Consider the following 72,089-nt stretch of genomic DNA (forward strand, 5'->3'; position numbering starts at 1 on the left):
CAACATTTAAAAGGCACCTGGATGGGTATATGAATAGGAAGGGTTTGGAGGGATATGGGCTGGGTGCTGGCAGGTGGGACTAGATTGGGTTGGGATATCTGGTTGGCATGGACGTGTTGGACTGAACGGCCTGTTTCCGTGCTGTACATCTCTCGGACTCTATGAGTCCCTGAGCAGCGCGAGTGGAAGTTAATCCCTGAGCAGCGTGAGCCGAAGTGAGTTCCTGAGCATTGTAAGGGAGGTTAATCCTGAGCCACACAAGGGAAAGTTAATCCCAGAGCAGTACGATGTGAAGTGAATCCTGGAGCAGTGCAAGGGGAAGTGAGTCCCAGAGCTCTGCAAGGGAAACGAGTGCCTGTGCAGTGTGAGGTGAAGTAAATCCCTGAACAGCATGAGAGCAAGTGAGTCCGGAGCAGTGCGAGGGAATGTGAATCCCTGAGCAGCACAAGGGGAAGTGAGTCCCTGAGTAGAGTGAGTTGAGGTGAGCACCAGAACAGCACAAGGGAAAGTAAGTCCCTGAGCAGTGTGAAGGGAAGTGAGTCCTTGTTCAGTGTAAGGGAAAGTGATTCCCTGAGCAGTCTGAAGGCAAGTGAGTCCTTAAGCAGCGAGAGGGAAAGTTCATCCCTACCCAGAGCGAGGAGAAGCAAGTCCCACAGCGGCATGAAGTGAAGTGAGTCCCTGAGCAGTGTGTGTGGAAACAAGTCCTGGAGCAGCGCAAGGGGAAACGAGTACTGGAACAGCGCAACGTATCTTGAGCTGGGTGCTGGTGGAGGCTTGGAGTGGAAAGGGACAGTAAGTTGGACTGGGGTCTGGCAAGGGCGGTCAGACCACGTACTCACTGAGCTGCTGCAATGTAATGTCTATTTGAAATTCTTTACTGGATTGTAATGTCAATCCTTTAATAATGGTATAACTATCTTATTTCTATAAATAATGTTACTACTTTTTCTTTTATTCTCTTTGTATCTAAGAGTTGTACTTATGTACTTATACCTAAAATGGGGCCATTAGAAGCTGCCCTTGTAAAAGCTTTTCACTCCTGTACTTTTGTACAGGATATTCTCTTCTATTTGAACATCTTTTCTGCAGCCTGTCAAGTTTTATAACATCTTTCCGATAGCAGGAAGACCAGAATTGAATGCAGTATTCCAAATGTGGCCTAACCAACGTTCTGAACAGACAAACTAGAACTTTTTCATTGTGGTTGAGAAAATGTAGTCCTGACCTGATAGAGGTCTTCAAGATTGTGAGGAGTTATGATAAACACAAATAGTGACAGATAATTTTCTCCAGTCAGAGAAATGTTAATGAATGGGCACCAATTCATGATAATCACAAAAAATGAGAGATCGTGGCAGAATTGCTATGACATCTAGGAAGACTCATGCACTAATTATTTGAGAATCCATCCTCAGCATTGACCTAAAATCAAATGTTCTTCTCAAAGGTTTGGTAAGAGGTGACAAACACAAGGGCATGCGGCATGGTGGCACAGTGGTTAGCACTGCTGCCTCACAGTGCCAGAGACCTGGGTTCAATTCCTGCCTCAGGCAACTGTCTGTGTGGTGTTTGCACATTCTCCCTGTGTTTGGGTGCTCTGGTTTCCTCCCACAGTCCAAAGATGTGCAGGTTAGGTGAACTGGCCATGCTAAATTCCCTATAGTGTTAAGTGTTGGGGGGTGGGTTGCTGTTTGGAGGGTTGGTGTGGACTTGTTGGGCTGAAGGGCCTGTTTCCACACTATAGGTAATCTAATCATGATGTTCCAGTAAATTAGAAAACTAAAGACTCTTTTAGTTCCTTCACATTACATTCAATGTTTAATAATAATCAGGATAGTCAGACAACAATAACATTTTTAAATTGTTAACTAACTTCTCATGACCTACCTGAGTAACACTAATTGAAATTATTTGAGAAATCAATGTTAAATATCTATATTAATAAAACAGCATTTTAACATGGTCTTGAGCTCTAACAGAGCCTGTTCAAACTGAAGATATAGCTCAAAATTTAACTCAATAAGTTAATGTATTGCTCTACAGCTATTATTGTAGAATATTAACATACAATACTGGATGTTAAAATGGATATTACGGTAATATTACAGAATCACTATAGTGTGGATATAAACCATTCAGTCCATCAAGTCCACACCCACCCTCTGAAGAGCATTGTACCCAGACCAAGCCCCATTCCTGTATTTCCCATGTTCAATCCACCTAACCTGCACATCTTTGTACTGTGGGAGGAAATCAGAACACCCAGAGAAAACCTATGCAGACACAAGGACAATGTGCAAACTCCACACAGACAGTTGCCTGAGGGTGGAATTGAACTCAGATCCCTGGTGCTGTGAGGCAGTAATGCTCACCAGTGTACCACTGTTGTGTGTCAACATTAATTCAAAAATACATTTTTCTTCCATTTCAAAGAACAGCTCACTGTTAATTGGACATGCACATAGTGCAAGATGTACACAGGAAGGAATGACTGTAAATGTATTGACCATCCCTTGTTCCCCTTAAGGTGGTAGTAAGCTGCCTTCTTCAATCACTTATTTATTGTAGTTAGACCCATGTTGAATTAGTGTGAATGTTCTGAGATTTTAAACCAGTGATACTGAAGGAACAGCAATATATTTGCAAGTCAGGATGGTGAATGGCTTGGAAGAGAACTTGCAGGTGATGGTTTTCCCATGTATCAGCTGCTCTTGTCCTTCTAGAGGATAGTGGTTGTTGGTTTGGAAGATGCTGTCTAACAAGCCTTGGTGAATTTCTGCAGTTTGTCTTGTAGATGGTACACATTGTTGTTACTGAATATTGTCAGGGCCCATAGCCTTTGCAATATCCAATGCCTTGAGCTATTTCTTAATGTGGTAGAGGGAATCGAATGGCTGAGTAATGGCATTTGTGACACTAGAGATTTTTGGAGGAGCCAAGACAGATCACCTACTCTGCACTTTTGACGGAAGATTGTTGCAAATGCCTCAGCCCTAATCTTACCTTTAGCTGGACTGTCAAAATGGCACTACAACACTTCTCTAAGGGGGAGGACATACATAGAATCACTCCAAAAAAGAAAACCATCTTTTTCAGGTTTTTAGCTCCATGTGGAACTACAGGTCTCTGAAGAAGAGTCACACCGAACTTGAAAACTTAAGTAATTTCCTCTCTCCCTAGATGATGCCAGACCTGCAGCGATTTTTCAGCACTTTTCAGTTTTATCACTTTGAACATGTAATTGTTTCATTCTGGTATTGATAGCCTTAACCATACGAAGGCTAGGGCCTTAGATGGCACAGGTTCCACTGAGGCTTATAGAAAGCATAAAAGGTGGATGATTAGGAATCCTCCCAAGCTTAACAAGGATTAAGCAGGGATAAGATCCATCAATTCCATTTTAAGAGACTTTAAAGAACCAATAAAATTGGACAGAATCCTGCTTCATCCCTAAAATCCAAATAGTTTCTCCTATGTAAAAGTCTGACCTTTTGAGACCCACCTGTTGTATCATGAAATCAGACTGAAAGGAGGTTGGATGGGTTGTTCATTAAACTGAGATAGCTTGAGGAATTCACTCTCCAACTTTGTGTAACATTAGGCTTAAAGACAACCAACTGATGTGAGCTCATATTCTGACCTCTGACTGGGACAATGAAAAGTTATGATTTGAAGTTACAATCTACAGGTAGTTTGACTGTGGGGTTTCCCAGTTTGCACTTTTGAGAGAAGAGGATGAGCTCCACTTGTATGTTGATGATGTAACAGATGAAAACAGTACCCAGTTGATCCATATATTGTCACCTTTGTTTCTAAGCAAGCTTTATCCTGCTACTTTCCAAAACACCACTAAGCAGTGACAGCCTCCCTATTTAAATATGTGTTGCTGGACTATTGCCATAGGGAACGTGGTCTTTAGTTTTGTGGGACAAAAGAGTTTCATAAAAGCTCTTTTAAAACTTTTGTGACATAAAGGAAACAGAATTGGATTAATAGCAGCGTTAATCCACAGAAACCAGAATGAAGATTCATACCAATCAAGTGCAATGCAGTTCCCATGACATCCTGCCCTGACAGCCATGAGCAAGGTATATGGTGCCCAACAAATGCCAGAAATACAAACAATAACAGCAAGTGATTTAGCAATTCGGTTGTCCCTGGACAATCTAAAATGTTGCACAACACTCTGAGAAATTAGTTTAATTTTTCTCTTTGAAAATGGCTGCGATTGTGAAATTCCTTCTTTCATTAAACATTTTTCTTCACTGGATGGAATTATTTTTCCTAGATTGGTTCTGCGTTTCAAGTGATCAGGTGTTTCTGACCTATTCCTCTTGACTTTTAGATCAGTGAACCTTGTTGTTGAATCACAAACTGTTGGCTTGATCAGTATGCTTTACAAACTTTTAAGGAGCATGCTGAATCAGAATTCGCTTCTAAGTTCTCGAGTGATGGTTTACTTTGCGTGGTGTTCCTTGTTCATTTCTGAACTTTGAGGTATATGCTTAGGTTGAAATACACGACACTGATGAAAGGTACAAAGAACTCCACTGTTGATATTGTTATCAGAAAGTACCAGTTATAGTAAAACTCAGCATAACACTCTCCCTCAGGCACAAAGCTCCTGCCAATTATATATTCCCAGGCTGTTATTGCTGGGCCATACTAAAGGAATGCAGTGAGCCAAACCAGCATCATTTTGATGCTGCATTTCTTCTCTTCCCTTGCTGAGCTCGATATGAAACCTAGGTAGAATTTAGACAATAAGTTTTATTAAACCTAACATTTGAGGTGTCTGAGATAGTTGTATGTACACGTGAATTATAAACATTTCAAAATACATTTTCTAAACTGTGTCAAAACCAGACTTTCTGTATAAAACTGCTCAATTAATTTTAAAGATAACACTCTGCAGAGTATGTATACATTTTTACCCAGACACCTAGATTGTTATTTCTCAAGAAGGGTAATTGTGTATTTGCAGAGTTTAAACCTTTTGTTGTTAATATTTATATCTTTGCTTGAGTAAGCTTTGTTTGCAATAAAACTAGTTCTATATTACTTAAGGAACTGCCTGATGTGTTGCTGATACTGAGCTATATTTGATTTGATTTGATTTAACTTATACTGTCATAAGTACCTAGGTCCAATGAAGTGTTTTGTTTTGCACACAGTACAGGCAGATCATACTAAACAAAGTGTATTAGTAGTACAACAGAGTGAAGAATATAATCTTACGGCTGTAGAGAAGGTCACAAAGAGCGAGATCAACATTGAGGTTTAACATTTGAGAAGTTCATTCAGAAGTCTCATAACAGTGGAGAAGAAGCTGTTCTTGAATTTGTTGGTATATGTGTTTAAGCTTTTGTATCTTCTGACCGGTGGAAGAAGTTAGAAGAAATTATAACCAGGGCAGAAAGGGTCTTTGATTATGTTGGCTGCCTTCCTGAGGTGTTACGATACTGTCTGATATTTATTTGACATGTCCCTTTTTAAATTCAAACTTTGTTATGACCAGTAGAGGAGTAGGAATGGAATAGAATCAGTTCACTCCTCCAAACTCAATCTTAACAATAGGACACAGCATTAGGATAGGGAAATGGAAACTTCCCAATTCTCCAGTTTGTATATCATTTGGTCAAAGGGAAAGACTTCCAATACTGAGAATGAGATGTGGAATATAGTAAATTATTTAACTCTGATATCCTGATACAAATTGATTAGCAGAAAGTTTATCAGAAACAGACATGTACCTGAAAGCCTCTACATTTTAAAGGAAAAAATATTTGGGAGGAAAATACAACTTGCTTAAGTTAATTGTTAAACAGTATTATTAGGCTTGTACTTTAGAATAGCAATAATAACTGAGAAGTCAGTTGAGATTTCATTGCCTATTTAAACAATGAATGATCAAATCAGTCAGAAAAATGTCAACCTAAATAAAATAAAAGTTGAAGACTTTGTTGTGAAGAGTGTAAGTGACACAAATCTATACATTAACTTGAGTCATAGAGATGTACAGCATGAAAACAGACCCTTCGGTCCAACCCGTCCAACCCAATCTAGTCCCACCTGCCAACACCCAGCCCATATCCCTCCAAACCCTTCCTATTCATATATCCATCCAAATGCCTCTTAAATGTTGCAATTGTACTAGCCTCCCCGCTTTCAAGGAGCTATGAACCTGCACTCCAAGGTCTCTTTGTTCAGCAACACTCTCTAGGACCTTACTGTTAAATGTATAAGTCCTGCTAAGATTTGCTTTCCCAAAATGCAGCACCTCGCATTTATCTGAATTAAACTCCATCTGCCACTTCTCAGCCCATTGGCCCATCTGGTCAAGATCCTGTTGTAATCTAAAGTAACCCTTTTCGCTGTCCATTGCACCTCCAATTTTGGTGTCATCTGCAAACTTACTAACTGTACCTCTTATGCTCGCATCCAAATCATTTATGTAAATGACAAAAAGTAGAGATTGCTAGCATATTCTTGGTATTGTGAGAAATAGAAGACAATGTTATTTGCTTTGCAATATTATCTGTTCAGTTATGTGCACAATTTTCTCTGCTTTGTGTTTTGTGTTGTTCTGAAGTAAGCTGAGCAGTAAAATGGAGATATATTGAGGATTTTTTATGCTGTGTGAGTGGATTTCACTAGCATTCCATGTTGTGCCAATTAGTGGACAATAATAAAATCAAGACAATATGATGCTTAGAATTTCAAATGTGCACTATTGGTGAAAATAGAGTTTGGGGCGCTTATCCCCACATTCTAGTCTATATTGTTCCCTTCACACTCACTGCTTCTCTTCCCAGGTCAATCACACAGGTTTAACTGCACGGGATAATATTTATCCTCCAGGTGACTTTCAAACTCTTCTGTAAGTATATATAGATAGAATTTGTCTTAGATTATTCTAGCATATCTTGTATGAAGTTTCATCAAAGTAAAATGGATATCCCAAAAGCCACTTACATACTGATATTTAATAAAAACTGAACTACAAGAGAAAGGCAACTCAAATATAACTCAGCTTTTGAGTTCAACCCATGGATATTGGAGGTGGGAAGATAGTGAATTCAAAAGGCAAGGAAAGAATATAACAGTTGATTGGGTTATTTAAAATGAGAGGTAAAGATATTGGTTGCAGTGAGGAAATTGCAGGAAGACAAATGATTGATTTGAATTCAAACCGGTAAAAGATTTAATGATAGGTGTTGTGGGTGTGATGTGAGAGCTACCAAGCTTTGACTCACATTCCCCCATTCCCCAAACCCGATCTCTTGTACAATCATTGCTTCCTTTTCCCCACTACATTATGTCATGCCACCCACCATCTCCTGGAGGATAACATATAGTGAGATCAAAAGATTGCACAGCCAGCATTGGGAAATCATCCCAATAAAAGGTTTCCCTCTATTTTCCCAGCTCCAGCACCACCCAATCCATCTCAATCCACTGCCTACAAGCTGACACAGCACTGTGAAGATTAAACCCCAAAGGATCAACAGAACAAATATTACGTGCAAATTAATGTGTAAGTGAGTATAACTATTTAATTTTGGGATATATGATGTCCACCTGGTTTGGGGCAGATTGTGGACCTGTAATGTTCAAATTATACAGGACAAAGGATTAACTTTGTGATTGCATTTGATTTGGATTCACCGGTCTAATCACACAGTTGAATCTGTCATAACTTATCAGGACCATGTTAAAGACTGAAGATGTACAAAGGAGGTAATCTATCACCAGCCAGAATTTACGGCCAGTCTTGTCCAACACCCATCGGCCAGTCAGGACATAGGGAATGTACAAAGGGATGCAAAATTCCTCTGGAATGGAATATAAACCATGATTAAGAAGTGAGCAGTTACAATAGTATCAGGACATGATTAATTCAACAAAGTTAAAGGTAGGGAAAGTTAGTTTGAACCAGGAAAAAGGATGGATGGAAAGGTTTCAGGTGTCTTTCAGGTTCAAAATTCATACTGTAAGGTTACTTGCCACGGTTATAATATATATCATAACATTGAGCAACACATTTACAGTTGAATGTGACAAGTCCACATGTGAAAAACACAATATTGAAGACGATTCTGAAGAAGGGTCACAAGACTTGAAAGGTTATCTCTGCAGACGCTGTCAGACCTGTTGAATATCTCTAGCACTTTCTGTTTTTGATTGAAGACAATTCAGTTGACAGCGCAAATAAGTAACTTGCATGACTTTGTGGTATAGTGCTGAGCAGACAGTTTCTTCACAATGTTTAACACAGGCTTACTGACGACTTTAGACAAAGTATAGAAGGCAGACTTAGATGCAAGTCCCCTCAAGAACAGTTAGGAAAATGGAAAATGAAGGTGAGAGGAAACACAACAAGGAAACTATGACACCTGGAGAATTGATGGTGTAAAAGCTGGATGCATTTTCTGGCTGAGCCACTGTTGACCTTCCCACTGAGAAGTCGGAGATGGCTAGGTTTAAGGGGAAGAAATTATTTTGACTCCGCAGACTCTTATCCACCACTAAAGCCAGGATCACCAAAGCGTTCCCGAATGTGGTGACGACCACCAGGAGAACCATCAAAGTGCTCAGGAGAGCGGAGGAGGTGGCCGAGAATCGGTAGAAAGGGGGGCGTCCGGTTAAGCCGGTGATGAGGGAGAGGTTGGAGGGCGAGCACTGGGCGCTGTTCACTTCAGCACCAAGAGAGGCATTCAGCAGCGGCATTGCCCAGGTGATCGCCTGCAGGGTCCCCAGCTTGGCCATGGTGCAGTGAGGACAGAGCTCCAGCAGTCACGACTGATCCTTGTTCAGTTCTGGCTCAGGACTGCCAGAGGACACAGACTCCCCATCAGTCACTCACTCAAAGGCCAACATCATCATGACAGGATTTACAAACCAGCCAACATGATCATGACAGGATTTACAAAGGTAGAAAATAATCTTAAAATCCATTAAGAAACCTGAAGATACTGGGATGGGCTTATGGAGCTGAATCTGAATGGGATCTGTACGTGAGATTGGCTGTCGTTATATTATTGCTGATGTTTTCTTCAGTTGTATTATGTGACAATGAATCCGGATTCAGAAAACGAGCGGTATTTTACAAAGGGAAGTGAATATTTTTCAGGAAGAGATTTTGATAATTGAATGCAGCAAACTCTGGAAGTACATCCTGCAGCAGCCCAATGTGAGCCCCCAGTTCATGTTGCCAACAGTCGCGATCCTTCAGAAGATGAGGAGGGAGGAGGAGAAAGGCCTATTACAGCAAGGGAAAGTGGGTATCAGCTATGACTGACTCAGAGTTCGTAACTCTGAAAATTTCAACTCATGATCTCACTTGGTATCCCGAATGACACTTTGGGAAGCCCTGCCTACTGCAAACACACAATCCACCCAAGATAGCAGGAATGGTGCTCGCAGCCATAGGAACAAAAGACATAGGAGCAAGAGTAGACCATTTGGCCTCTGAAGAATGCACCATCATTCAATGTAATCATAGCTGAGCTATGACCTCAACTCCAATTTCCAACCATGGAGTACAGACAGCACAGAAACCAACCCTTTGGCCCAATGAGTGTTTTTATTTTATTCATTCACGGGATGAGGGTGTCTCTGGCTGGGCAGCATTTATTGCCCATCCTTAATTGCCCAGAGGGCAGTTACGAGTCAACCACATTGCTGTGGGTCTGGAGTCACATGTAGGCCAGGCCAGATAAGGAAGGCAGCTTCCCTTCCTAAAGGGCTATTGTGAACCAGATGGGTTTTTCTGACAATCGACAATGGATTCATAGTCATCATTAGACTCTTAATTCCAGATTTTCTTTTCATTGAATTCAAAGCCCACCATCTGCTGCAGCGGGTTTTAAATCCGGGTCCCCAGAACATTATCTGCGTCTCTAGATTAACAGTCCAGCGATAACACCATTAGGCCATTGCCTCCTCTTGTAAGGGTCTTATAAGTAAGGCTGATGAACTCAGGGCATGTATGAGAACATGGAACTGGGATGCCATAGCTATTACAAAAACTTGGACAGAAAGGATGGACAGGATTGGCAGCTCAATGATCCTGGTTTTATATGCTACAGGAAGGATAGAGAGGGAACCAAAAGAGGAGGGGGAGTGGTGTTTTTGATTAAGGAAAATATTACTGCTGAAACTAGAGAAGATATTTCTGAGAGAACATCGTTTGAAAATATATGGGTTGAAATTAGAAATAAGAAAGGGGTGATCATTTTGATGAGATTGTACTGTAAGGCCCTAATAGTCAAAAGGAGATTGAGGAGCAAATGTGTAGAGAGATTAGATTCCTTACAATGTGGAAACGGGCCTTTCGGCCCAACCACACCGACCCTCTGAAGAGTAACCCGTCCAGACCCATTTCCCTCTGACTAATGCACCTAACACAATGGGCAATTTAGCATGGCCAATTCACCGGACCCGCACATCTTTGGACTGTGGGAGGAAACCCACGCAGACACAGGGAGAATGTGCAAACTCCACACAGACAGTCGCCCGAGGCTAGAATTAAACCTGAGACCCTGGTGCTGAGGCAGCAGTGCTAACCACTGAGCCACCTTGCCGCCCAGATCGCAGATATATGTAAGAATAATAGGGTTGTAATTGTAGGGAATTTTAATTTTCCCAACATAGACTGGAACTGCTATAGTGTTAAAGGTTTGGATGATGAGGAATTTGTTTCATGGGTTCAAGAAACTTTTCTTTATCGTAATGTAAATGTTTCTACTAGAAAAGGAGCAAAACCTGACCCTCTCTTGGGAAATAAGGCAGGGGAAGTAACTGATGTGATAGTAGAGGAACACTTTGGAACTAGTGAACATAATTCTATTGGTTTTAAAATAGTTATGGAAAAGGATATGCCTTTCATCAATGTTAAAGTTCTCAATTGGAGTAAGGCAAATTTTAATGGTATGAGACAAGAACTTCCCAAAGTTGATTAGAGTAGACTGCTTCCAGGTAAAGGAATGACTGACAAATGGGAGGCTTTCAAATGTATGATAGCAAGACTTCAGAGGCATTATGTTCCTGTTTGAGTGAAAGGTAAAGCTGGTAAGATTAGGAAACATTGAATGAATAAAGGTATTGAGGTTCCAGTCAAGAATAAATATATTAGATAAACACAACTGGAATCAAATGATTTTCTTGGAGAGTACAAAGAGTGTAGGGGCATTCTTAAGAGGGAAATCAGGAAGGCAAAGAAGGGATACAAGATGCCTTCACAGATAAGGTTAAAGATAATCCTGGGGGATCTAAGTTGGCGGTGATCTGAGAAGATCACACTGCAGAGCTTTGCATCACAGCAGGAGCAAGACAGTCCTTTAAACCACCCAACCCAGGTCATCAGGATTTCTTGGGGCACTGGAAAGATTATGGAGCCCTAAGAAACATTTAAAAATTGACTTACCTGGTGAACCAGCTCTCGAAATCTCGCAAGATGTTGGGGAAACAGATTGAAGAGAAGCTGGCTCCAGTCTCTCTCATGCTGCAGAAGCATGAGCAGCAGCTGGGAGACCTGGAGAAGAGGACGGATGAGGTGGAGCACAGGGTCACAGTGGTGGAAGCTGATGCCAGTTCATTCAAGGAAGAGATCCAAGCCCTGAAGACGCAGGTTCATAATTTGTGTGACCAAGTGGATGATCTTGAAAACAGGGGCAGGAGAAAAAACATTTGGATCATTGGTCTGCCCGAGGGCAAGGAAGGTGAGTGGCCTACGGAATTTGTTGAAGATTGGCTTCCGAAATTCCTTGACTTGGAGACTAGCCTGAGAGGATTGAAGATAGAGAGGGCTCCCCGTGTCGCAGCACAGAGGTCAGGTCTGGATCAACGCCCTCGTCCTTTCCTGGTGCGGTTCCATCGTTACCAGGATAAGGAGAGAGTTATGGAGGCTTCTAGACTCCAGGGGAAGGATCCAAAGGCCCTAATTTACGAGGGGTCTAAGATCATGTTTTTTCAGGACTTTTCAGCGGCGGTGATCCAGAAACGAAAATCATATGATGGTGTCAAGAGAAAATTGAAGGAGCTTGGGATTCAGTACTCCCTGAGATATCCGGCAGTGCTTCGGATCACCTCAGATGGATCATGCATCTCTTTGACACATCGGAGAAGGCAAGAGACTTTGTGGACAAACTAACCTAAGTTAAACAATTGTAATATGTATAAATATCGTTGCTTGGGTATGCGTTTATCATTCTGTAAAAGAAATGGAGGAAGTCCGGTTAGAGTTTTGTTTTTCCCCTTTTTTTACCTCTATTGATAATAATTTGGTTTAAACTATGTATGGCAGTGGTTAAGATGTACATTTTAAATTTCTAAGTTAGGACATACCAAAGGATGGTTGGAGTATTTATTCCCCCTTTTTTTTATAAAAGAATGTTTTTTTATTCATATTGATATTCTATGGGGTGTTTATTCTTTTTAGCTTGTGCTTGCGATGCGGCTCTCGCTGGGAGAAGTGAAGGTGGTTGAGATGGTTAGATGCCTATTTATGGGCAGTTCGGGATGGGTAGTTGCCCCCTCCTGGTAGGGGGTGAGTTCCCCTACTCAGCGCTATTGGCGCTTTATATGTTGGTTTGTTTTCTGGTTTTTGTTGTTTTTTTATTTTTAATAATTTTGTATGTTTGTTAAATGTAGTGGTTTTAGTTTATGTAGTTTTTATATTTGGTGGATCATGCGACACTAATGCTCAGCAATTTGTGGTTCGGGTTCCTCCTCTCTGGAATTTAAATGTAATTGTGGAAGATTATGGCTAATGATTTGATTAAATGGTGTACCTGGAATATCAAGGGAAGTCACTCACTAATTAAGAGGAAGAAGGTATTCTTGAATCTTAGAAAGGAGAAAGTGGATATTGCTTTGTTACAGGAGACACATTTGGATGACAAGGAGCATCTGAAATTACAGCAGAATGGCTTTGACTGAGTTTATTTTTCATCATTTAATACCAGAAGTAGGAGAATGGCTATATTGGTAAGGAAAAATCTCTCATTTAAATTGTTGGAATGTGTTAAAGACACATACGGGAGGTTTGTAATTCTTAAAGCCTTGATAAATGGGGAAGAATGCGGCATTTTAAATGTTTATTGTCCGCCAGCTCATCCGCTTAGCGCTTACTAAGATGAATATTCTCCCTCGTTTGCGATACCCTATACGGATGCTCCCCCTGATTTTCAATAAACAAACACTCAGGAGACTGAACGGTTGGTTAAGCTCCTTTATCTGGCAGCGTAAACGACCCTCATTAAATTAGCCAAACTGCAGTTGCCTCACAGCTTGGGGGGAGTAGACCTTCCGGACATTAAAAATTACCAATTAAGCTCGCTTTTGACCTACGTAAGTGATTGGGTTTGTGGGGACCCTCTTTCAATATGGCTAGATATCGAAGTCTCACAGGCAAGGTGCCCCCTTACCAGTTTCCTGTTTTTGGACAAGGTGAGGACACTTAGGGAATATTGCCATTACCCAATAGTCATCAATACTATTAAAGCATGAAGGGCAATTCGGCAGAGGGAAGGTAACATTGGCAAAACATCTTTGTTTACACCTTTAGTGGGTATGCCGAGTTTGCAACCAGGTTTGATAGATTCAGGATTTAAACGTTGGGCAGCTCGGGGTATATCTTGCATGGGTGATTTATTTGAGGGAGATGTAATGATGTCCTTCGATCAGTTAGTACGGAAGTACGAGTTACCTAATAGAGACCTCTTTCGTTTTTTTCAAGTTAGGGATTTTATTCAAAAAAGGACCACACTTTTGACTGATCCCTACAAATCTGACGTAGAAAGAGGGGTACTAAGGGCTAAGTACACTCTCTGTCAGTACTCTATATCACCAATTGGGGGGTGCCACCTGAGATGAGTCTGATCGACTCTGCAAGATGTGGGAAAGAGAGCTAGGTGTTGAAGTTTCTTCAGAGGCATGGGAGGATATTTGGACGAATGCAAGGAAGATATCAATTTGCAATAGGACCCATGCTTTACAGTTGAAGATTCTCCACAGGGTCCACTTAGCCCCAGACCGTTTGTCAAAATTTAAACCAGGAGTATCTTCAGCATGCCCCTAGTGCAAGGTCTGTACGGGTACTCTTACCCATTGTCTTTGGTCTTGTGACAGGCATCAAACATATTGGAGCGCTGTGGTGGGTGCAATGGAGTGGATTTTACGTGTAGGGGTGGAGAAGGACCCTATTTCGCTCCTTTTGGGCCTACCCATTGTATTTCCTGCAGACTGCATTAGGCAAAACTTTTCAGTTATCTTACATTCTGTGCAAGGAAGAATATCTTGCTAGGTTGGAAATCAGGAAACCCCCCAGGCCTGTCGGGTTGGCGGAAGATTGTTATGGAGCATATTCCCCTGGATTTTCTCACAAATATGGTACACCACAAAACTGAGAATTTTTACAAGACATGGCAACCCTTTTTGAAATACCTGGACACAGATTTATCTGCCACACTAACAAGGGCTTTTTTATAGCTGTAACGATTGTGTTTCATGAGTCCAATGTCCAGGGAGGAGGAACTGTGAATGTATGAGTGTTTTGTTTGGCTGGGCTGAGTTATTACTATTTATTTGTTTGTTGTTAGGTATTTATTTAGTTAGTTAAATGACTAGTTTAGGTTTTTTTTTAATTTTATACTTCTCTATAGATGTTTATACATTCATATAGGAGGGGATTTTTTTTATTATTTGGGTTTAGTTTTGTACTATTTTTGTACTGTTTTGAATTGCATTGTTTTGTATTTGTAATATTTAAAAATCTATTTTTTCTTAAATAAAAATATATTATATAGAAAAGATAATCCTGAGAGATTCTATATGTATATTAATAGCAAATGAACAACTAGAGAGAGAGTAGGGCACTTTAAAGATCAATGAAGTCATCTTTGTATTATACCAGAACATGGGAGAGATATTAAATGAATATTTTGTATCAGTTTTTACTATGGAGAAAGAAATGGAGGCTAGATAACATGTGGAAATAAACATTTATGTTTTTAAAGCAGTTCACATTACAGAAAAGGGAGTTTTGGAGGTCTTAGAAAACATAAAGCTGGATAAAATCTCCAGGACTAGATCCAAGGCAGCACAATAGATCAGTGATCAGCATTTCTGCCTGTCAGAGCCAGAGGCCCGGATTTAATTCCATCTTTGGGGACTGTCTGTGTGGAGTTTGCGTGTTCTCCCCATGTCTGTGTGGGTTTCCTCATACAATCCAAAAATGTGCAACTTAGGTGGATTGGTTATGCTAAATTACCCTGTAATGTCCAGGGATATATGGGTTAGCCATGGGAAATACTGGCATAAGGTAGGGTGGATGGGTCTAGGTGCTCTTTGGAGGGCCAGTGTGGATTTGTTGGGCCAAATGGCCTGCTTCCACATTGTAGAGATTCTATGATTCATGATTCTAAGTGTATCCCAACACATTGTAGGAAGGTAGGGAGGAAATTGCTGGTCCCTTGCAAAAGGGACCACTATAACAGTGGTGAGGTGCCAGAGGACTGAAGGATGGCAAATGTTATGCCTTTATTTAAGAAAAGCTCTAAGGAGAAGTTTGGAAACAATAGATCCATGAGTCTGACATCGGTGGTGGGTAAGTTGTTAGAGGTGATTCTGAAAGATAGGATTTATATGCATTTGGAGAAGCAAGAAATGATTAGGGATAGTCAGCATGCTTTTATGTGAGAGAAGTCATGTCTCACAAGCTTGTTTGAGTTTTTTGAGGAAGTAACCAAAAAGATTGATGAAGATTGTTTACTTGGACTTTAGTAAAGCCTCCGATAAGGTTCTGCATGGTCAACAAATTAGTAAATATCAATTACATGGGATTCATTGGGTGCTTACTAATTGAATACAAATTTGGCTTTATGGTAGGAGACAGAGAAATGGATTAAGTTTATTGTCACATGTACTCACTTACAAGTTGTCACTTACGGTGCCATCTTAGTACAGTATCTTGGTACAAAGAACAAAAATGAAGAAAATATAAGAAAAAAGAATTCCGCCATTCATCAGCCCACTGGTGCAGTTGATCAAGATCCCTTAGATAACTTTCTTTTACTGTCCACTTTACCATTAATTTTTGCATCGTCCACAAATTCACTACCCATGCCTCTTATATTCTCATCCAAATTGTTTAGATAAATGATGAACATGTGACAAACACGATCCCCAAATCTTTTGATTCCCTGACAAAATCAAAAGTTCTTCCATCCCTCCAGCCTTGAATTAAATGAAAGATGGAACATCCACAGCCATCTGGGATAGAGAATTTCAATGAATCACAAACCTATGAAGAAAGTTATCTTCATTTAATTCTGAAATGATCAATCTGTCGTCCTGAGGCTGAGCTGCCATGTTCTAGAATCCTAGCCAAGAGACAAAAAAAACTTTCTGGGATAGTCTTCCGATAGTCTTTGATGTTGCCACCAAATGTGGCTTCTATAGCTGGGTTTGCCATGAGCCAGACTGGCCAGAGCCTTCCTCCAGAGGCTGTCCTGGAACTGGTGCCCTCTGTTCATGTCCTATGAAGATAGTGGGCAGATGGATTCCTGATACTGCAGGCTCAGGTTTGGTAGCCTCAGGAAACTCACTGGGAGAGCTAGGTACTGTTGAAGAACATTGCGGAATATCCTCAATTGCTCGTGAGAAAGTGGTGATGAATTCCCCGTTCACTCCACAATCCTCTGGCTGCCACAGTGAGGCCATTTCCATCAAGTAGGATGCCTTCTCATGTGGTGGGGTCTGCACCACTGCTGGCAAAATCATCCCTAATTAAGGTCTAAAGTATTTAAATCAAATTTGGTTTAAAGATCTTTAAATAACATCAGGAATATTTTACTACTTACAGAAGTCGGAACTGTTTCAGTTGTCCCTTTTTTGTTCCTACAAATTTGATTTGCACATCAGGAGTATGAGACACCACATTAACAGGATACACACTATTTAAAATACAAACACTAGCTACGTGCAAAGGGCTGGATTGATATTTACAGTGCCAGTGTATTAATTTCTTGACACTCATAGGAGGTTGACAGTGACTTCCCATTTTACCCATCTTAAAACATAAGACTAAAGAGCAGGAAAGTGCTATTCAGTTGAAGGCATCCAATAATTTGGAACAATTTACTAGTTCTCTTCCTTGCCACAAATCATTTTTAAAACTAATGCAGACACAATAGATTCACAATTACTTTGCGACAAATGTTGGACTGTCATATTGAACTATGTTACATTTTTAAAAATTCTTTTCAAAGCAGAGAACAAATCAAGCAAGTTTCCTTTATCAGACTTGTTTAAGTAGAAAAATTAGGAAAATGGTAAACGGGTTGGCACCTTCATTTGTTGATTTGAACAAGAGTCCATCCTTGGTTCAAAATCGAGGAATTATTTTCTCAAAGGAGGAATGTGCTAATATTCACGATTTATTAGTTATATTTTATTACATTTTTACCATATGTTATTTTCACTTAAATGGTTTCTCTGTATAAGTTCTGCAAAACAAGTAAGGTGTGTTTGCACTTGAATAATAAACACTAATACTGCTACCAACGGCCTTGACATCTCCAACTTCCTGTCTTCCTATCCAGGACAGACAAGTAAGGCAATCAACAAGTTTCCAGCTTCACTGTGAAGTGTAAGGATCACAGAAATCAAAATGAAACATGACGGTAATCTGCTATGTGGTGTATTCTAAAATTATTCACTATCTTACAATGCAAGTGCTTTCAATGTGCATGGAAAGCAAATAATACAAATGTTGGACTGATAGAACTGTGTGAATTACATTGATAATATATAATAGGAGAAAATAACATTTGTTCTTTATAAAAGAAACATTCTGGAATTGTTAATTATTTCTTGGAAAGGACTTAATGATAAGTGATTCATCAATTTCAGGAACTGTGTTTCATAGAGTGACAATAACAAATAATCAAGGTAAAATTTATGCTTCAGCTATTATAAGTTTGGTTGAACTTAGTGGGCATAAATCAATTTGGAGAGAGATAAAGCAATATTTTATGCATTGTTGTGCAACATCATTGTCCTAGCTAAATCTTGCTATAGCAGAACATCTGATGTTACTAGACTTCCCTTTGCATGTTTAGATTTTAAATTCTTTAGCACAGGATGTTGCAGGAAGTAAAAGCAACTAATGAGACATTGACAGAAACAAGAGGGGGATTTTTACTTCAACACACTAGCTGCCACAGAATCCAATAGAACATGGAGTACCTAGAAGGTTCAGCACATCTGTCAGTGGCCTTTTAAGTGACTGACAATTAGTATTTGCAAGCATAATGCTGGATCTGTATGCCCTGCCACAAATGGGGTAGGTGGTATATGAAGAGGTGGGTGGGTAGCATGCTTGAAGTTCCACATTTCCTTCCACTGTTTGCACTTGGTATCCACCTAGACCCTGTCAGGAGTGTTTGAGATGATTGGCACTTTCAGAAATGCTTCTTCTCCAGTTTGGGTAATGTTGGGCTAGACATTCTCACAACTCAGTGAGGATATTGCATTTTAATTTCAATGAGGCTTTGAGGATGTGTTTGAAGCAATTTCTCTGCCTTTCTGTTAATCACCTGGCTTGACAGAGCTTGAAGCAAGGCTCACTTTGCAAGTCTTATGTCAGATATGCAGATGATGTAATCCACCTTTTGACAAGAAAAAGCCTCACTTTCTCTGATTTGATAATAGCCTTTTACTGCGGGTGTTGACCTAAGAAAAGACATTGATATTGTAGGGTGCACCCTCCCACTGGATTTGTTGGATGCTGCAAAGGCATTGCTGCTGATATTTCTCTAGAGATTTGAGATCTTTGTTCAACACTGTTATTGTACCTGACACATGCAAAAGGGCAGAAAACATTGCTCTCCTGTAGCCCATGGGGTTGGTGCCAGCTTTTAGGTCTTTGTCATTAACGCTGTTCCTTCGATGGCCAAAGGCTATGGTGCCACACTGGAATGCTGTTGAATTTCATCATTGATGTTTGTCTTCACTGACAGGAGGAAGTCATTGGCCATATTGTCCAATTGCTCACTGTGGATCTTGATATTTCTTTACATATCAGAAGTAAAGGTCCTGATGATTGATTATGTTAACATAAATTCATTCATATCAGAAATTATATAGCATTTACTTAATTGTACATCTGCGTATTGTTGCTTGTAAAATCTTCATTGTGCCATTCATTAACTCAAAGTTCAGATTTCTCTTTTCACTGCTTTACATTTGGCTCTGCTTGAATGTTTGAATTATGCTTTACTGCAGCTGGAGGGAAACAAAGTACTGAATGACTAAATGATGAAACATTGACCAAGGTAAGCGTGAGACAGTGCAGGACATTTACATTACACAGTCTTGACTTAGATCATGTTTCAAGAAATTAAAACAAACTATACAAATCTAATAAAAATATTGAATGAAAAGTTGTATTTTCTTTGTAAGATGTTTGTAAGACATATATATAACTCGGAATGCTTTCAGCTCCTTTAGCTTTTATGATTGTAAAGATCCCTTCACATTTTGTAATGCTGGGAATTTTAGAATGTAGTTACAAATTTTGCCCCACATTGTTTAAACATAACAGATGTTGTGCAGCATTTAGTGTGCGTTAAATAAATTGAGACCACACTGGGAAAATGGTTTCATTGAGATCAATAAAAACTTTCAAAAGCTATAATCCTTATCAAACCATAGATCTGAATCTTTTGGGAATTGATGAGTCAACTCAACTGTTGGCAGTCTGTGTTGGTTCAGCAAGAAAGTAGATTAAAAATGGATCATGGTGTAATAATGATTTGGCTAATGCACGCATTCAACTTTGGACTTTAGATTAATGGAAAAATTAGCCTTTGGAACCAGTCTTCAGGTAACAAAACCTTAAAGTAGTATGGAAGTTCTACGAATTGAAGATTGAAAACCAGGAAGAAGAAGAAAGTAAGTGACAAAGTTTGAAGTCAGAATACTTTGTTTTATGAAGTATATGAAGTATATAAAAGTAAAATATCTTCAATGTGAAAAAAAATAAAATTAAGGAAAATTGGATTATTGACAAAAGAATAGGCACCAAAGAAAATTAAATTAATTTGTATTTACTTTTGTTTTAAATAATTACTTTTGTTTACTTTTATATAATCGAATATATTTAATAAATCCTTAAACTTTTAAAATTAATATCTCAGCTAAAAATAAAATACTGTGAATGCTAGTGATCTGAAATAAATCTCTGAAGTGTTGGAGAAACTCAGCAGGAGTGGCAGCATCTGTGCAGACAGAAACAAAGTTAATGTTTCAAGTTTGATATGACTCTTCTTTGAAGCATTAATATCTATTTCAACATATTGTATGAGAGCTGTAAATTCTGGAAGATTCAATTTTCCTGTTCCTGCTTGAAATCTAAAAGCTTCTCATTCTTCCAGTGTGTTGACTTTAAGATACAAAAGAAGAAGCTGTTTTATTTTATTTTCATTGGCAGTGGGAGCCATTCCTTCATGAGTCTTGCAATTTTTGACTGACTCTTACATGATAGGTATCAAAGTAAGTAGCAAAGAGAAGGGCTGGGAGAAGAAGAACCAAAACAGTTACAAGAATATGCCTTAACTGTTCATTAAATAAATCTTTTCTTCTTGTGTGAGTGAATAAACCTTATGTAGTAGTTTAGTTAATTGAAAGTAACTAATATTTTAAGGCTTACACTGAAATTCTAATTTGAATTTCAATTGTCATTTCATCAGTCTCTTTATAAGTAATTTTAGCATTTCAGTGTCAATGAATTTACTATTATCCCACTTTTAAATAAATCAGAATTCCTGATAAACAGTCTTTTGTTGAATTATATCTTGCCGAAATTGAGGTGAAATGTGTTGTTTGAAGAGGTCCTTTTAATGAAATAATCTTCAAAGCAAGGCTCTGTTGCTTCCTTTAGGAAGTACTACATGCAGAACATAGAACAGTACAGCACAGTACAGGTCCTTTGGTCCTTGCTGTTGTGCCAACCTATTATCCTACTCTAAGGTCAAACTAACCTTCATTTTACTACGATCCATGTGCCTATTGAAGAGTTGCTTAAATATCCCTAATATATATGACTCTATTACCTCTGCTGGCAGTGTATTCCACGCACCCACAACTCTCTGCGTAAAGAACTTATCTCTGACATCTCTCCTAAACCTTCCTCCAATCATCTTAAAATTATGCCCCCTCATGAAAGCCATTTCTGCCCTGTGAAAAAGTCTCTGGCTATCCATTCTATCTATGCATCTTATCATCTTGTACACCTCTATCAAGTCACCCCTCATCCTTCTTTGCTCCAATGAGAAAAGCCCTAGCTCCCTCAACCTTTCTTCATAAGAGAAGATTTCCAGTCCTGGCAGCATCCTGGTAAATCTCCTCTGCACCCTCTCTTAAACTTACTCAAACTTCCGATAATGAAGTGACCAGAACTGAACACAATATTCCAAGTGTGGTCCAAGCAGGGCTTTGTAGAGGTGCAGCATAACCTCGTGGCTCTTAAACTCATCCCCTGCTAATGAAAGCCAACACACCATGCTCCTTAACAACCCTATCAACTTTGGGTGGCAACTTTGAGGGATCTACGGATCTGGGCCCCAAGATCCCTCCACTCATCCGCACTGTCAAGAATCTTGCCTTTAGCCCTGTAATCTGCATTCAAATGTGACCTTTTAAAATGAATCACTTCACACTTATTCAGGTTGAACTCCATCTGCCACTTCTCAGCCCAGCACTGCATCCTGTCAATGCTCCGTTGCAACCTACAACAGCCTTCCATACAATCCACAACTCTAGCACCCTTTGTGTCATTGGCAGACTTGCTAACCGACTCTTCCACTTCCTCATCCAAGTCTTTTATAAAAATCACAAAGTGCAAAGGTTCCAGAACAGATTCCTGTGGAACACCACTGGTCATTGAGCTCCAGGTTGAATACTTTCCATCTACTACCACCCTCTGTCTTATATTTGGATTAATTTGCTATACTTTCTTGATAATATGACTTTCTATGGGGATTTGTAGATGTTTTCTCATTTAACCTTCTCAGGTACTTTCATGCCATTGATCCTTGCACTTTCCTTCACAGAAAAATAATTCTGATGTATAACACTTTTCTATAAGCCCTTCAAATCCAAATTCTAAAGAATTTTCCGTCCACATTGTTTGATTTCAGGTGTATGACAAGAATTATACAATCGGGGAAATTATACTGTCAATAACACTTCGCAATGAGAACTAAACAGTACTCTTCCCATAATGAAAATATTGAGGATGGTGGAGATCTAAAATGAAAACAAAAATTGCCTAATAGCATCTATGGAGAGAGAGGTAGAGTCAACATTTCAAGTCCAGTACAATTCCTCTTTGGAACACAGTATTATTCCTGCATTATCTGAAAAACTGAACTCCTTTTACATTATAAGTTATCAATTCATCCAACATCTGAAAAAGATCTTCTAGCATGTTGCTTGCATTGTTGGACAAGATTCAAAGAACCATAGATACATGAAATGCAGATGGAAACCTTGTAGCTTTTTGAATCTGCTCTGGCTCTTTGGAAGATCAATTCAGTTAGTCCCATTCCCCTGCCTTTTCCCTATATCCAGTAATGTTATAGGCTGTAGACTCAAGAAAAAAACTGTTGAATAGGTGATCCTTTACCTTTCAACATATCATTCTTTACAACAACCTTTCTTTCCTCTTCTATTGGCTTCAGATAAACAGTGGTCCTCTGAATTTTCGGTTCTTATGCAATCTAATTTCCATGTATGCCAAATTATACACATTTCTAGTTCCCTTCATTCTCACTATATTAAAATTAAGATTTATTGTGAGGTTTCACCTCTAACTTAATATTTCTTAGCTTCTGAAAACTGTGAAACTCTTTAGCTCCAATAATCACTCTTTACCAACAATCTGCAATGTCTAAATACTGAGATTATTGAAGAAGAGAAAGAACATTTTGACATTTGACTTTGCTGAAAGAAGTAAGATTTTTATTACTCAATGGCAATTAATTAATTCATCTGATCTCTCCTAATATTCTCTATCTTGTTACAACTGTAATGGAAAGACTGTGCCAGTAATCAAGCCCCACTATTTCACAAGCCAAACCAAATGTAAATATCTTATTTTGTCATCAAAATAGTCAATTTGTTTCTCTTTATTGCTGTTAAACTGAACAAAAGCGACTTTCACCAGATTTATATAACAACCTCAAAAATTCCTTATTAAATTGGAGGAGTAATGGACAGCGAAGAGGGTTACCTCAGATTACAACAGGATCTGGACCAGATGGGCCAATGGGCTGAGAAGTGGCAGACGGAGTTTAATTCAGATAAAAGCGAGGTGCTGCATTTTGGGAAAGCAAATCTTAGCAGGACTTATACACTTAATGGTAAGGTCCTAGGGAGTGCTGCTGAACAAAGAGACCTTGGAGTGCAGGGTCATAGCTCCTTGAAAGTGGAATCGCAGGTAGATAGGATAGTGAATAAGGTGTCTAGTATGCTTTCCTTTATTAGTCAGAGTACTGAGTACAGGAGTTGGGAGGTCATGTTGTGGCTGTACAGGACATTGGTTAGGCCACTGTTGGAATATTGCATGCAATTCTGGTCTCCTTCCTATCGGAAAGATGTTGTGAAACTTGAAAGGGTTCAGAAAAGATTTACAAGGATGTTGCCAGGATTGGAGGATTTGAGCTACAGGGAGAGGCTGAACAGGCCGGGGCTGTTTCCCTGGAGTGTCAGAGGCTGAGGGGTGACCTTATAGAGGTTTACAAAATTATGAGTGGCATGGATAGGGTAAATAGGCAAAGTCTTTTCCCTAGGACCGGGGAGTCCAGAACTAGAGGGCATAGGTTTAGGGTGAGAGGGGAAAGATATAAATGGGACCTAAGGGGCAACTTAGGGTGGTGCGTGTATGGAATGAGCTGCAGAGGAAGTGGAGAAGGCTCGTACAATTGCAACATTTCAGAGGCATTTGAATGGTATATCAATAGGAAGGATTTGGAGGGATATGGGCCGGGTGCTGGCAGGTGGGACTAGATGGGGTTGGGATATCTGGTCGGCATGGACAGGTTGGACTGAAGGGTCTGTTTCCATGCTGTACATCTATGACTCTTGTAGTCATTGGAACCAGGTGGACATTGTTGACTATGAGGTACTTAATTGGGGTTGTTAACCTGAGTCAATCAGGAGGCATTTGCTGACCAATATTAACTGGGGATTTAGGATCTGTTCAGTCAAGGCACTGGTTGACCATAGCCATTATACTGTGCACAACTAAATAAAACGGACTTGGTAAAATTGGCCTCTGCAATTATTTCATCTCTTCTTGACATTTTCTTGAGGCCTACATTTTCAGGGGCTTTTTATTTGATTTTCAGGGGTTCCTTTTTCAATTTATATGTAAAGTGATACAGACGTGTCACCTTTATTTATGCTGAACTATAAAGTAATTGGACTTACACAGAAGCAGAATTGGAAGAATTCATCAATCACCTCAATAATTTTCAACCCACCATCAAACATAAAACCACAACACACAAGGGAAGCATTAATTTATTAGAGTATTTAACTTGGGACAATAGGTATAAATCATAGAGTCATAGAAATATACAGCACAGAAACACCCCCTTCAGTCCAACTTGTCCATGCTTACCAGATATCCTAAATAAACCTAGTCCCATTTGCAAGCACTTGGCCGATAGCTCTCTAAACCCTTCCTACTTATATACTCATCCAGATGCCTTTTAAATGCTGTAATTGTACCAGCCTCCACCACTTCCTCTGGCAGCTCATTCCATACAGCACCACCCTCTGTGTCAAAATGTTGTCCCTGAGATCCCTTTAAATCTTCCTCCCCTCACCTGAAACCTATGTCCTCTAGTTTTGGGGTCCTCCACCCATTGGAAAAGATCTTGTCTATTTACCCTATCCATGCCCTTCATGATTTTATAAACCTCTATAAGGTCACCCCTCAGCCCCTGAAGCTCCAGGGGAAAATGCCCCAGTCTATTCAGTCTCTCCCTATAGCTTAAACCCTTCAAGGAGGACTGCAGATGCTGGAGATCAGAGTCGAGAATGTGATGCTGGAAAAGCACAACAGGTCAGGCAGCATCCAAGGAGTGGGAGAATTGATGTTTCTGGCATAAACATGATGAAGGGCTTATGCCAGAAATGTCGAAAGTCCAGCTCCTCTGATGCTGCCTGACCTGCTGTGCTTTTCCAGCACCACACTCTGACACTTAAACCCTCCAACCCTGGCAACATCCTTGTCAATCTTTTCTAAACACTTTCAAGTTTCACAAGAGCCTTTCTATAACAGATAGACATTCAAATTGACTGACACACTTTTTTACACACAAAAAAACCATCACCCTAAACACACTTTCCTTAGCTTGGTGAGGTCATGGCTATTGCATTTACATCATAAATGCAACAAACTGGAAGATTTAAACTGAAAAGTTACCACATGTTCTTAGTCTATCTTTGATCTTAATCTTCGATTTTAATTTAACAATTGACACAGTGTTCATCACAATTGAAACATCTACTATATCATTGGGTATATTGCATAACTGTCTTGGGTTGTTGATATCCAGACTAATGACGGACCAGGGAAAAATCCAATAATTTAAGGGGATGTGTAATATCTCTTCTGTAGTCTGGTATATTAATTACTTACCAGTTATGTGTAATCTAATTAGAGTCATAGAGATTTACAGCATGGAAACAGACCCTTTGGTCCAACTCATTCATGCTGACCAGATATCCCAACCCAATCTAATCCCACCTGTCGGCTCTCCAAACCCTTCCTATTCACATTTCCATCCAGATACCTTTTAAATGTTGCAATGGTACCAGCCTCCATCACTTCCTCTGGCAGCTCATTCCATACATGTACCACCCTCTGCAGGAAAAGGTGCTCCTTAGGTGTCTTTTGTATCTTTCTCTTCTCACCCTAAACTCTAGCTCTGGACTCCCCCACCCAAGGGAAGAGACTTTGTCTATTTACCCTATCCATGCTCCTCATGATTTTATAAACCTCTATAAGGTCACCCCTCAGTCTCTGATGCTTCAGGGAAAACAGCCCCAGCCAGTTCAGCCTCTCCCTATAGCTCAAATCCTCCAACCCTGGTAACATGTTTATACAAGTTTTCTGAACCCTTTCAAGTTTCACAACATCTTTCCGATAGGAAGGAAGCCAGAATTGCATGCAATATTCCAAAAGTGGCTGAACCAATGTCCTGTACAGCTGTAACATGACCTCCCAACTCCTGTACTCAGTACTCTGACTAATAAAGGAAAGCATACCAAACGCCGCCTTCTCTATCCAATCTACCTGCGACTTCTGTTTCAAGGAGCTATGAACCTGCACTCCAAGGTCTCTTTGTTAAGCAACACTCCCTCGGACCTTACCATTAAGTGTATACATCCTGCTAAGATGTACTTTCCCAAAATGCAGCACCTTGCATTTAGAGCTAGAGTTAAACTTCATCTGCCTCTTCTCAGCCCATTGGCCCATCTCATAGAGTCATAGAGTCATAGAGTCATAGAGATGTACGGCATGGAAACAGACCCTTTGGTCCAACCCGTCCATGCCGACCAGATATCCCAACCCAATCTAGTCCCACCTGCCAGCACCCGGCCCATATATTTGGATTATAGTGTGTTTGCTACAGTAAAAGTATAAACTGTGGAATCCTGTCCTATGATCCTTGGAGTTAGTCATTAGGAATTTTACAACACTTTGAAAATCACAAGTAATTACGAAGTTAGCATACCATTAAAATTACATTTCTTTCAAGAAGGTTCAAAATTTTCAAGAACTTTTACAGAAAGCATAATAGAGTAAAAAAATTTTTTTAGTTTTTCATTGTTTGCTTAGGGATTGCATTGTGCAGCATCCTCACTAACACAACCTTTGGAGGCATATGGAATCAATGACAATACCTTCAGGATTTCTGTATTATTCTGCTAATGGAAAATCTGAAATATATTATTCTTTTATTCAGCAAATATTGACCACTTAGTTGACCTAGTTAATCTTGGCAATGTAGCAAATTATCTGAATTGTTTGTTTGGAATATTTTTCCTTTACAGAGTCTTCAAAATGTGTGGGTGTAACATGCTTGAATATTATAAATACCTTTTCTCTAATTAACTGTTCATCTATATATCTCACTCATATAAAATTACAGATAATTAAATTGTTTGTCTGAATATCTCAATCTTTGAAGATTTCTGCTTTGCTCCATCTTGTGTTCAAGATATCACATTGACTCATTATAACCTTAACACCTGATACGTTTTTAAAAACACTAATTAGTTTTGCTGAATATTAATAAAAACTAATTTAATTCATTGCAAGTTGAGTTACAGAATCTGTGCTTTGAAGATCCATATATTTAATCACTAGAAAATCAATCATCTTTGTTCCTTTTGTTAAAAAAAAAACAAATGCATAATTTAAAATCCAACTCATGAAAACTCAAGGGTAAGACAATAATTCATGAAAGGAAATGAACACAAAACACACCAAGTCTGGTCCTTGTGGTTTATCCATGATGTAAAATGTACCCTTTGTGAGGATTGTTTGTCTTGTGGGGCTGCATTTTGTTTCCTAATCAGACGTGATTCTTAACCAATGCATCCTGATGGTTCCCTTGACCAGTGCCAGGGGAATAAATTTATCTGAAGAGATGTAAGAAGAGTTCCAACTTTGATCTGCAAATAGACTCTTGGAAACACTAATCTCCAGGGACAGGTGGGTTTTGCAAGTTTTTAACTCAATTACAATGGGGGCAGAATCCTCTGGACATGGTGAGGTTGTCAGTGAGGGACTGGCAGTGTATGACACTTCAGCTCCAGAGCAGTATGGCTGGCCATGTTTGATCACATGACATTGACTAAGATGAACAGCAGAGGAATAGGGATGCAAGCGGGCTCTTGCTCAGGATCCATTCGGTGTCCATCTCCTTTCCTTGTTGTTTTACTTTTGCTTCTGCTCTTTTCTTTCACTTTGTTTTCCTTTTCTTTTAGTCTGTTTTTCTTCTTTTATGTGGCGGGTTTGGCAACAGCACCAATGCAGCAGTGAGAGCATGCCACAAGCAGAGTGGCAGACATGTCTTCTCCCGGTGAAAGGAGGTAGTGACAGTGAGGATGTTCTCTCATCATGTGGGGCCTGTTGTAGCAAGGTCATTCTCCCGGCGTTTGGAGCCGATGGCAGCAGCAGCAACAAGTGAGTTCTCCTGCCATTCGGGGCCTGTGGCAGTGGTGGCGAGATTGTTCTCCCAGTGTTCGGGGCCAGGTGGCAACAGCAGCAAAGCTCCTCCATCAATTAGGGATGGGAGCACCAGCGGCAGCTAGATGGCACACTGGCAAGTCCCGAAGGGGGACTCACGGGTCGAGTGGTGGCCTGGCTTGACAGCAGAGCTAGGGATTCTTGGTTGCGGGGCGAGTGTGTGTTCAGCAGCATTAGCAAACTGGGTCCAGTGGTGAAGAGATGGCAAGTAAAATGGGGCAGTTTCTTCATTGGTGGGTCCAGTGTAGGCAGTGGCGAGGCGGTGGAGGTCTTACTTAAGGCTAGGTGCCAGCATGGACTGGGTCGGAAAGACTGATATTCTGAACTTTTTACTTCTTTATATTCTAATTTATTTCTATGACCTATAATGCTGGATTATTTATTCCTTTACTGTTCTAATTTTTTCTGTTTCCTAAGAATTTGATCTTAAATTTGTGTACCTAGGTACCTGTGTCCCAAAAATGGTGCTGTAAGGCGGCGACTGTTTACTTTTCACTGTATTATTTGAGTACATGTGATGATAAATATATTCAACTCAAGACTGTAAGAAACATGATCCTAGCTGAGGCGGAGGCCACAGAACCTGTAAGCGAGGACGGTGAGCACGTAGTAATGAAGAATCCAGAATTTGTCAGCATCAGTGAGGTTGCTTCAGTCTAGTTCACATTTAGATATATAAAGGAGTAATGCCTGAAACATTGAGTGGAAACTTCCAGACTAAGTTTACAAGTGAGCTATGTTTTCAACAGGGTGTTTAACCTGATTCATAAGTGCTTATGTTACACAGGAATCTGTGCATGGATATTATAGTATTGAAATATCCAACAGTTATTTGTTAGAATTAAGTATTATGTGCAAACCTTATGTTTCTCAGGTACATAAGTGCCTGGGCTCATATTAAACTATTAGGCTATAACAGAGGGATAGTGAAGAAGGCTTGTGGTACAAAGAACAAAGAAAATTACAGCACAAGAACAGGCCCTTCAGCTGTGCAAGCCTGCGCCAATCCATATCCTCTATCTAAACCTGTTGTCTATTTCCTAAGGATCTGCATCCCTCTGCTCCCTGCCCATTCATGTATCATTCTAGATGTATCTCAAATTATGCTATCGTGCCCACCTCTACTGGCAACGCAATCCATGCACTCACCACCCTCAGTGTAAAGAACTTTATACACATATCTCCCTTAAACTTTTCCCCTCTCACTTTGAACTCCTGACCTCTAGTAATTGAATCCCCTACTCTGGGAAAAACTTCTTGCTATCCACCCTGTCTATAGCTCTCATGATTTTGTAGATCTCAATCAGGTCCTCCTTCAACCTCCATCTTTCTAATGAAAATAATCCTAATCTACTCAACCTGTCTTCATAGCTAGTGCCCTCCATACCAAGCAACATCCTGGTGAATCTCCTCGATACCCTATTCAAAGTATCCACAACCTTTTGGTAATGTGGTGACCAGAACCGTACTCAGTATTCCAAATATGTCCAAACCAAAGTCTTATCCAACTGTAACATGACCTGCCAACTCTTGTACTCAATACCCCATTCAATGCAGGAAAGCATGTCATACACCTTCTTGACCACTTTATTGGCATGCGTTGCCACCTTCAGGGTACAATGGACGTGAACACGCAGATCTCTCTTTACATAAATTTTCCCCACGACCTTTCCATTTACTGTATCGTTCACTCTTGAATTGGATCTTCCAAAATACATCACCTTGCATTTTCACAGATTGAACTCCATCTGCCATTCCTCTGCCCAACTCTCCAATCTATTACTTTTTGCTCTATTCTCTGACAGTCCCCTTCACTATCTGCTACTCCACCAATCTTAGTGCCATCTGCAAACTTGCTAATCAGACCACCTATACTTTCTGCCAGATAATTTATGTATATCACAAACAAGAGTGGTCCCAGCACAGATCCCTGTGGAACACCACTGGTCACAGTTCTCCATTTTGAGAAACTCCTTTCCGCTACCACTGTCTGTCTCCTGTCACCCAGCCAGTACTTTATCCATCTTGCTAGTACACCCTGGATCCCATCTGACTTTACTTTCTCCATCAGCCTACTATCAATTGCCTTTCTGAAGTCCATGTACATGACAACTACAGCCCTTCCCTTATCAATCAACTTTGTCACTTCCTCAAAGAATTCTATTAAGTTGCTAATACATGATTTTCCCTGCATGAAACCATGTTGCCTATCACTGATAAGCCCATTTTCTTCCAAATGGGTATAGATTCTAATCCCTAAGTATCTTCTCCAGCAGCTTCCCTGCCACAAACGTCAGGCTCATCTGTCTATAAATACTTGGATTATTCCTATTATCCTTCCTAAACAAGGAGACAACATTAGCAGCTTTCCAGTCCTCCAGGACCTCACCTGTGTTCAAGGATGCTGCAGAGATATCTGTTACGGTCCCAGTTATTTCCTCTTTTGCTTCCCTCAGTAATTTGGGATAGATCCCATCTGGACCTGGAGACTTGTCCACTTTAATGCCTTTTAGAATATCCAACACTTCCTCCATCCTTATGCTGACATGACCTAGAGTAATCAAACATCCATCCCTAACTTCAACATCTGTCATGTCCCTCTCTTCAGTGAATACTGATGCAAAGTACTCATTAAGAATCTCGCCCATTTTATCTGACTCCACACATAACTTTCCTCCTTTGTCCTTGATTGGGCCAACCCTTTCTCTAGTTCCCTCTTGCTCCTTATATATGAATAAGAGGCCTTAGATTTTTACTTAACCCTGTTTGCTAAAGATATTTCATGACCCTTTTTATCCCTCTTAATTCCTCGTTTCAGATTGGTCCTACATTCTCGATGTTCTTCCAAAACTTCGTCCATCTTCAGTCACCTAGACCTTATGTATGCTTCCTTTGCCCTCTTAGCTAGTCTCACGATTTCACCTGCCATCCATAGTTCTCTAATCTTGCCATTTCTATCCCTTGTTTTCACAGGAACATGTCTCTCCAGCACTCTAATGAATCTCTCTTCAAAAGACTCTCATATATCAAATATGGATTTACCTTCAAACAGCTGCTCCCAATTTACATTCCCCACCTCCTGCTGAATTTTGGTATAGTTGGCCTTCCCCCAAATTAGCACTCTTCCTTTAGGATCACACTCGTCTTTGTCCATGAGTATTCTAAAACTAACCGAATTATTAGATTACTTACAGTGTGGAAACAGGCCCTTCGGCCCAACAAGTCCACCGAAGTGCAACCCACCCAGACCCATTCCCCTACATTTACCCCTTCATCTAACACTATGGGCAACTTAGCATGGCCAATTTACCTAACCTGCACATTTTTGTATTGTGGGAGGAAACTGGAGCACCCGGAGGAAACCCACATAGACACGAGGAGAATGTGCAAACTCCACACAGAGAGTCACCTGAGGCGGGAATTGAACCCGGGTCTCTGGCGCTGTGAGGTAGCAGTGCTAACCACTGTGCCACCGTGCCGCCCCACTATTATAATCACTATTCCCAAAGTAGTCCCCAACTGAAACTTCAACCACCAGGCCGAGTTTGTTCCCCAACACCAGGTCCAGTATGGCCCCTCCCCAAGTTGGACTATTTTCATATTTCTCTAGAAAACCGTCCTGGATGCTCCTTACAAATTCTGCTCCATATAGACCTCTAATATTAAGTGAATCCCAATCAATGTTGGGAAAACATTGCCCTGTTTCTGAGCTCTGTCCATATTGCCTCACTGCTTGAGTACTCCATAGTGCCCTCCTTCAGTACAGCTGTAATATCCTCTCTGACCAGTATTGCAACTCCTCCACCCCTTTTACCTTCCTCTCTATCCTGCCTGAAGCATTGATATCCTGGGATCTTTAGTTGCCAATCATGCCCTTCCCTCAACCAAGTCTCAGTAATAGCAATAACATCATACTTCTTGGTACTAATCCAAGCCCTAGGTTTATCTGCCTTACCCAATATACTTGTTGCATTAAAACTAATGCTCCTCAGAGCTCCAGTCCCTTTGCGTTCATCATCTGCTCTCTGCCTACTCTTACCCTTAGTCATGCTGACTTCATTAATTAGTTCCTTATAAGCTTTAGTTACTACCTCCTTACTGTCCACTAACCTCCTCATTTGGTTCCCCTCTCCTTGTCACCGTAGTTAGCAAAAGCATCCCCAAGGACATTGGTTCCAGTCTGGCCCAGGTGTAGCTCGTCCAATAAGTAATAATCCCACCTCCCCCAGACCCAATCCCAATGTCCCAAAAATCTGAGCCCCACCCTCCTGCACCATCTCTCAAGCCACGCATTCATTCTGCCTATTCTTTCATTTCTTCTCTGACTCGCATGTGGCACTGGCAGCAATCATGAGATTACTACCTCTGCGGTCCTACTTTTTAACTTGGCTCCTAACTCCCTAAATTCTGTTTGTAGGACCTCATTCAGTTTTTTTACCTATATCATTGGTGCCTATATGCACCATGACAGTTGGCTGTTCACACTCCCCCTTTAGAATGTTCTGCAGCCGATCTAAGACATCCCTGACCCATGCACCTGGGAGGCAACATTTGGGAGTCTCATTTCCGACCACAGAACTGCTTGTCTACTCCCCTTACAATTGAATCCCCTATGACTATAGTACTTCCACTCTTTTTCCCACCCTTCTGTACAGCAGAGCCAGCCACGGTGCCATGGACCTGGCTACTGCTGCCTTCCCCTGGTGAGCCATCTCCCCAACAGTATCCAAAACAGTTTATCTGTTTTGGAGGGAGATGATCGCAGGGGACATCTGCACTGCCTTCCTACTCTCTCTCTACTCTCTACCTTTTGGTCACCCATTCCCTTTCTCCCTCAGCAATCCTAATCCGTGGTGTGACTAATTCATAAACGGCTACCCACAACATCTTCAGCATCGCAGATGCTCCAAAGTGAGTCCATCTGCAGCTCCAGCGTCATCATGTGGTCTAACAGGAGCTGCAGCTGGACGCGGTTCCTGCAAGCGAAAGAGTCAGACACATCAGCCGTGTCCTTGAGCTCCTACATTGAGCAAGAGGAGTATAACACGGGCCTTAGATCTCCTGCCATTTTAGTCTTAAGGTTAACTTAGTCTTAACTTAGATAAATGAAAAAGGAAAGACAAGAAAAGTTTGCACCAATCACACGATAAAAAAGAAATAGAAAAGCCTTACCTTATCAAGACACCACAGAGTCTTATTTTTGGTTAGAGGAAAAGGCTCAGGGGGAGACACGGGTTCAGCTGCTGCCCAAATATATCGGTTCACTCACCTTCCCAGAGTGCAATTTGACTGCTCCCATTCAGGTCCTTGCGCTCACTGCTGCTGTAAATGAAGGCCACCAATGCTCGAACTAAGTCCTTTTAAGGGGCAGACCAGCCCCGGTCCTTGCTGTCACTGCTCCCTCTGCTGCTGCAAATGAATGTTTTCCTTTATTGGACAGGGTATTGAGTATAGGACTTGGGAGGTCATGTTGTAGCTCTACAGGACATTGGTGAGGCCACTTTTGGAATATTATGTGCAATTCTGGTCTCCCTCCTATTGGAAGGATGTTGTGAAACTTGAAAGGGTTCAGAAAAGATTTACAAGGGTTGCCAGGGTTGGAGGATTTGAGTTATAGAGAGAACCTGAATAGGCTGGGGCTGTTTTCCTTGGAGCGTCAGAGGCTAAAGGGTGACCTTACAGAGGTTTATAAAATCATAAGGTCATTTCCCTGAGGTGGGGGTGTCCAGAACTAGAGGGTGAGGGGGAAGGGGGTTTGGGGTGAGGGGGAAGAAGTTAAAAGGGACCTGAGGGGCAACTTTTTCACAGAAAGGGTGGTGTGTGTATGAAATGAGCTGCCAGAGGAAATGGTGGAGGCAGGTACATTTAAAAGGCATCTGGATGGGTATATGAAGTGGAAGGGTTTAGAGGGATATCGGCCAAGGGCTGGCAAATGGGACTAGATTAGGTTAGGATATCTGGTTGGCATGGACAAGTTGGACCAAAGGTCCAATACTGCTGTTACTGTTTCTGATAACTTTCCCTTTCTGCATTTTTTTCAAATGGAAAGGAAATGAATGTAATATTCTTTAATTATCATCTTCCAGAATGATGTACATGCTGTACATCTCTATGACTCTATAACAGAGGAGCATATTCCTCTAGAGTACTGTGCTTCAAGTGATCCAAGATAAGTTGGGGTATGAAGTTGGCGTGTGAGATTTTTATACCCTCAGGTCACCTAATATGATACAGTAAAGTTGCCTTGAGTATGTCTCTTAAAGGCATTTTGAATACTGATTGTGAGACATAGCACAACAGTTTGAGAGTGACAGAATTTGTAAGGGAAAAATGCATGGCTGTTGAAGATTGGAAGTTCCAACAGTTCTCTCAGCATTCAGACACTTGATTGGTCGCCAATGAGATTTTTACTGGAATTGTGATCTTGCATGAGGAAGTCCCAGCCTCCAAGAGCTACTGGCCAATGAGAGGTCAGCAGCTGCAGAACTCAACAATGCTGTGGCTGAGGCTATGGTTGTGGCTAGTACAACACCCCCTGGACTTCCAGGATGGAGAATAACTCAGGTGAAAAGAGATGTGGATTTCATGGAGTTGGGGGTTGTACTGAGAGTGAAGTAGGAGACTCAGAAACAAGGGCAGAGGTGTGGCTCTCAGCAGCTAATATCTCCTCATCGCTTCTCGGCCTTTTGGCTAAGATCAAGTGTCTGTTCTTATCAGGACAGGGGTCGAGTTGCGAGTCATCAGAGCTAGTGGAGATCATCGCTGGATCGTGATTGGACGTTGGAGGATCGTTTGGTTGTGCTGACCTGCTATTGGTGGATCTTCATGCTGGCTTCGGCCTAACGCCAATTCAGGGACCAGCCAACCTCAGAGCTATGGCCTCAACAGCTGCCCGCACCCCGGTCCAGGGGTTTCGAAACACCGTCCGGGTGTCTGTCAAGAAGGTCGAGGAGCGTACACCAGTCGATCGTACGGTGTTCGTCAAGAAGGTGTTGTTCGAGTGCTGTGGGTTCGCCGCAGCAGATGTGTACTGCCTGCAGGATTTCCCTGGGACAGGCTACTTTGACGTCACCTTCTGGAGCGTGAAGCAATGTGAGCAGCTCCTGAAGGTCTCCAAGGAAAAGGAAGGGGAGCCGCTGTTCTCCATCTTGTCAGCAGTCCCCTTGTGTGTGCTTCCTGCACAGAGGAGTCGGGTTGTTACGATCCACATGTACAACCCCTACGTGCCAGCGACCGATGTCCTGACGTTCCTGGGAAGATATGTGCAGGTCGAGGGACAAAGCACCGATGTGGTTGACCTTTTCGGGATCTGGACCAGCAAATGACAGCGGGAATATCCTCCACCCACCTTCCAGCTTTGCTATCGGAGGGAGCAGAGGGTACCTGACTTATGCAGGACAGCCGAAAGTGTGCCGAACCTGTGGGAGGTCAGGCCACATGGCGGCGGACTGCAAGGTGACGATCTGTCGGAACTGCAAGAAGGAGGGTCATCCGACCAAAGAGTGCAATGAGGAAAAGAACTGCAATCTGTGTGGGGAGGCGGGCCACGTGTACAGGGCCTGCCCAAGACGAGGGGCCGCCACCTACGCGCAGATGGCCGGAGGCGGGCCACAAAAGGACGGCAAGGCACTGCAAACCGGCAAGGGAATGGTGTCAGGGGGCATGCAACAGGAAGGACAGGCCGGAGCAGAGCAGATGACAGTTACCGGAGAGGTACAGCTGCCGAGCGAAGCTCCGACAGGACAGGCGGAGGAGGAGGAGATGGAGAAGGGAAAGAAGGAGGCAGAGGAATGGACCGTGGTGCAAAACAGGAGGAGGAAAACCCACCCGGCCACCAAGACCTCCCAGAAAAAGGGGAAAAGGCAGCTGCATGGGGAAGATATGGACAGCTGTTCGAAGGGTGAGGACGGGCATAAGGAGGGTCGTCACCAAAAGAAGAGGCAGAGCGCTGCGAGGAGAAAGGAGGGCAGCACCTGCCAACCAAGGGACGAACCTCCTGAGGAAATGGGAAACCACCACCAAAGGTGAAAGCCAGGATGGCCCCACTGCCACACAGCTCCAGGCCACTGGGAGCAGCGACCCTCTGACAGCCCCGCTGTCAGATATAGAAACAGACAACGTAGACCCTGGTCGCGGCCCGATGACACCGAAGGGGGCAAATGGGCAGAGTGGGGAGCTGGACCGCTACCTCAGCCCTGCGAGGGTCCAGCAGTTCGTGTTCTGCATGGGGATGCAGGCAGCAATCCCAGAGGGGCAGGGCCAGCGACAATCGGACATGGGTAACTCTACAACTTGTTAAAAAAATGGGGTTAAAAATTGCAACTATTAATGTGCGCAGCATAAAATCTGCTGCGCGATGTGTTTCAACACTGGCCTTCCTGGCCAATGTGAAAGCCGACGTCCTGTTCCTGCAGGAGTGTGGGATACCGCACCTCAGCAGTTACAGGAGATGGTCGAGCTTGTGGGCCCATGGGCCGTCGGAGGGCAACGATAACCGCTCCTCAGGCCTGGGTATCCTGTTGCGGGGAGGCAACTTCACCATCTCCGAGGTTAAGGAGGTGGTGGGCGGGCGCCTCCTCGTTGCTGATGTTACAGACAGAAACGCTCCCGTGAGACTAATCAACGTGTACGCCCCAGCGGGTAAGAGGGAACGGTTGGCCGTCCTGCAACAGCTTCCACTGTTGCTGGCTACGTCCAGGCCGGTCATTCTGGCCGGAGACTTCAACTGTATCATCGATGCAGATGGACGATCCGGCGGGGGGGACAGTAAACTGGACGCCTCGTCCAGAGCCCTGATGGACACGGTCAAAGATGCCAAGCTGCATGATGTCTTCAGCACCCCTGCAGATGGAGCGCAGCGTAGATACACCTGGTCACGGGCAGGCGGGTCTATCCGCTCAAGGATAGATTACCTGTTTGTGTTCCGAACGCTCTCGGTCAGATCCACCGACGTCAAGCCGGTGTTCTTCTCTGACCACTGCCTCCTGCTGGCCGACTGTCACCTACAGGACGAGCAGCGGGCTGGTAAGGGAACGTGGAAACTGAACACCAAGCTGTTGACCCCGGGAAATATCGAGGAGCTCAAGAGGGATTACGCAGGTTGGAGAACCGTGAAGCCCCTCTTTGAGTCCCCAGCGGACTGGTGGGAAACAGTAAAAGGGAACATCAAGAGGTTCTTCATCCTCAAAGGTGTTCAGGAGGCGAGAGAGAGGCGGGGAAAACTGTCCCAGCTCCAGGAAAGTATGCAGAACCTGCTCCTGCTGCAGACAATGGGGGTCGATGTCACGGAGGACCTCAAGGAGGTGAAGGGCCAGCAAGCCTTGCTCTTTGCCTCGGAGGCCTCCAAGATAATCTTCTGGTCCAGAGTCCGCTCCGTGGAGCAGGACGAGACATGCTCACGTTTCTTCTTCCAGAAGGTGCACAAAGAGAGCTCTGTGCTCAGCAGCCTGAAGGAAGAAGATGGCTCGGTAACGTCATCTCAGGCTGACATCATGAGGATCAGCAAATCCTTCTATGCCAGTCTATGACTCGAAGCCAACCGCCAGCGCGGCCTCCAAGTCGATCCTGTCCTCTATCACGGAGGTCCTAGACGACGGAACACGAGAGAGGCTGGACCAGCCACTATCTCTGGACGAGCTGACCAAGGCCCTCGAGTCCTTCGAAAAGAATAAAACTCCCGGAAGCGACGGCTTACCGGTCGAGATCTATTCTGCTCTTTGGGACTTGATTGGCCAGGACCTGCTGGAGGTGTATGTCAGTATGCTTCGGGCAGGTACCATGAGCGAATCCATGAGGAAAGACATCATCACCCTCATCTGCAAGCAGAAGGGGGAGAGGGAGGAAATTAGAAATTGGATCTCACTGTTAAACACAGACTACAAAATCTTGTCAAAGGTCATCGCCAACCGGGTCAGGTCTGCTCTGGGATCGGTGATTCACCCTGGCCAAACCTGTGCTGTGCCGGGCAGGAAGATCGCTGAGAGTCTCGCACTCCTCAGGGATACGATTGCCTACGTGCAGGACAGGGGGGTGGACACCTGCCTCATCAGCCTGGACCAGGAGAAAGCCTTTGACAGGATATCGCATACATATATGAGGGATGTCCTCTCCAAAATGGGCTTCGGGGAGGGAATCGCTAATTGGATCAGACTGCTCTACACCAACATTGTCAGTGCAGTCTCAATCAATAGGTGGGAATCAGATAGCTTCCCAGTCAGATCTGGAGTCAGGCAGGGCTGCCCTCTCTCTCCTGCCTTGTTTGTGTGCTGCATAGAGCCATTTGGCGAGTCCATCAGGAAGAATGCGAGCCTGAGAGGGGTGACTATTCCTGGCAGCGGGGGTCTGCAGGTTAAGGCCTCCCTGTACATGGATGACGTCGCCGTTTTCTGCTCGGATCCGCTGTCCGTGCACAGACTCATGTGCATCTGTGACCAGTTTGAACGGGCCTCGGGGGCCAAGGTAAACTGAGGTAAGAGTGAAGCCATGCTCTTCGGGAACTGAGCCGACCAATCCTCTATCCCCTTCACCATCAGGACTGACCACCTGAAGGTGCTGGGTATTTGGTTCGGGGGGGCTGGGGTGTGCGCCAAGACCTGGGAGGAGCGGATCAGGAAGGTGAGACAGAAACTAGGCAGATGGGAGCGATGGGAGCAACGGTCGCTCTCCATCGCGGGTAAAAACCTGGTCATCAGGTGTGAGGTACTCTCAGTATTGTTATACGTGGCACAGGTGTGGCCTATCCCCAGAACCTGTGCCGCCGCAGTCACCCGGGCCATCTTCCACTTCGTGTGGAGATCAAAGATGGACCGGGTCCGAAGAGACGTAACGTACAAAGACCGGTGCAATGGGGGAAAAAACACACCCAATGCCACCCTCACCCTGATGGCCACCTTTGTGTGTGGCTGCATCAAGCTGTGTGTGGATCCCCGGTACGCAAACACCAAGTGTCACTATGTACTGAGGTTCTACCTGTCCCCGGTGTTGCGAAGGATGGGCCTGGCCTTGCTGCAGCGGAACGCTCCGAGTAGTTGGACCGTTCCGTACCACCTGTCCTTCGTGGAGAAATTTATGAAGAAAAACACCTTTGACCACAAATCCATCAGGAAGTGGTCAGCACGTAGTGTCCTTGAGACCCTTCGGGAAAAGGAGAGGGCGGATCCTGCCGAGCGGTTCCCTGAGCAGACTGTCAAAGCCATTTGGCAGAATGCCTCATCCCCAGAATTTTCCAACAAGCACCAAGACATGGCTTGGCTGGTGGTGAGAAGGGCTCTGCCTGTGAGATCCTTTATGCGCGCCCGGACTCTCTGCCGCACCGCACGCTGCCCTCGAAGCGGCTGCGGGAGGGACGAGACTGTCACACACCTTCTTCTGGAATGTGCCTATGCAGAGGAAGTCTGGAGAGGAATGCAATGGTGTTTGTCGAGGTTCGTCCCGAGCAGCGCTGTGACGCGGGACTCCGTGCTCTACGACCTGTTCCCCGGGACGCACACCGAGACGAACATCAACTGCGCCTGGAGGATCATCAACTTGGTGAAGGATGCTCTCTGGGTGGTCCGAAATCTGTTGATCTTCCAGCTGAAGGAGTTGACCCCGACTGAGTGTTGCAGACTGACACATTCCAAGGTCCAGGACTACGTGTTGAGGGACGTGCTGAAGCTTGGGGCAGCTGCCGCCAAGGCGCGGTGGGGAAAGACCACCGTGTAACATCTGCCTGCCTAAGAAGAACAGGGGGCCCACGGAGCCATTTGGGCTCCGCTGGCGCCTCAGCTCAATGTAATCGCACCAACCTGTGAATAGGAATGATTACCCTGTTTCGATACGCAAAGAAATGGAATGTTTACAGAAGGATGGCATGTCCAATTGTATAGATCAAATATTTATGAATAAAGTATATTTTTGAAATAAAAAAAAATCTCCTCATCCTGGGTCTAGTCCTTCAATTTGCACTGGCACAGCAGATCAAGGAAGGTTACCACTGTCAACTAACTGAACTTCTGCCCACACAGGTTAATTATTTGGGTCAGACCACTCTTTCCCATCTCACCTGGTGCTGAAATAATTGCATCCCAGTTGAGAATAAACCTTTGAATGGTCATCTTGATGCCATTTATGGCTGATCTAAATACACCTTTTCCATCCTTGTTAATAACAGTACAATTGACGTGAATTTAACTGGCCTTCTGAGCCGAGCCTCGTGCTGGCAGTAAGGCCATTGAAATCAGGGCTTGGTGTGACTAAATCAAAGGTATGTCAAGGGACATCTAGAACTAAGGGACAAGACAGAGCTAAGGAGGAATTTCTTCTCTCAGTGGGTTGATAATGTTCAGAATTCTCACCCTCAGTGTGCAATGCATGCTGAATTATTGAAGATAATGACGGCTGAATTAGACAGATTTTTGATTGGCAAGAGAATCAAGGCAAATGAGTGGATTTAAGGTCATATCAGATCAGCCTTGATCTTAAACATTCGCAGAACAGGTTTAAGGGGCAGATGGCTTACCTCCTGCTCCTGTTCCTGCTCCTCATGTTCTTAGGATTTATTTTCGGCATCTAAATCAATAAAAATGAAGTTTGTGTGTAAGAGAATCTGTTCTGATTAGTTGCTGCAGCTTTTGTGCCTCATTCCATAATTTGAATAGAAATATTTGTGCACTATTACAACACTTATTGGGCTTCAGCTGCTTTATATGTTTAAATATCAATTCCTTTTCAAATACTTCATTCCAATACTTCTGTTACTGATTCTGATAACTTCCCCTTTCTGCATTTTTTATTTCAAATGGAAAGGAAATGAATTGTAATATTCTTTAATTATCACTTTCCAGAATGATCTTTGCCCTTTGGCATGGGGCTGTTACTGAGGATTACAGCCTTCTAATTCCTGTTGAAGTTCAACAGTCAAAAGATTCTAATTAAAGTTTTCAATTCTTTGGGAGGGAGAGGAAGACAAGCCTGGGGAATGCTTTAGCTTTGAAATCAGTCTTCAGCTATTCCATGATCTCCATAAACTCTCTGGCCAGTAGAAGACTGGAGGAAGATAGAGATTTTCATGACACCTTGCCCTGAGGTATCCAGCCCATGTTGGGGCAGGCAGACAGGCAGGAATTTGGGAACAACTTCCCATTTCATTTGATGGGATTGTTAAGCAAAGCGCTAAGTAAAGTTGGTAATTGGAGTTCGAGATGGAATGTGGTGGGTCGGGGAAAAGGGAAATTGGCAGATCTCAATCTCTCACTCCTGACCTTGTGCAATAATTGTTTTTAAAGGGCCAGGATCAGAAAATAAAAGTTGCTTTGCACATTTCCTCAGCTTCTACATCCGAACTCATTGGCACTTATATCTACAATGAATATCCTCAAAAATAAAATTGATGCAAAGTAATTTACTATAATTTATCACTGCACCACTATACAGCACAGGATAAATTTTGTGAAGTTTGGAATGTAGTACCTTGCAATATAGACAAGATATTTCTAAATGTGCATATTCCAGTACCTGAGTCACTTTAATAAGGAATACATAAATCATGTGAAACTCACACTTTACCAATGAGGAAATTGCATATTATTTCAGCAATGCTCCAAACAAATTGTCATTTTTGACAGTTAAAAATATGTTATTATTCGTGAGTGCTACATTCAGCTCCCAGTCAAACTATAAATAGTACATTGTCAAAGCAATCTGGAAATGTGCTTTATTTTTCCTTAGGTTATGAATTTCTGTTGTTTCTCCTTGTTTTATCATTCCTGTAAGTTCAACACAACATCCTCCAGGACAAGTGGACAGGAAGGTGATAGTCATTTCACAGTTTGTATAGCCAACCATGAGGAAGTGTATGACAATTGCTTTGATTAGACCTTGCTTTTCTATCCCCCTCTCTATTCCCTTGCCAAACATACCCAGAACTCTACATAAGAACATAAGAAATAGGAGCAGGAGTATGCCATCTGGCCCCTTGAGCCTGCTCCGATTCAATAAGATCATTGCTGCTCTTACTTTGGACTCAGCTCCACTTACCTACTCACTCACCACAATCCTTAATTCCTTTAGTATTCAAACATCTAACCATCTTTGTCTTAAAAACATTCAGTGAGGTAGCCTCAACTGCTTCACTGGGCAGGAAATTCCACAGATTCACAACCCTTTGGGTAAAGAAGTTCCTCCTCAACTCAGTTCTAAAATCTGCTCCGCCTTATTTTGAGACTATGCCCCCTTGTTCTAGTTTCACCTGCCACTGGGAACAACGTCCTTGTTTCTACCTTATCAATTCCCTTCTTAATTTTTTTTGTTTCTATAAGATCCCCCTTCAATCTTCTAAATCCCAATGAGTACAGTCCGAGCTGTACTTTGTAAGTGATTGGGATTGATTTTTCTGGCACCATTTGTCCTCCACTGTTCTTTGTTTGATAGAAAAATTGCTCCATTTTTATTTTTCATGGATATTCTTGCTGTTGTTCCCAGAGACTCTTATATAAATAGATTCAATAGAATGTTTGATGTAGTGTGCCATATCTTTATGTAAATCTAAAAATCAAATTTTATAGAGTAAACATATTATAAAATAAATGGACTGTTTTCCTGTTAGTCTTGTCATTGGTTCCTACTCATACCACTTGCACAGAATAACCCATTGTGTCAGATAGTGGTTCTTGTTGACAACTTATATAAGTGTAGCTAATATTTGGAATTCAGCTAAGGCAGAAGGGAAGAAAATCAAAAATCTGAATCAAAACATTATATCATGATTTAGTGGGAGTGTTTCTTTGAAAAATTCTGTGGCTCTTTTAAAACAGTTCACAGTTCATTAACTGGTAGCGTTGGAAGACAATAAAAGCAGCACCTTCAAATGCTCAGGGCCATAAGGTAATAGAGTCATAGAGTCAAAGCGATGTACAGCATGGTAACAGACCCTTTGGTCCAACTTGTCCATGCCGACCCGATATTCCCAACTCAATCTAGTCCTACATGAGAGCACCTGACCCATCTCCCTCCAAACCCTTCCTATTCATATACCCATCCAGATGCCTTTTAAATTGTACTAGCCTCCACACTTCCTCTCGCAGCTCAGTCCATACACATACCACCCTCTGCTTGAAAAGGTTGCCCCTTAGGTCTCTTTTATATCTTTCCCCTCTCACCCTAAATGGAATTCTTGGATTTATGGCAAGAGCATACATAATGAAGGTCAATGTAATGGCGAGTCTGTAGAATAGTAGGACAATAATTTGACTCCACATTATAGGAGGAATTCTGAAGCAAAAGCTATAGTACTGAATCAGGATGGTTCTATTTGATATAAAGAAATGCAAATACAAAGTAGCATTGAAAAGCTTGGGGCTGTCTTCATTGGAACAGAGGAGACCATGGGATGATTCAATCAATGTATTTCAATTGGGGCATTTAAGATGATGAATAATTAGATGAAACAGACTGCTTCTAGTGATTGAAGGGGGAAAGGAAAGACACAAATAGAAAAGATTTAGGGAAGATAAACTGTTCTTTGCATGGTTAGCTATCTCATTACCCTCTTTCAAAGTTAATAATCAAAATGGAGAAAGCAACAAAGTTTAAGAACATTAGATTGGTGGTGAAGGAAAGGCAACTCTAGGGATATATGAACACATCAGGCACAAAGAATTATGACTGCAACGCTTGTGAAAGATAAACCCATAATTGTTGGGCCAGTTAATGACTACTTTCTCTCTTCTAATTGGTATGAAATTTTATATATTCTCAGAAGGTGCTAAAATTATTGTTGATAAAGCCAGACAGATGAGATGGTAGAACCTAACGTTACCTTTATCTGCCTTGCTGCTTCGCACAAGTCAGAACACCTGCAACAAATATATCCACAAGTCAAAGGTGTAATGTACTTTTCACTTGCCTGAATGAATGCAGCATTAGCAGTAAACAAGACGGTCAATACAAACCAATATAAGGTAAAAACAAGGACTGCACATCCTGGAAACCAGAGTCTAGATTCGAGTGGTACTGGAAAAGCAAAGCAGGTCAGGCAGCATCCGAGAAGCAGGAAAATCGACGTTTTGGCAAAAGCCTTAATCAGGAATAGAGGCAGAGTGCCTGCAGAGTGGAGAGATAAATGAGAGTGCGGGTGGGGAGAAATTAGCATAGAGTACAATAGGTGAATGGGGTGGGGATGGAGGTGATAGGTCAGAGAGGAGGGTGGGGGAAGGTAGCAAAGAGTACAATGGATGAATGGGGGTGGGATGAAAGTGATAGGTCAGAGAGGAGGGTGGAGTGGATAGGTGGAAAAGAAAATAGACAGGTAGGGCAGGTCATGGGGATGGTGCTGAGCTGGAAGGTTGGAGCTGGGATGAAGTGGGGGAAGAGGAAATGAGGAAACTGGTGAAATCCACAATGATGCCATGGGATTAAAGTGTTCCAAGGTGGAACAAACCAATATGAAGCAGCTTTGCTCAAGCATTCACGCACTCCACCGCTGGTGCATTGTGGCTGAATGATGTCTCATCTACAAGGTGCATTGCAGCAAATTGCCAAGGTTACTTCCATGGTGCATTTCACATCTTCTATTGTCTCGAAGGATAAGAATGGCTGTTGCATGAAAACATCACATCATCAAATTTGCACTCCAGCTTATACACCATTCTGGTTTGGAAATATATCCACATTCTTTCATTGGCACTGGTTCAAAATCTGGACCAACCCATTTGGTAGCAATGAGAAAGTATCTATATCACACAGACTGCAGACAGTTCACCACCATCTTTGCAAGGGAAGTTAGGGGTGGACAGTATTGGGCTTGCTGTGATCATTCACATCCTGTGTATGAATAAATTAAAATGTGTTTCCTAAATATTGCAATGAAGAAATAAAAGGACTAAGATTAGGTATGGAAAATAGATAGCATTCAGGTACAACACAAAAGGAACAGGGACAGAGACCAGATGTTCCAGGTTTCTGCTCTCCGAAGACTATACTTGAGATTTCTGAGTAACTTCAACTGTCTCTAAACTGGGCTTGAGGGGAAAACAAATAAATCAAAAACACAGCCATCCAAATATTTTGATTTCTGAATAGCTGAATTATATTTTAGTTGTGGCACATCACTAAGCTTTAGTTGCAAAGCCTTTGAGATTATCAATGAAGGTAGCAGTGACATTATTTTAATGTTGTCAGATGTTATAAGTTCCAATTTAAGCTAAATTTGTCTGCTAAATTAATTGCCTTCTATTCATATGATAATGAATTGAGCAGATGATATTATTGGTTATGCTACCACTGGCAGAATGCTAATTGTTCATAATGAGTACATTTTAAAATGTGATTTTGAATTCATAAAAAAGAAAGGCAAAAGTAGACTATCCTGGCCTAGGATATCCTAGCAAGTTTTGAAATTGATTAAAGTACCAATATAGTTTTGTCAATGGCCACAGTAATTCCAAAAATAATGGATTTCTTTGATGGTGGAACAGCAAAGAGGTTGCCAATTAAAATTATACAAGTGGGATGACCCTAAAAATAACTGATAAGATGTCCAACTAAAGTGAATAAGGAGAAGGGAAATGGATATATTGAACTTAATGACTATGTAACTATGTACTGCAGGCTAACAAAAAATGAGGGAATATTTGCACAAAGATAAAGTGAAAATATACACTGAATCCAGGCACAATGAAAGCCTAGATAACAAAAAAAGGTCCTTCAATTTAACAAAGTTGGAGACTGCTGAACATTTGGTTTTTATGTACCTTGGATTTCTGTATATAGCATTTAACTTTATTTAGTAATACAATATTCTGCTGGAAAATCTAGTCAATAGTGTCACCAGTTTGCAAAACAAAACAACTTATTTAATTAACAAGTATTAATTATTAATGGCAAGGTATTATGTGTATGTGTGATTTCTGGTAGTTTTGGGGTCATTGGCTATCTGGGTTTTTAACACAATCATGGAATAATAAATTATGGGGACATAAAGTTTCTTAAAGTTTGTGTCACCATTCTATTTCAGCTAGCAATCAAATCATCAAAGCACTCGTGAATGGAAATGGAAAATTTTTGTGTCAAAGGAAACTAAAGGAAAAAATGCAGAATTGTAGAGAGTCTAATATTAAGTCAACAACTTCATAAGTTCCTCCAGAGCCTGGAAATAACTTTAGATTTTTGGACATGGCGCTAAACTTATCAGGTATATAAGAAGTAGCACTAGGAACGTATTTATTTGGGGTATTGAAAGATGAGATAATTTTACCACAGAGATTTCACAAGCATATGATATATCTTTCTAAGCAATTATGCTGTTGATAGCATATATGAATAGAGCATATGCTTTCACATGCATATTTTCAGAGCTGTCACAAATACTTAGTTCATGCCAGTTTTAAATAACCTTCAGCTACAGGGCACTGTGCTGAACTACTAATTGTTATTTATGTGTAAACAATTTTTTTTAATAAGTGGTTTATTTATCATTTGAACCTGGCAAGTTAACAAATATATACCTATCTCCTTCTATATCTTCCTCCATCTTCAAAACACGTAATGTTTTAGCTTCAACCATTTTCTATGGTAGTGAACCAGGGGAGACAATGTGAAAATAAGGGGATGCAATTTAGCACTGAGATGATGAGAATTTGATTCACGCAAATGATTGTAAACCTTTGGAGTTCTCTTCCAAAGGCACTGTGGAAGTTCAGTTTTTCAGTATATTTAAAGTATTAGTTGATAGATGTTTGATTACCAAATGATTATCAATGGGTTATGGGTCTGGGCTGGTTAAAAGGCATTGAATTGTTCAATCAGCCATGATCGTACTAAATGGCAGAGTGGGCCGGAAAGGTTGAATGGCCTACTCCTTTTTCCATGTTCCTGTTCTACTAATTGGGAAAGAAAGGAATTACTAAAGGAGATATTTTGATGACCCAGCAGATTATTAATGAAGGCAAAAGTGAGGACTGCAGATGCTGGAGATTAGAATCAAGATTAGAGTGGCGCTGGAAATGCACAGCAGGTCAGGCAGCATCCGAGGAGCAAGAAAATCGACATTTCGGGAAGGAGCCTTTCATCAGACAGTGTGCGGCCATTAGCTGCTTGTGTTCTGTACACTTCCCTGCCCTACACATTACTGAACATTCACACCAACAGATTTGCTCACAGAGGCTAGGGAAAAAGGTAGCAATGTTTGACCATGAGGAGTAATAGAACAGCAAAACTCAATGCTTTATGAATGTCTTGTTCATCTTCCTTCCACAAACTACAGCAGGATCTCAACATAGACATCGGTCCATGTTACATTCTCTGTGGGCACAAAGTTAGGCACCATGTTGGCACAGTTACATTTAAGGTAAGATAGAGAACGTGATACTTCATATACAATGCGCTTTCACCTGTGTCACCAAAGTGCCCTCTTCTTTCTTTCCCACCTGCTACTTCGCAGTATTGTCCCTTGTTCTGTAGTATGGAGTGGAGCGAGCTTGTTTGACAGTGGAGCCTATTGGCCCTGGAGGTTTGGTCAGGTGACCCAGGAGGCATTCGTGTCTACATAGCCCAAATGTGGGGAGGTCTTCTTCCCAGCAGCAAGTGGACCTATTTTGGTTTGAAATTCTGAGGGTCTGAAGGTAGAGTCAAAGTAAAGGGTTAGACCACTTCAGGAGTGTCTATGGAGGAGATGTTTGGAAGGGACAAAGGAGGCTGGATACGTTCTGACATTGTGTTGCCTCTTTATGAGGAAGACACACCTGAGATTCTCTGTTTCTATTGCCACCATGCCTTTGGTCATGAAGACCAATGCTTTGGTCAGTGGGCCACTGATATGTGTGCAACTCCAGCGGATCCTGAAGCTGCTAGACCTAAATCACCATGGCAGCTGCAAACCTGTCTGTGAAAGCACATGCTGGGTCCTCTACAGTTCCAATGGACCACTGCCTCCCACACACTTTTGTACTACTGCTGTTCCTCCCTGTACGTGTGGACAAAGTTCCTGATTTAATTTGATGGATTTATTGTCCCATGTATCTTGCTACAAAGTACAGTATATTGTCACCACTCTCCAGCACCATCTTAAAACACAGAAAAATAAATCAAAACATAGAATATAAAGGCAGAAAATTGAAGAAGTAAAGATTGTTGAACTGACAGGGTCCTCTCCTGCAGGGTGCTGAGCAGGAGACTGGTCTTCCAAGTGATAGTGGCTTGGGCTGTTTCTTCCTTGGCAAGGAGCAGAAATATTACAGTGAAGCACTCACCAAACTATTCTCCAAACCACCTAAACATGACATTCCCCAAAAGGTGTCAGTATCAGAGCTGGTGGGGGTTGCAGGAGGCAGCCTTGCCAATGCTTCTTTATCTTCCTCAGTACTCTCACTCTCGGAGGTAGAGAAGGTTGTTTCTGGTGAAGCTAGAACCATTTTTGAATACATCTTGGATCTACAGTACAAATACTGGTTCCTTCTATCCACTGTGCTTGCTACATCCTCAATGAACTCCAGTAAATTTGTCAGTCATGTTTCTCCTCTTTACAAAACCATGTAACTCTGCCTAAATTTATTATGATTTTCTAAATGTCCTGCAACTACTTCCTTAATAGATTCTAGCATTTTCCAAAGTCTGAATTTAATCCAACTGCCCAATAATATATTGTTTTCAATCATTCTCCTTTCCTGAATGAAAGTGTTACATTTCCAGTTTTCCAAATTGTTGAGGTCTTTCCCAAATCTAGGGTATTTTGCAATATTGAAATTGATGTATTCATAGACCAAGGCAGTAATGAGGTCTGACTGGCAATTAAATGCCTTCCAAAGTTACCTCCATGGAGATAGTGGAATCCTACTGATACCTGCAAGACACAAATGACAGAAGGCATCACGGCCAATGTTTTGAACAGGTGTACAATGAATGAGATTGACAGTGGATTTAATATGAGATTTACAGTGCAATGGAGAGTTGTCTTATTCAGTTGATGGGACAAGTATGTTTTAGCATTCCCACTGAAACAGTCCTGATCTTCTCCTGTGAGGAAAGGATTCTCTAACAATAGGAGGTCAGGATCTTAACGTCAGGCCCCCTTCTACCTCTTTGGGCCTTGTCTGCCCTATTGTGGGCTGTCTTCTCATGAGATGAGGCAAAGAGAGAGATTGAGGGAGTTGAAAGTGAAAGGCACAGTTGTTAGTGCTGTTGCAGTTAGCCTAAATGTGGTGGTAAACCAGAAGTCAGTAGGCAGCAGAGAGGCCATACAGGGTTAGTGATTTGGGGAACTGGGATGAAACGAGTGAATGAGGGAAGGTGTTAATGGCAGTGATGAGAGTGGTACAGCTTGTGCCTTGGTGGGAGGTAAGTGCAGTCACAGAGATAGAGTGAGTGAGGTAACAGAATGAAGGGATTAACACATACCCTGGTAGAGCAGAGAATGCAAGTGGCCTTCTTTTTAACACTGATGGCCATTCCTCTGTACTGTAGAGGTAGCACAGACTCCAGTGATGACCTTGGACCTGATTGCCAGGGTGTGGTGGTTTGGCCTTCTCTGCCAGTCCTCTGGGGAGAGGATGCTCCTCCTCTGCACCACACCATCCACAAGGACCTCCAGGTTCCTGTTGGAGAATTGCAGTGCCATCCTCCTCTTCTCCAATCTCATCTGGGTGAATAGGCATCACCACGTAGGGCAGCTTCAGGACCAGTGCTCAAACAGGTGCACTGAGGACTTTTACATATGGCACAGGTGCCAGGGATGCTGGTCTTTTGGCGGATATCTGATGATGGTGAGTTCTTTCAAGAATGGCATGTGATAAAATGGGGCCAGAATCAGGCAAAACAGTGCCATAGGGATGGGGTATGTAGCTAAAGAGGCAATTTTGGTACAATACAGCATGAGATCTCACAAGGCCTTATGGTGTGAAACCTTGTGAAAAACTTCAACCCAAAAAGTCGATAGAAGAACGTGAACTTTCAGTGTGCATGCACAAATTTATCACTGAAGTCTTATGTGGGGAAAATGTGAGGTTATGAGCTTTGACAGAAGAATAGAGGAGCTAATATTATTTAAATGGGGAAAGAGTGTAGCAAGCTGCAACAGAGAGAAATTTGAGGGCCCTCATGCATGACTCAAAAAAAGCTAGTATTCAGGTTCATTAGGCATAAGGAAGGCAAATGCACTATTCACAGAAAAATCACACAAGTATTATGGCACAGAAAGAGGCCATTTGGCCTTCTGTTAGCCATTATTTCAAAGGGAATGAAGTACAAAAATAGGGAAGTCTTGCAAAAAGTATATAAGGCAGTAGTCAGACCTCACTAAGAATACTGTGAACAATTGTAATCCCCTTAATTAAAGAAGATAAGATGTTGACATTAGAGGCAGCCTAAAGAAGATTCATTAGGTTGCTTCTGGTTATGGAGGTATTTTCTTATGAGGAGAGGTTGAGTAGGTTGGTCTTGTGCTCATTGGAGTTTAGAAAAATTAGCAGATGTGACATCCAGTAAAATGCTGTACACACTTGATTTCACACATCCAGCGTAGAACTCTTAATTTGACTATGATAAATTTAGGAAGTACCTGATTTTGATATACGCGATAGTAAGAGTGGAAATTTTAATAAGTAAGACTGCTCACCTACCAGTAGATGTTGCTATTTCACATGTTTAGACAATAGTAGAAAATGATAAGTGTGCAATACTGTAGTGCAGTGGTTAAATAATGCAATCTCATGTTGAGTAAAATATTTTATGGAAGCCTTAACTCACTACTATTAAGTTCTGCTTCATGCACTTTTCATTGTGGGATAAAAGAGGGAAAAATAATTGTTCCTAACCAACTTGCAAATACATTCACATTCTAATAAATTGTAATCTTCATGTGAGTTGTTTTCAAATGGGCCTTGTATGGCAAAGAAAGAAATTGCTCCTAAACCACAGTAGGCTAGCCAGGACAGCAAATTATTAATGTTTAGCTATTTTTGTTGAACAAAATTGAGCAGAAGTTAGCTATGAAACTAAGGAAAAATTCAAAAATATAATTTATTTAAAATTCAGTTTGAGCTCAATACACAATCCACGTTCTAAGATCATTGCTCCAGAATTTCATTGACATTAGAATCTTATTGGGGTCTGAGTAATGTGTGTTATGGTGAGACATGTGACAGAATCAAACACAAATGTGACTTCAGGAGCAATCTATGTAATCTTTTATGCTTTCCATAAGTGAGATTCTCAGAAGCCAGCAGCTATATGCCAATCTAAAGTGACTATTTCTTGCTAACTGCCTTTTTAAAAATTCGCCTCATTAATATTAAGGCCCCCATATTACCAATCTCACCAAACAAGCTAGACATAGGGAAAACTCAGCAAGGAAACCAGAGTGATGAATTCAGTTTGCCACTTGCTCCAAATGACCTCTATATTGGAAATTGGACACCAAACTCTGAGGGCATACTCCATGGATAATAGCCACACTCATTATGTCCATGGGATTGGTATCTGACAAATGCCAGCCTCTAAGAACCCTCATGGCATATGTCTGATCTCTTTGCAGAACACTTCTGCACTTCAATGCTGTACCTCAGACTGCACTGGCAACTATCAGTGTAATGCTGCAGCAAGAAAATTGTGCACTCAGTGACACCCGGCACAAGATCTGGAACAGGTTGCTCTTCAATTGTTTTCATAGCATTCATTTACTTTGAGTCTACTGGTATCTCTGCCTTGGACTGCCTTACCTTGTCGTTTTGCACTTTCCCCCCTGAGCCAGAGTAACAAACTCATATTACTACTGACTTGCTATATCATTTAACATAGAACATAGAACATTACAGCGCAGTACAGACCCTTCAGCCCTCGATGTTGCGCCGCCCTGTCATACTAATCTGAAGCCTATCCCACCTACACTATTCCATGTATGTCTACATGTCTGTCCAATGAAGACTTAAATGCACTTAAACTTGGCGAATCTACTACCGTTGCAGGCAAAGCATTCCATACCCTTACTACTCTCTGAGTAAAGAAACTACCTCTGATATCTGTCTTATACCTATCTCCCCTCACTTTAAAGTTGTGTCCCCTCATGTTTGCCAACCCAGGCAAAAATCAAGAAGCTTGTCATAGATGTCAGCAGGCCTCAGCCAAGTCAAGTATGATAACCTTTGCTCGGGGAGTTCCCATAAGTCAAGAGCAGCCTTGGATATCAGTTCAGGCCATGCTCAGGACAGTCAGAGTCAAGATCCTCTCCTTTCCTCCATCACCCATCTGGATCCTTTCAGCCCCACTGGGGCTGTCTCCCTCCTGGAAAAAGAGAGTACTTTTGGAGCAGATGGAGGAGAGGTGCACCATGTGAGTGAGTAAACAACGCAGATGGCATGCAGTGTTAGTAATTTCAGGAGTTGAAGTGGACAAGAACAAGTGGACACAATTTTGCGGGAAATAGTGAGAGTGGTAAAGCATGAGTTTTGGTAGGAGGTGGATACAGCAGCAGAGATAGAGTAAGGTATCAGGAAAAGAACAACTGCACTTACATTGGAGGAGTGCAGAAGGTCATTGACTTTCTTCCTACAGTGCTTGGGCATTCCTCCAGATGACTGAGACCGCTTTAACTTAGGAGCAGGTTGGTATGGTCTGGTGTTGTGGCCTTTGCTGCTAGTCCTGGGTGAGGAGGTGGTCCCACCTGTGCGCACACCATCCAGTTGAACCTGCAGGACCTTGCCCCCCAAAAGCAGGGTACCTATTTCTCCCTTGAGCGTGTCTTGACGTTTCATCCTGATGAAGGGCTCAAGCCTGAAATGTCGATTTTCTTGCTCCTCTAATGCTGCCTGACCTGCTGTGCTTTTCCAGCAACACACTCTCAACTCTGATCTCCAGCATCTGCAGATCTCACTGTCACCTTTTTCTTCCTATCTGCCACATCTGGGGCAAAGTTTGAGAGTCACGCCGGTCAGATTTAGATTGACAGCTATATTGACAGGGTGTACTACAGGGCTTTTAAAGATGACAAGGGCACGAGGGATGTAAATGAAATCTGCTGAATGATTAGGTGTTCCAGGAACAGCAGAGTAGATGAAACAGAAATCATATGTGAGAGACCCATAGCGGTGGGATAGGTAATTAATGAGACAAGTTTGGTAAGATATGGTAAGAAATATTACTAGACCTGGGGTCCTGGAACCCTCCAAACTCATGACAAAACTTGAATTTAGTCAAGAAACCTAAGATTCAGCCCAAAGATTCCTTGTTGTGTTAATGGAGTGACTCAAAGAAAGACCTTCGGATATAGTACTACGCAGTGCTAACCAGACTCAAAGTATCAGATATTTAAAGGCATTTCAACTCCTTCTGTACTTTGATTTTATTGTCTCACTTCCTCATTTCTATGATTTCAATCTGATTTATTCCAATCATTGGAGGATTTGAACTATAGGGAGAGGTTAAATAGGCTAGGGCTGTTTTCCCTGGAGCGTCAGAGGCTGAGGGGTGACCTTATAGAGATTTATAAAATCATGAGGGGCATGGATAGGATAAATAGACAAGGTCTTTTCCCTGGGATGGGGGAGTCCAGAACTAGACGACATAGGTTTAGGGTGAGAGGGGAAAGATATAAAAGAGACCTAAAGGGCAACTTTTTCACTCAGAGGGTGGTACGTGTATGGAATGAGCTGACAGAGGATGTGGTGGAGGCTGGTACAATTTCAACATTTAAAAGGCATCTGGATGGGTACATTATTAGGAAGTGATATAGGCTGGGTGCTGGCACGTGGGACTAGATTGGGCTGGGATATCTGGTCAGCAGGGATTAGTTGGGCTGAAGGGTCTGTTTCGGTGCTGTATATCTCTATGACTCTATGAGTCTATAACTAAGAGTGAAAGTCCACATTTAGACAGTGCATTTAATCTCATCGGGCATGCCAAATACTGTACAGGCAATACCTTACCCAAATAGCCCCATTAATACTGGGGTCACAAGAAGAGATCAAAAACTGGTATTTTTGCAACAAGTGACATCTTGCTTGAACTGCACTCCCTCTACCACCAATGCTCGGTGGCAGTAGTGTGTACTGTACACAAGGGGCACTGTATTTACTTGCAAAAATTACTTTGACAACACCTGCTAAAGCAATAATTGCTATCACCTAGAAGGTCAAAAATAGCAGATAAGTAGGAAATCACTACCTGCAAGTTCCCATCCAAGCCGCACACCATCCTGACTTGGAAATACATTGCCGTTCCTTCAGGGTCACTGGGTCAAAATCCTGAAATTTACTCTGCACTGTAGGGTATCTATACCACATGGACCACAGGGGTTCAAGAGGCTAGCTCACCTTTTCAAAGGTACTTAAGGTTGAGAAACTGTGTGCACATCAATGAAGAGAAAGAATCCACGTTGTTCTCAAGGAGTGTCTCTCGGCAAAGCTGCATGGACTGGTTTTCCCAGCTTAATTAGTTTACTAAAACGCTTGCTGTTGCAACAGTATGCAGGTTGGAGCAGGTTCAACCAAGAATTGTACTTGACCTTTCATATACACAGTATGCACCTCCAATTAACAAGATCATTTTCAATTTTGCAGGACAAAACTTGATATGCCTCAAAATGGTTGTATACATTGTAAGGTGAGACTGACCATGCATGTTCATTATAGTGCAGGCTTTCTCAGGGGCAACTTAAAGAGACACACATACACAAACCAGGTGAGAAGGTGCAGGGCAGAGAGCTTTTTGCCTTCCCACCTGCCTCTCATTACATTTGGGGAAGAAAGGAATTTGGTAGTGGAGATAGTGGCATAATGGTGATATCACTGGACTACTATTCCAGAGGCCCAGGCTAATTGGGAACAAGAGTTCACACCCCAACATGGCAGCTAATAGGACTTAAGTTCAATGAATAATTCCAAAATTTTATTTTAAAAATCTCAGAATGGTGACTATGACAGCTGTCATTGATTATGATATAAGCGCATATTTCTTTAATGCCATTAATGGAGGGAAATTTGCAATCTTTACTTGGCATGACCAACATGTGTTGACACATCCACTGTAATGTAATTGACTTTCAACTGTCCTCTGTAATGGCTTAGTGAGACACTTAGATCAAAGTTGATTAGTTTTGGGCAACTCACACAGAATAATAAATAAAAAAACACCGCCTGTAATTTTAGGATGGGAGGAAGTTCTCATGACCCAGCACCCAATGACCTATATTAGAACACTCCTGGTCTACACTCATACCAACCCCACCTCCTGCCATACCAGGGAATGGCTGCCAGATACTGCCAAGCTCACTCAGTCATGTCTCTAGTTGGACTTTTTGTGAGGTTTTTGGTTTTGGTTCCACTTTAATCCCACTGCTTGTGCTGGAAGTGAAGCTCTTATTTAAGTCGGAAAGTATTGCAAATGGGCATGGGTACCTTGATGGCAGGCAGGAGACTGCCTGACGACCATTCAGATTTGTTGGGATACCTGGACATAATCATTATGGAATTGCTGGCAGTTAAATGGGCTCATCCATCATGCTGACTACAAATGCAAAAAACAGTAGCATGCAGCTCAGAGCGAAGCACACTGTTGAGTGTGCATGACTCAGCAGGGGATCCAAGTCAATGTGAGACTAACATTTGGAGTCAAACAGCACACAAATCAGCTTGTATTCCTAGGGGTATAGGTGAAAGACATCTGACTTGTAAGAAGACTGAATATGATAGGAGTGAACATGCTCCAGGTTTAAGTGAACAAGACCAGAAGTCTAATTGCGTGAGGTGACATGAGGTCCTCTATCCACAGTGACCCCAAAACACTGTCTAAACAAAGGTTGTGATGACAAAGTGACCAAGTTCACTTATTGCTGTGAATTTAAGTATTATCACCCCAAGAACCTCAATGCAGTGCACGAAGAAGTTAAATGAATCGACATGAGAGGTCAAGGCCAGTGAATGTTTCTGTAAGTTAATGAGATATCCTTAGAATTGATCTTCAAGCGTCACACAAGTCCACCACACCCACTTTGTTCACTACAAACAACCTCTATCAACAATGACTCATATTTCACATCATAGCCTCACCTCTCACATAATCAGCACTGCTGCAAGCATCATCCACATCTCACAGCTTTACACACACTGCCAACTATTCAATAAGGACAAACAAATCACCCAAACCTATTGCAGAACACTTACTGACCACGCCCTTGCAGAATAAGGTGATATTCACAACAAATAATTTCAAAGCAGCTGAGGACATCCATAGTTTAATGTCCTCAACTAGATGTTGGAGGAAGAGTTCACCATAAGTATAGTTCAGACTGTAGCAACTGGAAGTCTGAAACCATTGTGGATGACAGTGAGCTCATATATAATTCTGGTTGTCATGATCCATTTCCTTCACAATTGACAATTTCTTCTGTTGTAAGTGGCTACAGGATGTATTGACTGCCTTCCCTTAAATCCTCCTTTCTCTCACTATCTCATTCTTATGCTTTTCTCCTTCCAGAATATAACTAATTATTCCTTTAAATAGTGCTGATGGGAATTTCTTCCTGCTTATCAACATACATTCAGTTGTGCAAGGTTAAGTGTTAGACCATTAGGGTAAAGACAGCACTGATACAATTGTATCAGCATCACTTACTGACTAATGTCATGATCTGTCTACATCAGGACCATGCTTCAAGAACTGGTATTACAGACCCTACCAAAATGGCACCGAAAATAGCCCATATCAGATATGTGCAAGTGTGGGTTGAAATGATTTTGAACATGATAGCACTGAAAATACAGATGCCACAGAGCCAAATTTTCTGTCATTGGATTCTAATCAGCAATATATATAATCTGATTAACTGAAGTGATAGATCTGAAAAATCCTTTGAAATATTGAAACATGTTCACTCCACATTGTCAAGTGCTGAATTGGAGTTTTAGCTCTCTTTTCCAGATTCATTAGTATACTCATGATGTACTTACTAAAAGGAAACATAGAGGAGAAATTACTGGCCAATATGCATTCAGCAATGAGGAGCAAAATTTCAATGATGTTCTCCTACTCTCTGTTCTTAGTGCAGGATTGTTTTAGTATGTTGTAATAACAATGGCTTCTTTCAGGCTAGCATCAGCTAATACAGACCAGAAATTGAACTTGCTGTCTTTCATATGACATGACACCTCATCAGATGACATATTGGTACACAGTGTATTTGCTGTCATCACAACATCATTGTTCTGGGTGATTATTAATTGTGTTGAATTGTATGCAGGAGTTGAATCTTAATTGAGCATTAATTTTAACCCCTATATGAAGTCTAAACCAGTGGACTTCTGTGGCCAATGTCCCTACCTCTGGGACAGAGGTTTGGGTTCAGGTCTTCCTGTCTTGAAGATGTGTCATAACATGTCAAAATACATTGATTAAAACACATCTTAAACAGACTGCACCCATAGTCGACATTTTCAGATGTGTATAGATTTAATATGTAACAGTATGAATAAATACAAAGGTGTTGAATGATTGATTTCACCAAAAGGAATGTAGCCTGTCTGATAGGGATATGAAAGACATTGACTATGGATGTAGATTGTAGTGCTGAATCACACCTTAACCCCACCATCAACCTTATGAACTTGGCTTGTGCTACACCTAATACTCCAAACATTTGCAAATAATTGTTTGATAGTACAGATCTTTAGTACTGGTGATAAAAGACATATTTTGCCCAAGCTTTCTCCCTTGCATGCATCAAGACATTTGTAAGAATACCAAAATAAAAGGCAACAACAAATTATATTTATTAGAAGCGAGTGCTGATTGGCAAGTGGACTCTGATTGGTAGAGACATTGCTGTGGATAATTCACGATGATCACTGACTGTTAACTGCCATGGATATTTAAATTTAAACCAGGGGTGGTTGAGTCTGATCAAAGGTTGACTCTGATTGGTCATGGAATTGTACTGAAGACTCTTTTGGAGAATATCTGCTGTCTATTTTGTTGGTAAACTATGTATATAAGTTAGGATAATATGCATACATGTTCTTTCTGTCTGCAAAAAAAAGAGTAATTTATTATATTTATTTATAAAGTTCTTCATCAGTTTTGTAAGAACTGAAGAGTCATAACAGATATGAAATGTTAACTTAATGTTCATGTGTTTCTCTGTTCACACGTGCTGCCAGACTTGGAATGGATTGTTAGCTGACTTCAATACAGGAAACACTGAGTGGGAGTAAAGAGGAGTTATTTAGAATGGTACCGTGAAGTCGTGATCACACAGACCAATGTTGAGACAATTGGTGTTCACAATTTGTATTAAAAATTTGCAATCAGAAATGCAATTTCTAAAAATTAGGATGACACCACTCTGGGGTATAATCAGTTCTGAAGATTACAGCAAGATATTGATAAACTTTCAAAACAGGCAAATAAAGTTTAACACAGATAAATAAGAGATACGATATTTTGTTAGGAGGATATTTAGAATTTGGAAGGTGAAAATTTGGGTGTGAAAAAGCAACAAATAAGTGGACAAACACACTTATCTTAAAATTGTGTCACAGGTCAGAAAGGCCATTAAAAAAAAACAAACCAAGCACGAAGCTTATTTTTAGAGGGAGAGAATTTAAAAAGAGGGTGGATGCACTGAACCTCTACTGAATCTTGGTTACACTACTGCTCAAAGTACTGCAGACAGTTCTGTTCGCCAAGTTACTTTTAAAAAGGTGCAAGGGAGATTTACAAGGGTGACACCAGAAATTCCTGGGTGTACCTATCAGGAAAGAATCTCTCTTCTTTTGAAAAAATGAAGGCTGATGAGACCTAATACAGATCCTTAAATTTATTAAACGTTTTGAAAAAGTAGATGAGGAGCAAATGTTTCCTGTTGGGGAGATGAACATAATTAGAGCCCATCAATATAATGTAATCACCAAGAAATCAAATACAGAATTGAGAAGAAATTTATTTGCCTGCAGAGTAATGAGAATGCTGATCTTGCTACCAAAGGGAGTGGTTGAAGTGAAAGTATGGATCCATTTAAGAGGAGGATAAAGAAGCATTTAAGAGCGAGGGGAATAGCTGGTTACAATGGTAGACTTTGATGAGAACAGCTGGGCCGAGGCTCAGTTGCAGCATAAACATTGGCAAGTATTGTTTGGTTTGAATGGCTGCTTCTGTGCCGTAGATCTTAAGTAACCCTATATAATTCATTACTCCTTAATAACCAAGCTAGGACAGCAACTCTATTTTAATGTGTACATGCCAGACATAACTTGGAAGGCAGTAACAAACTAACAAAACTGGATTAGCTGCATTTTAAACATCAGCAAGCAATAAGACAGAGTTAAGCAATCCAGTAATAAATGAATAACCCGATTTTAACTAAGGATGACAGTCATGGAGATAGGGACAGATGTGAGTGGTACTAAATTTATCCCTCATTGGTCAGACCAAAACTTGTTTTGCTTGTGAAAACGCAGTATTACTAACCTTTTAAAAGCTTAGTTTAGTTGACTAAGAAACTGATTGATGCACACCAATTAAACTAGTAAAAATGTCAAGCACTCTTATAATTTTTTTCACTGATTTAATGTAGGATTACTTGCCGTCAGTGACTAGAAATTTTTAGAAAATATTTGGAATAGAAATTTATCTCAAAAGTTGACACGAAACAATGGCATTGGATTGTTTGCTCACTAGGCACATCTGATATTCAATTCTACTGCAATGAATAAGCAATTTTGATGTGATAGCACCAATTTTTCTTCTTATAGAACATAAACGTGCAACAATACAGCACAGAACAGGCCCTTCAGCCCTCGATGTTGTGCCAATCTGTGAACTAATCTAAGCCCATCCCCCGACATTATCCCATCATCATCCATGTGCTTATCCAAGGATTGTTTAAATCTCCCTAATGTGGCTGAGTTAACTACATTGGCAGGCAGGGCATTCCACGTCCTTACCACTCTCTGAATAAAGAACCTGCCTCTGACATCTGTCTTAAATCTATCACCCCTCAATTCGTAGTTATGACCACTCGTACAAGCTGACATCATCGTCCTAGCAAAAAGACTTTCACTGTCTACCCTATCTCATCCTCTGATCATCATGTATGTCTCTATCAAATCACCTCTTAGCCTTCTTATTTCCAATGAGAACAGACCCAGGTCTCTCAGCCTTGCCCCATAAGACCTTCCCTCCAGACCAGGCAACATCCTAGTAAATTTCCTCTGTATCTTTTCCAATATTTCTACATCCTTGCTGTAATAGGGTGACAAGAACTGTACACAGTATTCCACGTGCGGCTGCACTAGCTTTTTGTATAGTTGCAACATGACATTACAGCTCTGGAACTCAATCCGTCTACCAATAAAACTTAACACACCTTATGCCTTCTTAACAGCACTATCAGACTAGGTGGCAACTTTCAGGGATCTATGTACATGGACTCTAAGATCCCTGTTCACATCCACACGACCAAGAATATTTCCATTTACCCAGTATTCTGCCTTCCTGTTATTCTTCCCAAAGTGAATCCCATCAAATTTATCTGAATTGAACTCCAATTGCTACTTCTCAGCCCAATTCTGCAGTTTATCCAAGTCCCCCTGCAACCTGCAACATTCTTCCACACTGTCCACTACTCCACCGACTTTAGTATCATCTAAAAACTTAGTAACCTCTATACCTGCGACTAAGTCATTTATAAAAATGACAAACAGCAGTGGTCCGAAAACAGATCCTTGGGGAACACCACTAGTAAACAGACTCCAGGCTGAATATTTTCCATCAACCACAACTCGCTGCCTTCTTACAGAAAGCCAGTTTCTAATCCAAACTGCTAAATCACCCTCAATCCCATGCCTCTGCATTTTCTCCAATAGCCTACCATGTGGAACCTTACCAAAAGCTTTACTGAAGCCCATGTATACCACGTCAATTGCCCTACCTTCATCCAGATGCTTGGTCACCTTCTCAAAAAACTCAATGAGGTATGTGGCACATGACCTCCAATTGACAAAACTATGTTGACTATCTGCAATCAAATTGTTGCTTGCGAGATGTTTTTGATCCAATCTCTTATAATGCTTTCCAAAGTTTTCCCTACAACAAACGTAAGGCTCACTGGTCTATAATTAACTGGGTCATCTCTACTGCCCTTCTTGAACAAGGGCACATCCTCCAGTCCTCTGGTACTAAGCCTGTAGACAATGATGACTCAAAGATCAAAGCCAAAGGCTTAAACACCTCTTCTCTAGCTTCCCACAGAATGCTCAGATAAATCTCATCCAGCCCAGAGGACTTGTCTACTTTCACTCCTTCTACAAATGATAACACTTCTTCCTTACTAACCTTGATCCTTTCTAGTCAAATATCTCTTAAGTCATTCTTCTCCTCTACAATATTCTCCTTTTCCTGAGTGAAAACTGATAAGAAATATTCATTTAGCACCTCTCTGATCTTCATGGGGTCCACATACAACTTCCCATTTCTGTCTTTGACTGGCCCTAGTCCTACCCTATTCATGCTTTTATTCCTCACATACCTATAGAAAGCTTTAAGGTTGTTCTTTATTCTCCCTGCTAAAGACTGCTTATGTCCTCTCTTTGCTCTTCTTAGGTCTTTCTTTAAATCCTTCCTAGTTAATCTGTAACTGTCCATCGCTGCATCTGAACCATTTTGTCTCATCGTCACAGAAGCCTCCTTCTTCTGCTTAACAAGAGATGCAATTTCTGTAGTAAACCACAGTTCCCTTACCTTATCACTTCCTCCCTGCCTGACAGGAACATACCTATCAAGGACACACAATGTCTGTTCCTTAAACCGGCTTCACATCTCGATTGTCCCCATCCCCTGCATTTTGCTACCCCATTCTATGCATCCTAAGTCTTGCCTAATCACATTATAGTTGCCCTTGCCCCATCAATAACTCTTGCCCTGTGGCATGTACCTATCCCTTTCCATCACTAAATGTATTTGAATTATGATCACACTCTCCAAAGTGTTCACTGACCACTAAATCAAACACCTAGCCTGGTTCAAACACCTAGCCAGATCCAGTATGGCCTCCCCTCTTGTTGGTCCTTCGACATACTGTGTCAGGAAACCCTCCTGCACACATTGGACAAAAACTGATCCATCCGACATACTAGAGTTATAGCATTTCCAGTCAATGTTGGGGAAGTTAAAGTTCCCCTATAATGACCACCCTGTTCCTTTCACTCCTCCCAGAATCATTTTGCCAATCCTCGCCTCCATATCCCTGGAACTCTGCAGAGGCCTATAAAGAACTCCCAGCAGTGTGACTTCTCCTCTCCTGTTTCTAACCTCAGCCCATACTACCTCAATAGACAAGTCCTCATCAAAAGTTCTTTCAGCCACCGTTATACTATTCTTGATTAACAAGGCCACACCTCCCCATTTTTACCACCTTGCCTATTTTTAATGAAAGATCTAAATTCTGGAACCTGCAACATCCATTCCTGACCCTGCTCTAACCATGTCTCTGAAATGGCCACAACATCAAAGTCCCAGGTACCTATCCATCTTCACTTATGATTAAATTTCGCCACCTTATTTTATGTGATAAACTCATTTCAGCTGTATTTAAAAAACTGCATTGGGTTGCCACTCTGAAATACATCAATTAACATTTCTTCTAAATGCAAAACATCCAGTATCATCATTTTATGGTATTATTGCTAGACTATTAATCCAGAGAACCAGATACTGTACGGGGCATCTGGGTACAATTCTTGCCATGGCAGATGGCAGAATATGAATTCAATAAAACAAACTAGTCAAATGTTGACCACAAAACTGTTGTTGATTGTCACAAAAACCCAACTTGTTCACAAAAATCCTTAAAGGAAGGAAACTGCCATCCTTACCTGGTCTGGCTTACATGTGAATCCAGACCAACTGCACTGTTTTTGAATCTTAACTGTCCACATTCTGTGAATGAAATTTAAAAATGTAATTGTGCTCACTGTACTGTAACAACGCAATGGTTCATGATACATTTTACGTCTGTGATTAAGCAAATTGTTTATAAGGAAAACTTGAACTAGAATTTGGCTTTGGTATTTCATTGGCAATTTGGGTTCAGGTTACTAATTGCATCCAAAATGGAAACTCTACCATGCTGTATCTTGTTAACCCTTAAATTTGTACTTTATTCTATACTATTGTAATGCAATAAGCAGCAGAGCTATTTTATAGAAATCTTTGAAATCACAGTCTTATATAAATTTCACTCTCTCTCTTTGGGGGAGAGGCTACGGAATTGTGAGGAAATGGTGGCCAGGAAAAGAAAAATACATACCATCATAGTAACATATGAATTAGTCATTGGCAATCACTATAGGATCGTGCATCAAGGAAATTCCATGTCACTGGTCAATGGGTTCTTTGGGTCCTTGTGCCTGATTCTAGAACTGCATCTCCAACACACAACTAACAAATATTTCTGGAAAATGGAAGTTGTCCTTGACCTTCAGATTATTGTCATTCCTTCCTCTTGTTCCTTTTCTGTTCTTTCCCTTGCTGATAGGTGTTCTCAAAGAGGAGTTGTACAGGAGTATCCTCCAAGTCGGTTTTGTCTGAATGAAAGTCTCCCATGCCTTGACATCTATGTTGCACTTCTTGAGGGAAGCCTTCCAGCAGTGCTTGAAACACTTCCTTTGTCTTCATCTCATTCAAGAGCCTTCCTTGAGCTGTGCAAAGAAAATTTGCCTTACTAGTCAGAACTCAGGAACCTTAAACACATGGCCAGCCCAGCCCTTGGATGATCATGGCCTTGATGCTGATCTTTTTAGCTGTTTCAAGGGTGCTAACATTAGTATGCCTGTCCTCTCAGTTGAAGAATCCATCTCAAACATTGCTGGTACTTCTCAAGAGTCTTGAGGTGGTGTCTATACATAGTCCAAGTTTCACAGTCATATAAAAGAGCCATGTATACCTTAGGCAGATGTTACAGTCATCAAACTCTCATCCTTAGGCATCCAAGGGCAACATGCAAAGATTGAATGTAATGTTGAATCTCCACATCGATGTCAACTTTAGATGAGAGATAGCTTCCCAGGTAAGGAAATGTTTTACATTTGGGAGGATTTCTCCAATGATCTTAATGGAAGGATGAATTAGGAGGAGGCATAACTCATTCAGCCCTTGAACATCCTCCAGCATTGAATAAGATCATGACTAACCTGATTACTGGACATTCTCAACTACCGCTGATAAGCTTTCATCTTTCTTGCTTATCTACCCCATCTTAAAAATATTCAAAGATTGTGCTTCCGTTGCCTTTTGAGGAAGAGAGTTATAAGGACTCATAGCTTTCTGTGAGCAAAAGCATCGCTTATCTCTGTCAGAAATGTATGACCCTTCATTCTAGATTCTCCTGCAAAAGGCAACATCCTTTCCATTGGCTCTGTCAAGACTCCTTAGGGTCTGCTCTGTTTCAATCAAGTCACATTTTACTCTTTGAAGCTCCAATGAAAAATAAAAAGCCACAATGCCCAAACTTTCCTCATAAGATAACCCACTAATTCTATATATTAGTCCAGTAAACTTTCTCTGAACTGCTTCTAACACATTGACGTATTTCCCTAAATAATGAGACCAATATTTTGCACAGCACATCAGATATAGTCTCACATATATTGTCAAGAGGAGGCAATGGCCTAGTGGTATTATCATTTGATTGTTAATCCAGAGACAGAGATAACGTTCTGGGGACTGGGTTTAAATCCTGCCATGGTAGATGTGGAGTTTGAATCCAATAAAAATCTGGAATTAAGTATTTACTGATCACTATTGTTGATTATCAGAAACCGAGCTGGTTCCGGTTAGGAAAGGAAGCTACCATCCTTACCTGGTCCGGCCTACCTGTGACTGTGTACCCACAGCAATGTGCTTGACTCTTAAACTGCCCCCTGGGCAATTAGGGATGGACAATAAATCCTATGAATGAATTAAAAAACATGCTCTATAACTGACAAATAACATTCCTATTTCTGTATTCAATACTCTTTGTGATAAATGACAATATTCTATTAGCTTTCCTAATTACTTGCTGTGCATGCACACTAACCTTTGGTGTTTCATTCCTCTACATATCAGAGCTCTGCAATCTTGCACTATTTATATAATAAGCTTCTTCATTTAATCTCCCTGTCAATAGGAACAATATTATATTTTCCCACAATATATTGCCTTTTCCATATCTTTACTGAAAATGTGTTGCTGGAAAAGTGCAGCAGGTCAGGCAGCATCCAAGGAGCAGGAGAATTGATGTTTCAGGCATGAGCCCTTCTTCAGGAATGAGGAAAGTGTGCCAAGCAGGCTAAGATAAAAGGTAGGGAGGAGGGACTTGGGGGAGGGGCGTTGGAAATGTGATAGGTGGAAGGAGGTTAAGGTGAGGGTGATAAGGTGAGAGTGATAGGCCGGAGTGGGGGTGGGGGCGGAGAGGTCAGAAAGAAGATTGCAGGTTAGGAAGGTGGTGCTGAGTTCGAGGGTTGGGACTGAGACAAGGTGGGGGGAGGGGAAATGAGGAAACTGGAGAAATCTGAGTTCATCCCTTGTGGTTGGAGGATTCCTAGGCGGAAGATGAGGTGCTCTTCCTCCAGCCGTTGTGTTGCTATGGTCTGACGATGGAGGAGTCCAAGGACCTGCATGTCCTTGGTGGAGTGGGAGGGGGAGTTGAGGTGTTGAGCCACGGGGTGGTTGGGTTGGTTGGTCCGGGTGTCCCAGAGGTGTTCTCTGAAACGTTCCGCAAGTTTCCATATCTTTGTCCACTCACTTAACCTATCTATAATCCTTTGTCATTTCTATTACCCTTTGCAACTTACTTTGCTATCTATCATTGTGTCATCAGCAAATTTAGCAATCAATTAAATGAGTAATAAATTTGGTTCCTTCATCCAAGCTATTTATATACATTGTAAAATGTTGAAGCCCCAGCACTGATCCCTATGGCACACCACTGATTACATTTTGCCAACCAAAAAATGACCCATTTGTGTTGTCCTCTGTTTCTTATTGGCTAGCCAATCGTCTTTACTTTTCACTTTGCTATCCTCTACACCATGAGTTTTTGTTTCTCACAATAACTTTTAATTTGGCACTTTATCTAATGCCTTCTGGAAATTCAATTACATTACTGGGTAAATGACATGTATCCAGGATGTTGAGGGAAAAAAAGAAGGCGATATTAGGGGCCCCGACAGCAATTTTCAGATCACAGGTGAGGTGCCAGAGGACTGAACACTGCTAATATTGTCTCATTATTTGAAAAAAGAAATAAACCAGGAAATTGCAGGTCAGCCAGTCTAACCTTTGTGGACAGGAAGTCATCAGACAAAATTCTAAGGAAGACACTACGCCTGCACTTGGAGAGACACTGACTAATCAGGGATAGTCATGGATTTGTTAAGAAAAGATTGTGCTTATCAAATTTAATTTAATTTTTTGAGGAGGTAATCAGGAGTCTTGATGAGGGTAACATCCAGCACGGATTTGTGAAGGGTAGGTCTTGCCTTACAAGTCTTATTGAATTCTTCGAGGAGGTGACCAAGCATGTGGATGAGGGAAGAGCAGTGGATGTAATGTACATGGATTTTAGTAAGGCATTTGATAAGGTTCCCCATGGTAGGCTTATGCGGAAAGTCAGGAGGCATGGGATAGAGGGAAATTTGGCCAATTGGATAGAAAACTGGCTAACCGGTCGAAGGCAGAGAGTGGTGGTAGATGGTAAATATTCAGCCTGGAGCCCAGTTACAAGTGGAGTTCCGCAGGGATCAGTTCTGGGTCCTCTGCTGTTTGTAATTTTTATTAATGACTTAGATGAGGGAGTCGAAGGGTGGGTCAGTAAATTTGCAGATGATACGAAGATAGGTGGAGTTGTGGACAGTGAGGAGGGCTGTTGTCGGCTGCAGAGGGACTTAGATATGATGCAGAGCTGGGCTGAGGAGTGGCAGATGGAGTTCAACCCTGCCAAGTGTGAGGTTGTCCATTTTGGAAGAACAAATAAGAATGCGGAATACAGGGTTAATGGTAGGGTTCTTAGTCAGGTGGAGGAACAGAGGGATCTTGGGGTCTATGTACATAGATCTTTGAAGGTTGCCACTCAGGTGGATAGAGTTTGTAAGAAGGCCTATGGAGTATTATCGTTCATTAGCAGAGGGATTGAATTCAGGAGTCGTGAAGTGATGTTGCAGCTGTACAGGACTTTGGTTAGGCCACAGTTGGAGTACTGTGTGCAGTTCTGGTCGCCTCGCTTTAGGAAAGATGTGGAAGCTTTGGAGAGGGTGCAGAGAAGATTTACCAGGATGTTGCCTGGAATGGAGAGGAAGTCGTACGAGGATAGGTTGAGAGTTCTCGCCCTTTTCTCGTTGGAACGGCGAAGGATGAGGGGTGACTTGATAGAGGTTTATAAGATGATCAGAGGAATAGATAGAGTAGACAGTCAGAAACTTTTTCCCCGGGTACAACAGAGTGTTACAAGGGGACATAAATTTAAGGTGAAGGGTGGAAGGTATAGGGGAGATGTCAGGGGTGGGTTCTTTACCCAGAGAGTGGTGGGGGCATGGAATGCGCTGCCCGTGGGAGTGGTAGAGTCGGAATCATTGGCGACCTTTAAGCGGCATTTGGATAGGTACATGGATGGGTACTTAATCTAGGTTAGAAGTTCGGCACAACATCGTGGGCCGAAGGGCCTGTTCTGTGCTGTATTGTTCTATGTTCTATGTTCTATATTTGATATAGTCTCCATCGACTTCAGCAAGGATATTGATATGATGCCTCATAGCAAGAAGGATAGATCAAGAAAGCAAGAGTTTACCAGATGCACGTAAAATGGCATTTTGGATCCTAATTGGCTGAGAGGTAGGAAGCAAAAAGTGATACTTAGGTGACAGGAAGTCTGTTTCCAGTGAGGACCCAGAAGATTTAATGCTGGGTGTCTTCCTGTTTGTAGTACTTATTAATAACTTGGATAAATGTAGGGAGTATGATCAAGAAGCACATGAATGACACAAAGAAAAGGCAGGATAAAAGTGAGCATAGCCATAAACTGCAGGAGGATATCAAAGGACTGGTCTGGTGGGCAGAGCAATGGCAAATGGAATTCAACTGGAAAAGTGAGACGTAGTGCACTTGGGAAGGAACTATTAATGGATTACACTATGGATGGTAAGATCCTGCAAAGTACTTAAGATCAGTGAGATCTTTGTGTGGATATTTGCAGAAGGTAGCAGGGCAGATAGATAAGGTGGCTAAGAAAGCATTTGGGACATTTACCTTTATTAGGTAAGGCACAGAACATAACAGCAAGGATATTATGTTGGATATGCATAAAATGCTGGTTAGGTTGCAACTGGAGTACTGTATACAGTTTTGGCCACCACATTATAGCAAGAATGTGATTGCACAAGAGAGGGTGCAGAGGAAATTTATTTTGCTCTCTGGACTGAAGGGTTTGAGCTTTGAGGAAAGATTGGATCAGCTGGTGTTGTTTTCCTTAAATCAGTGTAGATTGTGAGGAACCTGATAGAGGTGTATATAATTATGAGAAGCACAGATAGGTAGATAGGAAGGGATTTTTTTTTCTGTTGGTAGAGGGATTAATACCAGAGGACATAGATTTTAAGGTAAGAGATAGAAGGCTAAGAAGAGAGCTGAGCAGAAATTCTTTCACCCTGAGGCTGGTGGGTGTCTGGAACACTTGGCATCCAAGACTGGTTGAGTGAATATTTAGATATTCACTTGTGTTGTTATAGCCTTCAGGCTATGGGCCAAGAGATGGAAAATAGGATTATTGTAGTTAGATCTTTGCTTACAGGAACAGACAATAGGCTGAGTGGCCTCTAAACATCTATGACTCTACATTAACCAGGTCCTCTTTATCCACAGAACGTAATACTTCTACAAAGCACTCCAACACATTAGTTAAACATTGGTCACCTTGAATTTTCTTACTATAGTGTCTTACTATAACATCTTTAATAGCAACTTCTAACATCTCCAATTGACATATTTTAAGCTATCTGGTTTATAGTTTCCTGCTTTCTGCCTCCCTCTCTTTCTAATAAGGGAGTTACATTTTCTATTTTCCTATTCAATGGATCATTCCCTGAACTGAGGGAATTTTGGACAACTAAAATCAATAGATCAATTATCTCACTAGCCTTTTCTTTTAAGATCCTAGGATGATGTTGATTAGGAACTGCTGACTGGTCATATTGCAACTCAATACTTTGCTCAATACCACATTTTTGGTGAATGTAATTTTGTTGAGTTTCTCTCTTCCCTCCATTTCCTGACTGATAGCTATTTTTGGGATGTTATTTGTATGCTGTACAGTAAGGCTTCACAAAGTAGGGATTGTGACCCCAAACTGAAATTTTCTGGGCAGCAATGGCTACTGGGGAGCTTTGACCAGTTCATAACTGCTGCGCTCTTTACATATCTCCACTCTTGCAAGTATCCAACCTGCTCATTGTTCCTACTGAGGAATCATGACAATTTTCAAGCCTTGTTTTGGAGACATGGTGGGGAAATGGTTGGGAAGCACAGGCCTAGATTCATATGAAAATGATTAATAAGGCACTGCAAGGTGCAACCATAGATACATTGCAAAGTATGATTCACTTGCATTCATAAATGGAGAAACAATAACTATTCTTATACTAAAGAAATTAACATTTAATATATAAAGAAGCTATTTATACAGAACACTTGGTACGCCATAACCAAATAAAATATATAAATATTATTACTTTAAAAAGACCAAACCTCTAACATATTTAAAATTGGTTACTTTAATTAAGATTTGCAAAGCCATACGAGCCATAAAATGTTACAACATAGAAACCTTGTTCATTCACAGTCTGGTTATAAAACAGCAGTGATGGTTAGTAACTAAAACAGAAACTTGAAGACCATTAGAATGATATTTATTGTAATAAAAAGTGCAAACCTCCATAAATATATACATTTTATTTTTAAAAATGGCAGATCAAATGTGTTTCATTTTAAAGTATTTTATTTAAATTTTGAAACAAATCATTGTCTCATTCATAACCACTTTACTAGTTCCTGCAATCTTTTTGAAGGCTGCAACCTAGAAAATACTGGCAAGCCATTTGCTGCAACTGCAACCTGGAAATCTTGCAAAGTTGTTCTTTGAAACTAGTTTTAAGGTTGCAGCTTCATCCTCTTTGGACTTTGGAAGAATAAGAGAAATGAAAAAGTAGAAGATTCTGAAGGGGCTGGACAGAATCTTCAGAGAGATTGCTTCCGCTGGCTGGAAAATTTTGAACGCGATCACAGTCACAGAATAATGGGTCAGTTATTTTGGACTGAAATGAGACATCACTTTACTGAAAGGATTGTGAATCTTTGGAATTCTCTATCGCCACAAATTGAGAATATTTTTGAATATATTCAAGGCAGAAATGCACAAATTTTTTTATGAATCATCAGATATCGAGAGCTTTGGTTAAAGTGGAGTTGAGATAGAACATTAGCATGAACGGCCACAGGCTCGAGTGGTCAGATAGTATGCATTAACTCTGCTCCCATTTCTTATACTGAGCAATACTCACAAGTTGTTTTATATGAGCAGATTAAACGTACTCTAGGAAATATTGATAAGCTTCAATGGCTGCAAGTGTAGGAAATATTGGTACTCTGTTGGCTGCTATTAGATTTAAAGCTGCAAAGTCTGGGAAATATTGTTGTTGGCTGGAACTGATGCAGGGAAAAATCCGATCTTAAAAGATTGACATGCTGTTGGCTGGAACTAGTCGTTAATCCTGCAGCAGAGGAAATATTGGCAAGCCTTGTGATTACAACTAGTTTAAAGCTACAACATGGAAATTGGCAGAAATGTTGCACTGCAACTGATTCAAGGCTCTACCCTGAGATATATTGTGTTGGGTGCAACTGGCTTTGAAGCTTCAGCCCAGAGACCTGGCTCAAGTAAGGGCAAGTCTGGATGTTAAATATTCATAGCTATTCAAAACATTCAGAAAATATACAAAAAAGGAAAGGAATAGCAGTATAAGGAGTATATTATAGTGCTGGAGAAAGAGGATAGATATCTTGGAGGGTCTAAGGATCCATAGACACAACAGTCAAGAAGATACAACAATGCCTCTTCTACCTCAATAGGCTTTGGAAATTTGGCATGTCCATAAGAACCCTCTCCAACTTTTAGAGATGCACCATAGAAAACATTCTACCTGGGTGCATAATGGCTTGGGACAGCAACTGTCCTGTCCAGAACCGTAAGAAAGTTATGTGCACACCATCACGGAAGCCAACCTCCCATTCATAGACTCCATCTTCACTTCTCATTGCAGCGGAAAGGCTGCTAATAACATCAAAAACCCCTCCCACCCCGATAATAATTTTTTCTAACTTCTTTCTTCAGGCAGATGGTATAGAAGCTTGAACACATGCACCAACAGGTTCAAGAACAGTTCCTTCCCTGCTATTATTAAACTGCTGAATGGACATCTCTAATTTCAAATCTAATGTTGACCTTGCTTTTGTGCACCTCCCGTGCAGTCATAACCTTATATGCTTCGCTCTGTCTAAGCACCTTATGATCTACATGTCCTTGTTTGCTTTGATCTGCCTACCCTGCTTGTAAAACAAAACATTTCACTGTACTTAGGTACATTAACAACAATAAATCAAAGACAGAATCAATTTGGCTTGAGCCAAGGTACAATTACAATGCTAAAAGTGCAGTCAATAAACTGCCAATCAGAGGAAAAGGATATAGAGGAACAAACCAGCAGGAAAT

General features: G+C 41.5%; 1 pseudogene; it reads right to left on the minus strand.

Annotated features, from left to right (window-relative positions):
• Positions 1 to 4,386: 4,386 nt before the first annotated feature.
• LOC122559965 (histamine H3 receptor-like) lies at positions 4,387 to 30,870 on the minus strand (annotated as a pseudogene).
• Between the last annotated feature and the right edge of the window lie 41,219 nt (positions 30,871 to 72,089).

Source organism: Chiloscyllium plagiosum, unplaced genomic scaffold, assembly GCF_037043375.1.
Source record: "Chiloscyllium plagiosum isolate Xiang-an unplaced genomic scaffold, Cpla_swu_hap1 HiC_scaffold_15, whole genome shotgun sequence".
Lineage (NCBI taxonomy): Eukaryota > Metazoa > Chordata > Chondrichthyes > Orectolobiformes > Hemiscylliidae > Chiloscyllium > Chiloscyllium plagiosum.